This window comes from Lissotriton vulgaris, chromosome 2_1 (assembly GCF_964263255.1).
Source record: "Lissotriton vulgaris chromosome 2_1, aLisVul1.2, whole genome shotgun sequence".
NCBI classification, from domain to species: Eukaryota; Metazoa; Chordata; class Amphibia; order Caudata; family Salamandridae; genus Lissotriton; species Lissotriton vulgaris.
In genome coordinates, this window is record NC_141687.1 from 1,383,369,295 (window position 1) to 1,383,441,383 (window position 72,089).

Below are 72,089 nucleotides of genomic sequence, written 5' to 3' on the forward strand. Positions count from 1 at the left end.
CTGAATGCAAAGCAAAAATGATTTGATCATGGGGCAAGAAAATATTTTCTAATACTGTCACTAGCATAATTTTACAAGTCAAATAATATTTACCATCGGAGATAAAGGATGAACATTTTTTCTTTTAGTTTCCATAATTTTTTATTACAGTATGCTCACACCTTCCAAGGAATCATCCATTATTGTATTTTTTTATGAAGGAGAAAAAAAACACTCATCATCCAAGTGATATGAAGTAGAGAAACTTTGACGAAGAGTAACCCTGAGCACATAGTCCCCATTAACGGAATACATCTCTATCCCCACTCAGGCACACATTTTGCTTCTTATGAAGTAGGGAATAGCAGATATAATATTACTAACAGCTGTCTGAAACATTAAATATGAGTTTTTTTAAAATATAAAGATTTTATAAGACAATATGCAGTAAAGATAATGTTAGATGTCTACATTGGTCCAAGTTAATCTCCTTTAAAATGTTGCACCCAACTCTGTTGTATTTTCTGACTGTCTATGTTTTCCAAGCCAATGGTAGGTTTTTATTTTACCTACATTCAACAATGTTCATAATGTTATGTAAAACTTAATTTAAAGGAATAGTTGAGTTCTGTGCAAAGTTTTTTGTTTTGTGGTGCTAATTTTACAGATGGAGGAGTAGATTACGATAAGTGAAAATGTTGTTTGGCACTGGATTGGAACTAGGGAGACAGGTCAGTAGAGGTGAGAGGGGGGTACAACACTTTATGATATAAAGAAACACGCAGATACTTCTGAGACACAAAGGCAACAGTGATGAAAGGGTGAAAATGTGGTAATACATTCTAGCGAGAATACACTTTGGCTCTTACAATCGAAGGGGAAGCAAGCGCTGGAAAAATTGAGTCCATGCGGTTGTTTGGCACAGTAAAACAAGGAATAACCTGAGGATGCATGCAGTTTCTAAAATATCAGCGTAAGTAATAGTATCAAATATTCTGTATTCAGGTTTGTAAATGTTAGTTCCAGGTGTATAACCTTTATTAGAGCTTGCAAACAGAAAAACGGTCGGTTTGCGACTGCTAAAAAGGGTTGTATCATTTACAAACCCTATTTTGTGAGTTGGTAACCTATTACTTATTTGCAATGTAGGGTTTGCCGGTCGTTATTAGGAAGGGGTGGGCAATGGCATCCCTTCCTAATAGCGAGTTCCATGGGGATGTACAATTGTTCTGCAACTACAAATGCGACCGCAAAACAATCACAGTTACCATCAATTTCAAACTGGTGGTAGCCATTCACAAACGGGAAGCGGTCCCCAGGGGACACCGTCCACTTTGAGTTCAGCAGTGAAAATATTTTTTGAGAGCATGCAGTGATCCCACGGACCATTGTCTGCCCCTAAAAATTTAAAGAAAACTTTTACTTTTTTTCTTTTAACATGATCCTGTATTCCTTTAAAGAAAACAGTCTGTATTTGAAAAAAATACTTTGCTTTATTTAAAAAGCAAACACAGACATGGTGGTCTGCTGTCCCCAACAGGATGCCATCCCTGTGATTGTAGCTCATTCCCAGTGGGTCACAAATTGCGACCTCATTCATATATATTGATGAGGCAGGTCATTTGCCACCCCATTGGGTATCGCTAAATGTGTTTGAGACCCATCAGTAGATTCCATTTTGCAAATTGCGAGTTGCATAAAATAGTAATTTGAGATTCTCTAAATGGAATGGTCGTACATGTAGCTCATTCACTATAATATCCTAGAAATTAGGAATGCTCCAGAACAGGATTTTAGCAGAAGTGCTATGATGAAGTATTCTGAAATGTAGATTACATCCTAAACTGAAGAGATTTGTTTGGCAAGAGATTGATGAATCCCAGTATAAAAATGTTAAGTGAAATAGATGGTCCTGCATTGTATTGGTACAACCCTGGAGGATCTACTATCAATTGAAGGCAGATTACACTTGTCTAGTGTGTCCAAATTTCCTTTAGTTGAGCTGAAAGTTGTCTCAAATTGCAGAAAATTAGGAAACTAAATGAAGAAGAGTGAATTGGATCATGGTACAATTTCAAATTGACCAAATCATCACATACAGGATGTCACAGTGACAAGAATGAAGTATAATGTAAGCCTGCTCCAGGGCTTTAAGTGGGCCGGGCCCTGCCAATGCTCAGCACCCGCAATTCCAAAATGCAGGTGCCGAGACGGGTCCCTATTGGGCTCCCCATGTTTGTCCTCACTCTCAAGGTGAAAAATATAATCTTAACTCTGCGGAAGTACCACCCTTCAGTGCCATTAGGTAACTACTAAGACACTTGTTATTGTTCTTTCACAGTCTCATCATTTCAGAATGGAACTATTTTGAATATTGAACACAACAAAGCCATAGTTGTTGCTTATTTATCTTACACAACAAACAGCCACTGGCAAAACCAATAGTCCTGGCTTGTTGTAGGTGTAACCTACTTGTTGTATTATATATCTAGATGCAGTGACAGAAACAGGAAAATACCAGAAGGGCAGCACACTATGCTAAGCACAGATTTTTAGCTTGGGTGTTTTTAAGGCAGGCCATCAATTACTTCGGTCACGTCCCTTTGAAAGACCCCTAAGATTTTTCCTCCCTATTAAAGCTCTGGCCTGCTCGATCTTCAAGGCACTGAGTCAGGTCAGGTGAGGATAGGAACGAGTTTGTCAAACTTAATGAAGAAATTACCTAATCAGCAGGAATTCTATAAGACTCAGGCAATGTATATCTAGGGAAAAATGCTACCGGCTGCTCCAGTCAAAAAGAATAACAGCCTCAAAATACTGTGGACACACTTTAAGCACCTAAAATCTATAGTGAGCCACAGAATTGAAAAATCAAGGGGGCCAAATATAGACAAGCACATTGGTGTGGGCCTTACCACTCTCAATACTTATGGCAAATGAAGAACTCGCTCCCTAATAACATGTAGATTGACGTGGGCTGATAAAAGTACAGTAGAACATGAAAACTACTCTCTTCCAATAGACAGATGGAGCAGCCCATTAAATCACAGAGTGGAGTTAACAACCCTGTGTCTGTTATATTAAGTTTGTCTGATATCTTACTGTATATCAAATTTTCAATGGCACAAGCTAACTAAGGGGCATATTTATAAGCGCTTTGCGTCATGCTTGCACCAAGCAACATGGTACATGCATGACTCAAACCTCTAAGTCAGATTTCTGAAGACACGCAAATCCATTCTGGCTTTAACAACGTGGAGTAAGGCAACGCAGTGCTATTTGCTGCGTTGCCCTACTCTGCGCAAGGGAGGCGTTCTATGGGCATTGTGGATGTTTCCATACGACTCCCATGGTTTTTGACACATCCCCAGATTTACAAGGACTGGTAAACCTGGGAATGCGCCAAAAAGAGTTGCCTTCCCAGGAGAAGTGTAACGAGGAGAAATATCTTTATTTTTCCTAGTTTTATCCTCTTTCTATGTGTGCCTCATTCCAACACACATAGAAAAAGGAAAAAGCCTCTCAGGATTGATTTTGTGCAGGAAGGTGCTACTTCCTACACAAAAAAACAATCCTGTCTACAACACAGGCACCCTTTCACCATGGTGCAAGGGTGTCTGCGTTGACGCTAGGCTGCCAAAATGGCACCAGTGCAGGGGGAAAGGACAGGAATGCCCCATATAGGATAAATACATTGCATTCCTGCTCTTTCCCTGTGACACAGGGCAGTGCAGCAAGCAAATTGTAAATGAGCTCCTCGATTTTTCCATGGAAATGTATTCATCTGAAAGTCACCTCCCACGCCCGAACGAATTAACATTTCAATGAACTGGTGGTTTTTGCAACCATACCTTGTAATATAATGCCTGTTTCCGTTGACTTTTTTTTGCATTATTGTATGAAAATGCAAGGCTGACTTGGTTTTGTACAAGAGTACATACCACGTTCCGATGGCCTTTTAGTTCTCTGGGCTGCCTATCAGGCAAAGTACTAATTCGGGTGACTGCATACTGTCAATATTGTATAATTTAGAAAATATGACAGTAACTAGGATGTAGGAGAACCAAGAGCAGGCTTTTCATTCTGATACCAAATGAGTGTACCCCCGTTTTCCAATACTCATAATTGAAAACATTAGTGATAAAAAAAATGCAAGTACAATTTCCATCTTGAAACTACTGGAACAATGAATCGTATGCAGCAAATGTAGTCTCGGAGTTGATCAATAGATATCATTGTCCCTTGTTCTTTAAGAATACAACCCCTGTGTTTTTTACTGCTTTTCTTTGGATTTCTATCAATTCTAAAGACCCTTGGAATTTTGCTATGTGATATGATAATACCAGTTATCTCAATTGTAATAAGTAATTATCACTTCAATTGGAGTTGGTAGGCGAGATAAACCTGGCACCGAATGAGGCACACATTGCATAATAATATCGTTTTTATTAGAAACTGCTCGTCACCCATCTTCTTTAGACATGCTTGATTACTGTGGAAAGCTCCTGGGTTTGTTGTCGATGAACTACATTTACAGAAAAATTGCTCTATAGGTTGAAATACACATTCATTCAGCACAAAAGGATTTGTAAATAACAAGGTAGGTTAGACACTGCAATAACCCAATACTACCCCTTATAGTTAAATGGAGTGACTTTCAATTCACTAGCAGAGCATTTGCAGTACTTATCAAGGGCGCGTAATTTAGTTGAGAGCTATCTTCATAGCTTTTATGAACATATATATAGACATTGCCTTTTAGATTCAGGTAATTAGGTACTTCTGACACACTCCAGTAGAATTTGCTTGGTTGTGTTGAAAAGTAAAATTCTGTTGTTCTCTAATTTATTTTATATCCTTCCTTGATAGCAAATCTCAAAAAAATGTTGCAAGACTTTTTGGACGTACATGTTAACGGCTTTTATGAATAACACTATATCAATAGTGTATTCTTGAGGTTTAGACAACAAATTGAGTAGTGGGGGAGTTACGGGATCAGTCCTGATTATATCAGTGAGCAGTGCAATGATGCATTCAAATTCCTTTATTCGGTTTCCATAATTTTTTAGGTAACCATAAAAGTACAGATAAAAACATATACAAACAGTGAATACAATCAATACACTCAATAAATTGCAAGTTCAATAGTTATTTAAAAGAGGGGGGAATTAAAACAGGATATGTCGAATTAAAGTGCAAGTGCATCAGAAATTAACCAAGATTTGGACGATGTTGGACGCATACCTTCAAAAAAACAGGCTATAGATTTAGCAGTCAGAGGGAAATCCCTGGGTGCACACTAATATATAGACTTACTATGTCTCCAAATCTGTCTAAACATTCAAAACACCAGATTTTTAGGGAACTGAACCAAAATTATAAAATTCCACGCTAAAATAGGAACGTTCACAGTCTTTTTAATAAAAAACATAAAAAGGTGTACAAAGCCGCAAATTAAAATTTCAAAGAGCAATCTTTGAAAGAATATATTACACACAATTATTCATGACAGTTCATTACAGTTCATTGCAAGTACATAAACATTGATATTAATTAAAAAACATCATAATCACATAAAGCAAAAAAAATTCACAAGCGAGAATTACATTAAGTCACAATAAGAAAACATCAACAACCCCCTACACAGTGTGGCACTATAGATATCTTTGCCACTATCAATTACTGGATCCAAAGGTCATACGTTATTATAAGGCTGACAACAATAGTACCACTCATATGTGCGTATCAATTGTTCACTGGACCTTATTTGGATATTACATCAAGAAAAAATGCGTTGACGCGTTTCAGTGCAAAGAACATAAGATACTGTAGCACCTTCCTCAGGACTGCCATTTTCTTTGGGGTCACCGGCTTCACAAATTATTGCTTAACACTCTTTCTGTAGACAAATGGGAAGAAAGCAAGGTGTCACTATTTTTTGATGGTTTGTTGGACAAAACAGCATGATCTAATGGTCTTGTCACGCAGTTATATTATGTCAATCAAAGTTTTAGTTAATAACACTTTTCGGTCAAACTATCTGAATTTTTTCACTGTAATATTTTGGGGCACCTTTATTTGTTCCACCCATTCATCTTTGTTCATACAGTTATCTGAACATATGATCAACATCTCTATGATTCATGCAGTTTTACCTCCAGCAAACAATTTTAAGTATAGAATCCCTCCGTTTCCATTTTAGTGTGGAAATAAACAGAAATAAACAGAAATTGGGGACTAGGGAACTTTTATATACTATACATGGTATATGATCATATCTCATCCTAGCTAGCATCTACCTCGGCTTATCACCACCATTCAAAATATTACCATATGGGCCTAGGACTGGAGGCCTCTATAGGTGTAGTTTATGGATTCTGGTCCTGGCTTCTGATATGGATTAAAATAGTGCCTAGTGGAAGCATATGGGGTAATTTCAGTAACTTTATTCCATGAGCTCTGACCCTCACATGCACTTAAAAAATAAGGTCGTTTAACTTTGTAGTCTGGACAGCATAGATGGTGGGGGGCTTTTTCTCCTCCTTGTTTGTATAGTGGTACCTTCACCTTTCTTGAACCTGCTAAATAGCAATCTAATCAAAATACAAAGGTGTGATACTATTTTAGGGCTATTCCCTTCCGCCTATTATGGCCACAAATTATCTTCCATAATCCACATTTCTTTTAAAAACATTGACCGTTTTTTCTAGCTTATTTATTTTGGTAAAATTACCTTTATGTGGGTATGAAAATATGGGAGTAGTAGATAATCTCCAATCTTTTATTTTCTGCGTGAGGGTGCTTCCTCTCTTCTTAGTCCGTCACAGAGTTTATCTATTTAAACAGGGAATTTCATATTAGGGACATTGCCTTCTTTTTGGAAGCTAAGCCCTCCTTTTTTTTAATCCTACAAATTTAGTTCCCTCTATTGGGACCATCCATGTCAGTTTAATTCCTCTTACCTTAAAAGTTTGTAAAACATTCCTTGAACGGGCATATATCAGTGCGATTTCGTCGGAGAACTGGATATGTTCTGTCGAAATAGATAAATGGACATATATGTAGAGATATATCTAGCGTATAAAAATGTGGCTGTTCTTATTTGCATTGGGTCTGTCCCTCTACTCCTAACAGGGTTCCATTCCTACTATATCTCCCTTTTTAACGTATCTCCAATTTTAATGTAGGGCTTTAAGGTTTCAGGCTTTCCTACATTACCCAAATTCCCTTAAGAGTCAGTATTAGTTGGTTTGCAGTACTTATCAAGGGCGCGTAATTTAGTTGAGAGCTATCTTCATAGCTTTTGTGAACATATATATAGACATTGCCTTTTAGATTCAGGTAAAATTCTGTTGTTCTCTAATTTATTTTGTATCCTTCCTTGACAGCAAATCTCAACGGCTTTTATGAATAACACTATATCATTAGTGTATTCTTGAGGTTTAGACAACAAATTGAGTAGTGGGGGAGTTACGGGATCAGTCCTGATTATATCAGTGAGCAGTGCAATGATGCATTCAAATTCCTTTATTCGGTTTCCATAATTTTTTAGGTAACCATAAAAGTACAGATAAAAACATATACAAACAGTGAATACAATCAATACACTCAATAAATTGCAAGTTCAATAGTTATTTAAAAGAGGGGGGAATTAAAACAGGATATGTCGAATTAAAGTGCAAGTGCATCAGAAATTAACCAAGATTTGGACGATGTTGGACGCATACCTTCAAAAAAACAGGCTATAGATTTAGCAGTCAGAGGGAAATCCCTGGGTGCACACTAATATATAGACTTACTATGTCTCCAAATCTGTCTAAACATTCAAAACACCAGATTTTTAGGGAACTGAACCAAAATTATAAAATTCCACGCTAAAATAGGAACGTTCACAGTCTTTTTAATAAAAAACATAAAAAGGTGTACAAAGCCGCAAATTAAAATTTCAAAGAGCAATCTTTGAAAGAATATATTACACACAATTATTCATGACAGTTCATTACAGTTCATTGCAAGTACATAAACATTGATATTAATTAAAAAACATCATAATCACATAAAGCAAAAAAAATTCACACGCGAGAATTACATTAAGTCACAATAAGAAAACATCAACAACCCCCTACACAGTGTGGCACTATAGATATCTTTGCCACTATCAATTACTGGATCCAAAGGTCATACGTTATTATAAGGCTGACAACAATAGTACCACTCATATGTGCGTATCAATTGTTCACTGGACCTTATTTGGATATTACATCAAGAAAAAATGCGTTGACGCGTTTCAGTGCAAAGAACATAAGATACTGTAGCACCTTCCTCAGGACTGCCATTTTCTTTGGGGTCACCGGCTTCACAAATTATTGCTTAACACTCTTTCTGTAGACAAATGGGAAGAAAGCAAGGTGTCACTATTTTTTGATGGTTTGTTGGACAAAACAGCATGATCTAATGGTCTTGTCACGCAGTTATATTATGTCAATCAAAGTTTTAGTTAATAACACTTTTCGGTCAAACTATCTGAATTTTTTCACTGTAATATTTTGGGGCACCTTTATTTGTTCCACCCATTCATCTTTGTTCATACAGTTATCTGAACATATGATCAACATCTCTATGATTCATGCAGTTTTACCTCCAGCAAACAATTTTAAGTATAGAATCCCTCCGTTTCCATTTTAGTGTGGAAATAAACAGAAATAAACAGAAATTGGGGACTAGGGAACTTTTATATACTATACATGGTATATGATCATATCTCATCCTAGCTAGCATCTACCTCGGCTTATCACCACCATTCAAAATATTACCATATGGGCCTAGGACTGGAGGCCTCTATAGGTGTAGTTTATGGATTCTGGTCCTGGCTTCTGATATGGATTAAAATAGTGCCTAGTGGAAGCATATGGGGTAATTTCAGTAACTTTATTCCATGAGCTCTGACCCTCACATGCACTTAAAAAATAAGGTCGTTTAACTTTGTAGTCTGGACAGCATAGATGGTGGGGGGCTTTTTCTCCTCCTTGTTTGTATAGTGGTACCTTCACCTTTCTTGAACCTGCTAAATAGCAATCTAATCAAAATACAAAGGTGTGATACTATTTTAGGGCTATTCCCTTCCGCCTATTATGGCCACAAATTATCTTCCATAATCCACATTTCTTTTAAAAACATTGACCGTTTTTTCTAGCTTATTTATTTTGGTAAAATTACCTTTATGTGGGTATGAAAATATGGGAGTAGTAGATAATCTCCAATCTTTTATTTTCTGCGTGAGGGTGCTTCCTCTCTTCTTAGTCCGTCACAGAGTTTATCTATTTAAACAGGGAATTTCATATTAGGGACATTGCCTTCTTTTTGGAAGCTAAGCCCTCCTTTTTTTTAATCCTACAAATTTAGTTCCCTCTATTGGGACCATCCATGTCAGTTTAATTCCTCTTACCTCAAAAGTTTGTAAAACATTCCTTGAACGGGCATATATCAGTGCGATTTCGTCGGAGAACTGGATATGTTCTGTCGAAATAGATAAATGGACATATATGTAGAGATATATCTAGCGTATAAAAATTTGGCTGTTCTTATTTGCATTGGGTCTGTCCCTCTACTCCTAACAGGGTTCCATTCCTACTATATCTCCCTTTTTAACGTATCTCCAATTTTAATGTAGGGCTTTAAGGTTTCAGGCTTTCCTACATTACCCAAATTCCCTTAAGAGTCAGTATTAGTTGGTTTGCAGTACTTATCAAGGGCGCGTAATTTAGTTGAGAGCTATCTTCATAGCTTTTGTGAACATATATATAGACATTGCCTTTTAGATTCAGGTAAAATTCTGTTGTTCTCTAATTTATTTTGTATCCTTCCTTGACAGTAAATCTCAACGGCTTTTATGAATAACACTATATCATTAGTGTATTCTTGAGGTTTAGACAACAAATTGAGTAGTGGGGGAGTTACGGGATCAGTCCTGATTATATCAGTGAGCAGTGCAATGATGCATTCAAATTCCTTTATTCGGTTTCCATAATTTTTTAGGTAACCATAAAAGTACAGATAAAAACATATACAAACAGTGAATACAATCAATACACTCAATAAATTGCAAGTTCAATAGTTATTTAAAAGAGGGGTGAATTAAAACAGGATATGTCGAATTAAAGTGCAAGTGCATCAGAAATTAACCAAGATTTGGACGATGTTGGACGCATACCTTCAAAAACACAGGCTATAGATTTAGCATACATTTCATTTTCCAGAAATTGAAGCGCGAGGAAAGCTGGCCGACAACATCGTAGACCCTTTAACCTCAATATGGGAACAATCCATCTCCTTCACGGATATTCATAAAATCTACAAAATAGCACTGTGTGGATTAGGGATTGTGTGGAGACATCGTCACACGGACACACAGAGAGATTCTTGGACCAATCATTTCTGTTGCGGAAAAGTATTAAACGGTGAAAGATGTTAAATCTAAAACAAGTCAGTAAGAATTTCTCATACATATTCAGATTATACATTAAGTATGGCTGCACTGTAAACGTAGTCTGTATGGCTAAAAGGTGCTAAACTGAGCTTTTACCGATCTCTCTAGAAAGTCGTAACTGCCCTAGATGGAGTAGACATAACATTTTAAATTCTTTCCTCGTTATTTCAGAAATGGTAAGTGGATGGTTAAAAAATCTCACTAGATCTAAATCATCCAAAAAAGTTTTCACATAGACAAGCCAGCTGATCTTATGCATTTTATCTAGCGTAAGGCAGTCATTAAAAAGGCGTTGTGACAATTTACACTTTTCCGATGTCCAGACACGATGCCACAGAAGAAATGGTTGGATTTTGATGATATCTAATATACATTCCAAACCTAACTCTAGGTGACAACAGTATGTTGCGGTGCTTTGAGGGACTGCTAATAAATATCTCAGAAAGCTGTTCTCAATCTTCTGTAAAGCATCCACATTGGCGTGACCCCGTACCCCAGCGCCATAAGTGGCTACACTAATGCATTTTGCTTGATAAATCTTAGTCATTTCAGGAGAGGACCTCTTCCCTAGCTTCTGAGCAAATGCTACGAGAGCGGCGGTGGCCCTCAGAAATAATAGTTTTCTTGCGTTAATAGCCTGCGTCCATAGTAGCTTATTATCAATTAAAATTCCTAAATAAGGGTAAGAATTAGTGGACTCTAACTTAGTGTTCTCAATAAAATGTCTTTTGTCTTTTTTGGTCTGTTACCTGTATGCATTACGTAGGTTTTTCTTATATTAACTATAAGATCCAGGCTTGCGATATTTGTCTAAAAGACGCTGAAGCTGCAGGGGGGTTCTTGCCATAATCACAGCGTCATTGGCATATAATAGTGCCGGTATTAAATGACAGCCGATGGTAGGCAGGTCCTGACTCCCTTCCAACATTGCTGCTTCCAGCCCATTGGTGTAAAGGTTAAATGAGAAGGGAGCCAGGACACAACCTTCCCCCCTGAGTCCATACCTGACTCTTGCTGATGCTTCCGAGTAGAGCTCTTGGAGGAAATTTACCAAAGGCTGGTCTAAGCCCATTGCCAGGTGGATCGACCACAGTTTGGTATGGCTGACACAATTGAAAGCCACAGTCGAATCAACATAGGCCATGTAAAAATACCCCCCTTTGGCTCAAACATATTTCCCCAATAAGAGGGAGTGGTTTAGGGCTTGCTCCACAGTTCCCAGGCCCTCTCGGAACCCATACTGTAGATCAGAAATGATATTGTTGTCCTTGGCCCAATCCTGAAGACGTCCTAAAAGGATACGGCCAGTGACCTTACCAAGAGAATCTAAAAGGGATATAGGTCGATAACATGTTGGGCTGTTTCGATCACCCTTTTTGAAAATGGGTACCAAAATTGAGGTAGACCATGATTTAACTAAGCCTACAGTGTTAGCAGCTTCGATAACTCTAGTAAGGATGGGGGAACATAAGTCCAAATTGTATTTAAAGAGATCCACCAGGACCCCATCGGGACCCGGTGCTTTTCCACCTTTGGAGGCCATCAGGGCATTATTCACCTCCAAGTGTGAAAAAGTTAGTGAGATCGGGTACACTAACCGATTGGGGAAAGATTCCCTCCCATCTTTCTCGAATAGCTCAGAGTTTACATGTGAGGGTAGACCGAATATTTGGGAAAAGTGGTTAACCCAAGTTTTTGTGTCCACTGCTAAATCTATCTTGGGGGCTGCATTCGTATCTGAGAGAAAGGGAGATTTAACTAATCTCCAAAAGGTAGCACTGTCATTCATAGGGATCACTGACATAATATAGAATGACAAAATGTAGGCTTCCCAAAATATTGTCGCCAAAATACAGAATGCAAAAATATCGAATTCTTATCTACAAACAGGTAAGTCCAAAAATATCGAATCAAAAATATAGTCTGTAAAAAATACAGTCAGTCAAAATATCGTTTTTTTTTAAATGTCTTAAATGTAATTGAAAATTAATAAAATAATAACTATAATTAACTAAAACATACTTAAAAATACTCAAATAACCTTAAAAATAAGATATAATTAATTTAAGTTAAAAAAACATACAATTTTATTTTTTAATACATATATATTAACGTAATTTTAATAAATAATATACAATATTTTTACTGTAGGATAGCAGGAGGGTAAAATTTAATATCACCACTCCAGGGAGTGCAACAGTAGGGAAAGTGTTGGATAGCGTAGGGGTGAAAAAAACTATTCCCACTCCAGTGAGTGCAACAGTAGGGAATGCGTTGGATAGCGTAGGGGTAAAAAAGACTATTCCCACTCCAGAGAGTGCAACAGTAGGGAAAGCGTTGGATAGCTGGAGGGTAAAAATTACTATTCACACTCCAGAGAGCGCAGCAGTAGGGAAAGCGTTGGATATTGGGAGGGTAAAAATTAATATTCCCACTCCAGAGAGTGCAACAGTAGGGAAAGTGTTGGATAGTGTAGGGGTAAATAATACTATTCCCACTCCAGAGAGTGCAACAGTAGGGAAAGCGTTGGATAGCGTAGGGGTAAAAATTACTATTCCCACTCCAGTGAGTTTAACAGTAGGGAAAGTAATGATTTAATATATTATTAAAAGTAAATTAAATATCAATACCAATAAAACATTAATTGAAATTAATAACCAATGTAATATTATGTAATAATAATTAGAAATCCAAATAAATATTAGTTATTAAAAATTAATTACCTATTCATAATTATTTACCAACTAATGAATTTTCTATAAAAAAACTAATTAATAATAAAAATTAATACCAATTAATAATTAACAGTAAATTAATTATCAATATACAAAAAGTATGTTTAATATGTAATTAATTACAATTACATTACTTCCCACCCTATTCGCCTATAAACTCACAACCCACTACAGAAAATAAATTAATAAAATGATCATAATTATCAAATATTTAACTAATACAAAATAATTAGCAATTAATAGAAATTAATTACCAATTGAAAATTAATTAACGATAAATTCAAAATGAATACCAATAAATAAATAAAAATATTTAATTAATTACAATTTAATTACTTCCCACCCTATTCCCCTATAAACCCACAACCCGCTACGGAAAATAAATTAAGAAAATTTACATAAATAACAATTAAGCAATTAATAAACATTATTTACCAATTAATACAAATTAATTACCAATTAAAACTTAACAATAAATTCAAAATGAATACAAATAAATAAATACAAATATTTAATTAATTACAATTAAATTACTTCCCACCGTATTCCCCTATAAACCCACAACCTGCTACAGAACTAAAAAGCAAAATGTTATAAAAAATAAAAAAAATAATTGCTAAAAATGTATATTTATTTTAATATAATTAAATTACTTTCCACCCTATTCCCCTATAAACCCACAACCCGCTACAGAATTAAATAATGCAAAAATTAAATAACATAAAATTCATTATTTAAAATAAATTAAACATACATTACAAAAATTAATATACACTTTTCACACATATACTAACATGCAAAACACTTCAAATAATTCGATATTATTAAAAATGTGATATATTTAATGCCTATATTGTATATTAAGATATTTTGACTTCGATATTTTGACAATCAGTATTACTTACCTTCAATTCGATATTTTTAACCACTATATTGTGTCCATGCGATATTTTGTCCATTTTATAATTTTACTTCGATATTATGTCCATTCTATATTTTGGAATCGATATTATGACTGTTTACCCATTCATAGAGCAACTCTTATGGAGTTGGTCCCATAGACCATTTCTTAGCTCAATTTTACGCCTTTTTAAGGCCACATTATAGGCCTTTCTAAGTCTAATGATTTCTTCTTTCTCCCGTTTAGGCTTTTGGAGTGCTATTTTTAATCTAGAGTAAGCTTTTGTGCACTCCGTGTTAAACCACCCTTTTTTGCAATTCCCTTTTTTATTTTGTTTGTGAAATATCTCTTCTTGTACAATTCTAGTGATAATTACATAACTGGACAATATTTTTTTCATGGGGAGAGTCAGGATTAAGACATATTTCAAATAGGAATCAATCAACAAAAGGAGAGAAAGGGATTCGGGCACTCTTGGTCCGCAGTCAATAGCAAATAAACAAAGGAAGAGTGTCCGTCAGAAAGGCGTTCAGAGTGATTATAGCACGTGAGATTGAGGCCAGTTGTAAGTGGTCGTATGGCAAGACCAATTTCAGGAAACCCTCACTCACCCTAGTGGTGACATGCTTCATCATTGGGTCCACCGGGAGAGATCGAATATCTCCCCGGTGTGCTGCGACGCCAGAAGACTGCGGAGCAGGTTTTTTGTGAGGGTAGGGAGTGAAAAAAGTGGTGAATTTAAAAATGTCCAAGGTTGTACCAAAAAATCATTTATTGGCTTGTCAACCTGACATATTAAAAACTATGTGTGGGGAAAACTAACCAAATAAAGTATACTGGTGTTTCCCTTTTAAAGAAAGGTCAACATGTTTCTGCCCATGCAGGGAACAGCTAGGTACCGAGAGGGTGCAGAGCGTTGCGGGCGGTGTGCCATTGTCGCTCCAACCCCCCTCCTGAGTTCTATGGGGCGTGGTTCATTTGTTTACAAACTTCTAGGTTCCTCGTAACAGAGGTAACACCCCAGACTTACAAGTTTGTATTTTTAATGCACCTTTTTTCACACATAGTGCTATTTTAACTTTCATTGCCTTTGGCAGGGTGGGCCTTAGCGCGCCCAGACCTGTCAAGGTGACACTCGCAAACTGGTCCTGAAGAAAGCCCTGTAAATTCACACATAACATGGGCAGAAACATGTTGACCTTTCTTTAAAAGGGAAACACCAGTATACGTTATTTGGTTAGTTTTCCCCACACATAGTTTTTAATATGTCAGGTTGACCAGCCAATAAATGATTTTTTGGTACAACCTTGGACATTTTTTAATTCACCACTTTTTTCACTCCCTACCCTCACAAAAAACCTGCTCCGCAGTCTTCTGGCGTCGCAGCACACCGGGGAGATATTCGATCTCTCCCGGTGGACCCAATGATGAAGCATGTCACCACTAGGGTGAGTGAGGGTTTCCTGAAAAAATCTTGCATTTTTTCCTGAAATTGGTCTTGCCATACGACCACTTACAACTGGCCTCCATCTCACGTGCTATAATCACTCTGAACATATTTCAAATAGGGACAACGCTCGTTTAACCACTTTTGCTGTTATTAAGGCTGGATCAGTTTTTGCCCATTTTATGGAAAAACCATTTAGTCTGTCTGAATTCAGAGTTTGTTGTTCCAGGAGACTCAATGGGTTAGGCTTCTCCAAAACGGTTGCCAAAAAAAGTGAGAGGCTATTGGGGAAATGATCACTGGTGGCGTTATTAATTGTGGAGAACTTACGCATGGTAGGTTCCATACCTTGAGATGCAAGTATAAAATCAATTGTGCTGGAGAGCCCCCTCCCATTGAATGTGGGAGAAAAAGGGACTAAAGGAGCTACTAGTTCATTGGCAAAGCCGTGCTCCAGGGCAAACAGGATCTCGTTCATGCGATTACCAGTGTTAGTGTGAGAGAAATGTGTTAAATTATTCTCACACTCGTCCTGGATTCCGCACTTTTTGCTATTGTTATCTTTGCAGAGTGATAGATTATAATCTCTGCCCCAAATCAAATTGAACAATTTGTTCGAGTATTTATTTCGCAATTCTTGTAGAAGACAGAAAATAATATTTAAAATAACAATTAAATCGACTCGTTTGAGGTTATTATAAAAAATGTACAAAGAAATAGATGGACAACTTATTTACAGTTAACTTAAAAATTTGGTATGTACTCTCTAACCTCAACGGGACTATGTCCTTGAGTGGAATATTATTTGAAATGTACGTTGTTAGACCCCCCTTCAGCCTTCCCGAGACAGAAGGCAGGGCATTCGAAAAATAGGTCTTATAGCCCTCGAGGTGAATAGGGGAGCTTGACCAAGTCTCTTGGAGGCACACGATGTTATGTTTCCTCACCAATTCTAGCCAAGAGTCATTTGTCGTTTTGGAACAAAGCCCCACTACGTTCCAAAAGACAATGTCGAATTTTAAATCTTTTAATTCGAGCTGATCTGTCAATGCCTGGGGAATTGTCTCTGGGTTCGCTATAGGTGGGTACACAGACAAAATATCGATTTTTAAATATCGATATACAAAAATATCGAAGTTTAAATATCGATGGGACAAAATATCGAAGGTAAGTAATATCGACAGTCTAAATATCGATATTAGTATGATATCAGTAATATCGAAGTTTTAAATATCGATGTCAATAATATCGAAATAAATAACTTCGATGTTACTAATATCAATTTTTAAATAAATTTAGTGTATATTATATTGTATTTATTATGTTTTATTATTTATTTTTAATGTAATTTAATAAATATTGTCTTTTACTACTGTAGCGGGTTGTGGGTTTATAGGGGAATAGGGTGGGAAGTAATTTAATTATGTTAAATTAATTATTAATTAGTAGGAATTATTAATTAATTAATTAATTGAGAATTAATTTTTAATTAATTTTAATTAATTTATTAATTGATAAATATGTTCTGTAGCGGGTTATGGGTTTATAGGGGAATAGGGTGGGAAGTAATTTAATAATAATTAATTAATTAATATATGTTTGTACATATTTTAATTAATAATTAAATGATAATTAATTTATATTAATTAGTTAATTAATTAATATAATTTTTTACATATTTTTAATTATTAATTAGTTGGTAATTAATTAATATTAATTAGTTAATTACATTAATTATAGTTATTTTTTTATATATATATTTTTATTCTTAATTAATTAATTGGGAAAAATAATATTAATTATTAAATTAAATTAATTACAGCTAATGTGCTAATATATTTACTTTATTGTTATTGTTAATCAATAATTAATTGGTAATTAAATATTATTAATTAATTTTGGGTAAAGGAGTATTTTTAGGGTTCAGTTTTAGGTTTTTGGGTAAAGGGGTATTTTTAGGGTTCAGGGTCAATTTTCAGTTCTTGGGTAAAGGGGTATTTTTAGGGTTCTGGGTCAGTTTTCAGGTTTTGGGTAAAGGGGTATTTTTAGGATTCAGGGTCAGTTTTCAGTTTTTGGGTAAAGGGGTATGTTTAGGGTTCAGGGTCAGTTTTCAGTTCTTGGGTAAAGGGGTATTTTTAGAGTTCAGGGTCAGTTTTCAGTTTTTGGGTAAAGGGGTATTTTTTGGGTTCAGGGTCAATTTTCAGTTTTTGGGTAAAGGGGTATTTTTAGGGATAAGGGTCAGTTTTCAGTTCTTGGGTAAAGGGGTATTTTTAGGGTTCAGGGTCAGTTTTCAGTTTTTGTGTAAAGGAGTATTTTTAGGGTTCAGGGTCAGTTTTCAGTTTTTTGGTAAAGGGGTATTTTTAGGGTTCAGGGTCAGTTTTCAGTTTTTGGGTAAAGGGGTATTTTTAGGGTTCAGGGTCAGTTTGGGGTTTTTGGGGTACAGGGATATTTTTAGGGTTCGGGGTCAGTTTTGGGTTTTTGGGGTACAGGCGTACAGGGTAAAAACAAAAAAAATTACATTAAATCAATTTAATAACATTCAAAAAAATAAAATTACATTAAATTATTAAGTGTTTTATTTATTTTAAATGTATATGTATTAGTTTTAATTTTCTTTTAATATTTTTATTTAATATTTGTAAAATTATATGTATTTTAACATTATTTTTACATTATTATTAATACATTTTAAAAAAAGATATTTTTAATTCCGATATTTTTGTACTACGATATTATTTTTTCGATATTTTTGTACTTACCTTTATGAAGATAGGATTCCGATATTTTTGATGTCGATATTTTTGTTCCGATATTTTTGTATTTCGATATTCTGTCTGTCGATATTATGTCAGACATTCCTATAGGTGTTATCAGTTCTGCTTCATTCTCCGCCACACTTGAATGGAACCCCACAGCGTCTGGCGCTTTAATTAGCACCGGAGGTTGTGGGTTTAAGTCAGGGTGGTTAGCTGCATTAGGACTACCAAAAGAATTACCTAGTGTTTGCATTACAAATTGACTGGGAACCAGGTTGGAGGCAACAGGCAGTGGACCCCCTATTCAGATGTCCACGGCTTTCAGTCATTCATTATCGTCCAAGCCTGAGAGAACATTGAATCTGTTATGAGTTGGAACAGACTGTGTTTGATTTTGATGAATAAATGGGTTTCTCCAGTTGGGAAGACTCAAGTGGTTTCTTTGAGGGGGATAAAAGAACCCTAGCGGTACAATATTTTTCCCAACAGGGTCTATGATATAATTTGCACCTTTCCTCAAGATTTCGTTTACTAGCAACGGTGAGCCAAATGTCATGATAATACAATCACCTGTAAACATTTGTTGTCTTGATCCCTCCCACTGAACTCTTCTAACCATCTTGAACTCATGAAATAACTGTCTAATCAAGCCTACCCTAGTACTCAGCCAATGTAGTGATTTATTTTTAAGGGATATCCATGGTTCCTCTTCAACAGGGTGCTTTTTTGGTACATTACCCAGAACAATAATGTAGGGGGTAGCTTCCAAGGGAGATCTAAGTGGGAATCTACAGAAAGTGGGTTTCCAGAAAGGGGTGTGTTTGGGTGGACTTGTTGTTGCACATGATGGGAAAAAGTTGCTTGCGCCTGGGATGTGAAAACCAGGAGATTTGTTGATCTTTATTCACAATCATTAGCCAGAGTGGTAAACAAATGCTGTGCCCGTTTATCATTATTTGCGGTAGATCTATTTTAATTTAAGGCTCTGTTAACTGCCGCATTGGCTACCCCCCGATTTGCAATACCCAGAGTTGGTGAAAAATGTGAATTCACCACGAGGATATTGGTATGTGTACTGGTTTTATCGCAACCTTTCGAATTTTAGATCACTACTGCTGCTTGATTTAACTTAGTGCTGAGGAGATCCTCTATGTTGGTCATTCTAGATGATAACTGATCCAGCCTGACCCTCACATAAAAATCTAATCGCTCAACTAGAGATACCAGATTCTTAATGTCAGTTTGCATTGTAGGGCTACTATTAGATGCAGTCTTTCAAATTAATTGACCTTTATTCTGCCCTATCGTTGTTTCCCTTGCGGAGTACTTTGCGCTGTTTTTTTCAAATTAGGCGGGGTGGATAACAACTTGAGCTATATCTTTGTCTTTCGCAATACCTTGCGTGTCAGGGGGGCAAGGTTTTTTTTACTTTTTTGGGGCTGGTTGCACTGGAGAGTCCCTGACAATAGATAGAATCTCGTCAGGGCTCGGTTGAATTCAACCATTAGGTCAATTTTCCACTAATTTCCCTAAATCCGATTCAGCTTTTTCATCTTGGTGTGGAGAGTCCGGACTTAACCTAGAAGAAGTCCCTTCAATTGACTCTTCAACTGATAAAATCTGTTTATGCAACACTCCTACCGCCCGGTTAAAAAACTCAATAGGGTTTGCTGAGAGTCAACAGTCAACTTATTGCCCCTAGGCGGCTTGGGACGTATTAGTTTCCTTTTTCCCATGATAGGGGCCAATTACCCTCTCTCCTAACAAATGCAAATAAGGCTAGTTTCCCCAGAACACATTTTACTAAGTACAGATATATCAATTCAAGCAGCAAAAACCAAGAGAATAGAACCAGCCCGGCCACAAACAGTCACAGACGGCGAGCCCGCGCGCGTCCCGCGCCTCGGGAGGCCGCGCACAGTTTTCACACCTCTGGGGCGGGAGACCTGCTGCACGCATCTCGCGGTCCGCGGGATGAAGGTGCACCAACCAAAGGCACGCAGCAGTCCCCAGAGCAGTCAGCGGTCCCCCACGACAAAAGAAAGAGGTGAAGGGAAATCCAGCGACGACAAAGTCAGGTAGGCTATCAGGCGCAAGGATTAGTTTCCAAAGAGAGCGTCCTGCGCCGCGGGGGCCCGCGCACAGTTTTCAAGCCCCGATAGCTATCTTCATAGCTCTCGTGAACATATATATAGACATTGCCTTTTAAATTCAGTTAATTAGGTACTTCTGACACACTCCAGTAGAATTTGCTTGGTTATGTTGAAAAGTAAAATTCTGTTGTTCTCTATTTTATTTTATATCCTTCCATGACTGCAAATCTCCAAAAAATGTTGCAAGACTTTTTGGACGTACATGTTATCGGCTTTTATGAATAACACTATATCATTAGTGTATTCTTGAGGTTTAGACAACTAATTGAGTAGTGGAGGAGTTATGGGATCAGTCCTGATTGTATCAGTGAGCAGTGCAATGATGAGAGGACATTGGATAGGCAAGGTGAGCCAACCATGACTTGTTTTGTGCGCTACGAGTGGTTCCAGGGTCAAAGAAACAGCAGCGGAGAAAGTTGGGACCGCTGTCAATGTACACTTTTCATTGGTCAGGGTCTCAAACATATCCCCTGCAGTTAATTATTGCCACTGGATTGTTGCTTATGCAGTTGAGCATTGTTATTGTTAATGCCCATACCTGCTCTGTGAAGAGTGCATAGCAATTATCCCTATTTGACACAGTCAAACTCCTTTTCCATATCTAACAAGAGTGCTAGGTTGTCATCCTGCTCTTTTCCCTCTTGCCAAAGTACACAGAGCAATACTCTCAAATTATCAATGGGGGATTGCCCAGGTAGGTGGAGCAATGTTCTCACAATGTCAGAGTGGGGTCACCCCGATATAAATCCTGCCTGAGTTTCAACAGTGCAATCATAGTTTTTAGCCAGTAATCTAGGACCACGGCCAGAATCTTTACATCAGTGTTGAGCAAATAAATCTGTCTGTAGCTGGACCACATCTGTGGTTCCTTTGCAGCTTTTGGAATCAATGATAAGATCACTCTGTTGAATTCTGGTTTGAGGATTCCTTCTTTTCTTGTTTATGTGAACCATTTTTAAAGAATTTTTGCTGTTTTCGATGTATTTATTTTGTAAATTTCTATAGGGAATCTGTTTTCTCCAGGAACTTTGTGGATTGTTTTTCTTCAATATCATTTTGCATGTCTTCCTCCGTGATGTCCTCATTTAATTCTTCCTGTAGTTCTCAGCATCAGGAAGTGGATTTCTGTTGAAAATGTGTTCTCCCAGTTATGTTGTGTCCTCATGTTCGGAGTCATATGATGATATAAAGTAATTAGTAAATTCTTTTATAAAATCCTCTGGGTGGATGATCAGTTCCCTTTGATATTTTTTGATGCAGTTATTGTTCTTCATGATTCTGAATGATTCAGCTGCATAGCAAGTAGCCTATTTGCCATGTTTATAGTATATCAGTTTTAATCTATCTTGACAAAGCATATTCTGCTTGCAGTTTGAAATATGTATAGAGTCGCTATTTTCTGTTCGCAGGCCTCTCAGTGGATTTTCAGAGGCTTTCTTGTTATAATCAGATGCCTCTTTTGTTATGTATATCTCCAAAAATTCTCTACCATCTTTTTCCTTTTTGTGAATCTGTCATTATACTGCCTCTCAGATAGATTTTCCAGGCTCCCCATAGCACTTTTTCATATTGAACTGAGCCTTCATGATATGAAAGAATTCAAAAAAGTGTTTTTTAAAGGATTTTTGTCTTTAGGGTTGTTGGTTGGGTATGAAGACTTGTATAGCTCTTGTTCACCCAAAGGTATCATGGTGCTAAGCCCATGGAAAGCATTGCTCTTATGATGTCAGTTGCTACCTTCCAGAACCAAAGGCTTTCTTGAAATGCCATGTTTTAGTTCCCCTCTGAAAGGTTCCAAATATGTTATTGCCCTAATGGATGTTGCAAGAGAGTTCCTTAAGTTGAGGGCTAGAACTGAGTACCTTCAAACTCCTACTCTGAGTTTCTGGTACTTTGGTACCACTTAAAGATTGGACGTGACCAAACATAAAACCCTGGTAGGCTTATCCCTAGTTAGACACTGAATAGGAAAAATTGGGGATAAGACATGAATAGCCTTGAAGACTAAACAGAAACCGTAGATTGAATCTGTTCTATTCTCGGCAGCCAATGCGGTTGTTTTAGTTACTAGACAGTATGTAAGGAGCCTCAAGCACCAGCCTTGCTGCAGTACGTATTTGAAGGCATTTCAAATCACAGTCTGCAAGTCTGAAGTAAATATTGTTGGTGTAATCAATTATTTCTCCAATCATTGCTGCTATGATTGATGTCATTGCTTCAGAAGAAAGGTATGGCCTGAGCTAACTTACTGCCCAAAGAATAAAAACTCCTTTTGAGTTGTTTGTATTTGAATATGTTTATTATACATATCTTTGCAAGTGGTGATATAAAGCCCAGAGTTAGCTACCCCAGATTTGGAGCGTGATATGATACCTATACGAATTGTATACCTTAAACGTTATGTAGCAAGGAACCACACACTAAGTAGTGATATATGCTCATGCATGTGCTGTGAAGTCTGGGTAAGAACGATTACTCTCCGTCAAGGTGGTGTATCAGCCTCTGTTTGTCTAATAACATGTACTCCAAAATGTGGTTGTGTAATAAGCCACTATCTCTATTATTAGTAGTTTCTTGTCTGCCTGATCTGTCCAGAAAGCAGTCTATAGTCAAGTTCCAGTTTTTCACTATTACTATTTTGTGCATTCAAACGTTGTCATTGTTTTGGAGAAAATTCAAAAAAAGTTAACCTTGAAACCAATCATGGTGTATATCCAACCCACTATCAGTGTCCTATTTTGTATATAGTTCTTGGCAAACACAAACCTATCATTTTGGCCAGCCCATGTTTTGACTTCTTGAATTATTTTATAACTATTTCATAAGGCGCAAACCATGTGTCATTCAGTTGTGGAGTGTTACTGGTGTTTACTATGTTGCCCGCCCAGTATATTCCCAACTTTCCTGTTTATCCAAGGGAGAAGTGATGTGACTTTGTGGAAGAGAGCTAAGTCTACTCTATGGTGGGAAAAAAGGTTAGGGTCCTATTTCTTTTAATGTAATGCAAAAGCCCATTTTATATTAAGAGACTATGGGCCCGATGTAGGTGGCCAATACCGGTCGGAAACGGCCGAATTCGGCCGTTTCCGACCGGTATTTGGCCTTTTGAGATGTAGGGGACCTTTTTTTGTCCGATTCGGTATTTTACCAATTCGGTAAAATTACCGAATTTGAGAAATACCGAATCGGTAAGTTTACCGAGTTTTAAAATTCGGGATGTAGGTGGGACTACTTTCAGTCCCACAGGCCCTTCAGATTCGGTATTTTAACACCCAAGCCAATTGGGTGTTAAAATACCGAATCCAGGTGTGCATGCACATGTGTGCATGCACACCTATGCCATGTGACAGGCAGACCTGCCCTTAGGGCATGTATGCCTGCCACATGGCACCCACGCCTGTATTGGGGGTGCCAGAGGGTGTCAAAGTGACACCCCCTGCACCCTTGATGGATTCGGTATTTACCGATTCGGTAAATACCGAATCGGTAATGCCCATTGATTCCTATGGGCTTTAAAGCCCATAGGAAGCAATGGGCATTACCGATTCGGTATTTACCGAATCGGTAAATACCGATTTTTACCGAATCGGTAATCAAAACATCTGGATTACCTACATTTCCCCCCCTCCAATTTACCACTTCTGAAATACCGAATCGGTATGATTCGGTATTTCAGAAGTGGTAAAGTGGAGTTTACCTACATCGGGCCCAGAGTATCTTGAGCTCTATGTTCTTCAGAGTTTGTGCGTCAAATTATGTAAACTTCACCTTGTTGTTTATTATATGTGATAAAAGGTGCAGGCATGTGATAACAGTATTTTGTAGTAATATGTTTATTGCCTTTGTTCTTCTTACATAAACTGAGGGTTTAGAAACATCTTGCGCGGTCAGTGATAATCAATCTATAATGGATGTTGCAGCTTATAATTTCATTTTACCTGAATCAGTAAAGGTATGTAGCTTATCTTAGTGGTCTACATGGGGGAAAAAGAGAAAAAAGAGACAGGAAGGAAAAATCTACACATGAGTTACCCCATGCAAAACTTCTAAACTCTGAACTGGTGATTTTATATCCCTATTTTTAGCATCTCCTAAGCCCGTAAGGAGGAGACTAAGGGGTATATTCACAAGAACGTGTGCTAAACATCACCAAAAAATGCTAACGTACATTTAGACATTGCAGCCGATCGTGGGAAAATAACCCTGAGTTAACATAGAATTCACAACAAGGAAGTAGCATGCAATAGTCTGCCGAAACTGTGGCCAATGTCCACATTACTACCACCTCAACAGTGAAAAAAACACAACCTCAACGCGAAAAAACATGCAATGGGCCAAAAGCGCGATGAAGAAATCAGCAAATAGCAGCGCCAGGCCTGCAACACACACATGTCAGGCAGGAAAAATCACTATAAAAGTAGAAAAAACACCCAAGTATAAACTGACCAACACCCAAGCACCATGGAGGCAGCCAGAGCAGGCGCAGAGGACGAGTACAACCCCACAAGCACCCCGGATGACCAACCTGGGACCTCGGGAACAGGGAAGGGCAAGGACAAAAAGAAGAGGAAGACGAAGATCAGTCTGCAGGAAAACAGGATCCTAATTATGAAGGTGATGGAACACCATCAACAACTGATCGTCACCTCCAACATGTCACTGGGAACCAAAAATAGGATACGGCGGAACATCGTGGTCAAGGTGAATGCCATTGGAGAGCACAGGAGGTCATGGGACGAGGCCAAGATGTGATGGATTGACATCAAGCGAAAGACCAAGGAGATACTCGCAGCCAACCAGAAGGCAGCAATGCAGACTGGAAGTGGGAGCCCAGTGACACAGCTCGTGCTGCATGACATAGAGGAGCTGGTGTCGCCAGTCATCAGTGTGGAGACTGTGGCCGGAATCAGGGGACTGGACACTGCTCAACAGGACACAACCACAACAAGGTGAGTGACCACCAGGTACTGGGGGGATGGGTGGAGAGGGTGACAATGACCCACATGCACAATCAAGCAGTGCACACCCACAATGACTTTGGGTCATGCCCCAGATCTACACACTGTCACAATGTACAATGCCATGCTGTCTGAATGTCAACATGTACCATGCGGCTACATACATGTGGACACATTATAATACACCATCTCCCCTTCACATTACAGGGGCACCGTCAACACCCCCTGCAGAGCAGTCCCAACCACTCTTCACTGATGATGAGGAGGACAACACCAGCATCGACACCTAAGCCCTCCAACACATCATGGACATCATCCGCATCTCACCTCCAGGATCAGGGCAGCCCAGCTGCATCAGGGGGAGACCCCACCCATAACCCAAAGCATCCAGCAAGAGGCACCTAAAGCCCTAGCACTCTCCCAAGACCCCCTGGAACAAACCATGTCTTTCAACGCCATGTGCTGGAGGGCCAGTGGGAGACGGCTGAGCAGGTGCAGGTGGGCTTCAGACTCATGGCTACCAAAATGGATGCCATCCATGGGTGTCAAGGTCCCATCAGGGACCAGCTCCAGTCCCTAACAAACACCCACGGCCAGCTCCATGGTCTCCAAGGAGCCCTGACTGACATTGCTGGAGTCATGAGGCAGAAAAAAGAACACCTGTCCGTTCACACTGGCTCCAGCGATTCCAGCCATGAGCTGACACACATGCGGAAGCTCATGAAAGACATGGCGCAGATGGAGGTGGAAAGAATGACAGCTACCACTGCACATCAGCAAAATGTAGCTGGGATCGACCATGCCCTGCAGATCCTCATCATGGCATTGCTGCCGTAAGGTGTGTCGTTCATGACTGCTGCTGCCCCCACACCGTCCACATCTCTGCCCCCTTGTGTGTCAGTGCCTCACAGTGTGGCAGGCGTATCCACTCCGGTACCTGATGTGCCACTGCCACACAGTGCAGTCGATAATCTACCTCCGGCCCCTGATGTGTCAGTGGCACACAGTGCTGCAGTCGGTACTGCAACACCCACAGGTAGGGCAGAGCACACATACTTGGATGAGGATGTGGATGGGATTATTGTCAGAAGGAGGCAGTAGCATTCATCTCTGCCACCTGGTCTGTTTCTGCTTGGTGTCGCACATGGCCTCATGACCTCCCACTGACCCCCGATACACTCCACTGCACTCACCTTGGACCGCGACATGGACTGCCATATCCTGTTTGATGACCAATGACATGGTGACCAGACTGCGGACTGTAATGTAACTGTACGCTTCCTCTTCCGCAGTACCTGTAATCCCCAGATGGACTCTGGCTGGCCCTCCACGGGCCCACATTGTGTGGTGTGCTTGGAATGGTCCTGTACCGCTCGAGCTACAAAACTCCACTGGATGTGCAATAAACATCCTGTAACGCACTGCTGTGTCATGTCTTTCGTCATTCCAGCATGAATGTGTGGATGGAAGTGGGGACAGGGATTTCTCTTACGTCAATGATGCTCATCTAGTGGGATTCCAGTCACTGTGTGCTACATTGCCTATTGTGTCCTGGGTGCTCTGGACACTACAACAGGGACTCACGCATTAGTCACTTCCTTGTCCGGACATGGACTGAACCACCCCCAGATCACCCGTCCATTGTTGCTAGTCCCGCGCTGGTCAAGAGTACCCCAGGCCAGACCACTCCGCTGCTGCTCCGAGGGGGGCCTGCTGTTGGTGTGAAGGTCCCTGGTCTAGTTGTCAGCATGTCTGGTCGCTCCCTGAGGGCAGGTCTGCACACACACCACACCCATCTAGCACAGGCATCACAGGCCATGTGACCCTGCAAATATAAGGGCCCGGCAACATCACATTCCCCTCTGCTGGTGGTGACTGGATGATGGATGCTCCACGGCGCTCAATCATAAAAGGCCCATGATTTGTTGTGCACAGGGTTGGTGGCACCTGAGGCCTTGCAGCAGACACAGCCCTACCTCCACTTGACGCTGACTGGCGTTGCACAGGGTTAGTGGCACCCATGGCCTTGCAGGGTATTCATAAGAGGGTAGAGCTAGATGTGCATAGGCCTACCACCACGTGGCGCTGGTTGGCGTTGCACAGGGTTAGTGGCACCCGAGGCCTTGTGGCCGACACAGGCCTACTACCAGGAACCTCAGAAGCTCTAACACCCTACTACTCATCCCGCTGATATCACGAAAACAAAAAAACATGGCCAGGTCCTTCGACGGAAATGCGCCCAAAATCTGGAACTCTATTCCCCCTGACATCAGAACTATTCTCTCCCATGCTAAATGTAAAAGTCAGCTAAAAATCCTGTTCCTTGATAGATCCCTAGCAAACCAATAGGAGAAGTTGGAGCCCTGAAGTAGATACCTCACACCTCTCCGATGCTGCGTCAGCAAGACCCCGAACTAGAACTCTTTGTCATTGACATTTATTAGTATTTTTATTATGGGATTTCCTGCATTATTGTAATATGTTTTGATCTGCTCTGTAACCTTTGTAAAGTACTCCTATACCCTCCAGTCAGGTCAGCCCTCTATAAAACTTCTCAAAGAATTTTTTTTTTTAAAATACGTGCCGCTGACTGGCATTGCACAGGGTTGGTGGCACACATAATTGCTGAGCGGGTGTGCAGCCTGCAATGATAATGTGTGCACTGATGCGGTCTCCGCCATTGATGACTCAGAACTCATCATGTGTGGGACCTGCTGGGTGTTGGGTGGGCCCACATGATGTGGACCATGCCATGGTGGTGCGACCGGGGCCTGGAGCTCGCACGGTGACGGGGTATGCCTACTGATGGACACACTGGTGGCAGCAGGTGAGCAGTGGGGCCTGTGTGCGCAGGGGCAGCAGGGTATCTCTCTCCCTCCCCTCTCTCTCCCTTCCTTCTCTCTCTCTCACTCTGTCTCCCTTTCCTCTCTCTCTCACTCTCTCTTCCTTCCCTCTCTCTCTCTCCCTCCCTCTCTCTCTCTCCCTTTCCTTCCCTCTCTTTCCCTCTCTGGCTTACTTTCCTTTCTCTGGTTCTCTGTGTCTCGCTCCTTTGATGTAACCATGACACACGTCCTGATTTTGTGCTTTCTTTTCCAGGCTGTGTTGTCGAGATTGTCCCTGGCGGACCCGATGGGAGTCTTTCGCCTTGCTGTTTTGTGTTTGGTTGTGGCTCTTGTGTCATGCACGGTATTTGCATATCCAGGGGGGAGGGCCGGAGGGGCCTGGGGTGGTTGCGGTGGGTTTTGTGGCTCTCATGGGTGTTCGCGGTGCATGGTCATTGTCTCCATGGCATATGTTGGTATTCAGGTGTGGCTCTTGGCTGGGCTCTCTTTTATGCTGCAGGTAGTCATCCTGCTTTACACCAGCAATAGGCAGGTATTAATTCCCTGCTGCTACTGAGGTTTATCACCTGTTTTTGTTTATCATTGCAGATCTGGCAGTTCGTTGTGAAAGTGGTGTTGTGGTTTTTTTGTGTGTTTTTGCACGGGAACGCCTACTCTGCATCTCATTTGGGTTAGTTGGTGGTGTTCACCATGGAGATAGTTTAGGGGCTGTTATCGCTGGAATACAAGCGATGTCTGCAGTTTGCACCAGCTTGTGAATAGGGTGTTAAATCTAGCTCCACATTTGTTGCGTTACGGTGGGTATAATTCAGAGTTGAGTCCTTGTGAATATCCCCCTAGGTTTTAGGGGTCAGGGGTGTGATCCTTATTATTTAATTTATTTGGTGATATCCTGTCAATTGTCAAATGTGTTAATTACATTTTGCTGTCTTAGATTATTGTGAGGGTATTCATAAGAGGGTAGAGCTAGATGTGTCTAGTCCATATCCTTAATATCCTACTCTGCAAAAAAAGTTGTGGTTCACTTCTGCCTTCAAGTGTCAATCAATCAAGATACTTATAAAGAGCTCTACATCTAGTTAATCATTATGGGCAAGATGTAAGAGCATGTTATTTTGCGAGTCGCAATTTACGCTCAATTGCGAGTCGCAATTTATGACTCTCAAAATGACATGTACAACAGTGTCAGAGACAGAGTTTGCGATTCTCAATGGGGTTGCAAATTGCATGCCTCATCAATATTCATGAGGCACTCGCAATTTGCGACCCCATTGAGAATGGCTGGCCCTCCCAGGTATGGTGGCCTGCGGAGCTCAGCAGACCTCCATGTCTGGGACTGCTTTTAAATAAAGCAGTTTTTTTAATGCAGCCCGTTTTCCTTAAAGGAAAACGGGATGCATTAAAAAAAAACTTTTATGTTTCATTTTTAAGGGCAGGTAGTGGTCCATGGGACCACTTCCTTCCCCTAAAAAATTATTTTCCTTGCTTATGCAAAGCGGAAGGGGTCCCTCATACACCTGGCCCCTATATTTCTGTAACTCATAGATCTAGTCACTGTCAGTAATCTTTAGGGCGGGGCTAGATTTGTCTCTGTTCATGGAAAGAAAGCATGCCTTTCCCATGCATTCCTTTATCACGCAGATGCTTTTACCAGGCATTGCAAGTATAATAAGTTATGTGAAACCCATACATATATCTCAGTTTTAGTTAGGAATACTTTATTACTACAATACAAAAAACGGTTAAACAACACAAACCTTAAATCATGCATTCAACATGTGCTGCTTAAACACTTTCATATACAATCGCTAATAGCATGTTAATTTATAGCATTCGGAACAACACTTAGGACAGCTATAATAAAATCATTTATGAGAACAGTGTGCATATAACATTGTTTAACTGTGTTTTGTATTGTAGTAAAAAATAACATGTTCATTACTATAACTAAGCTTTACAATGTTTTTCCATTGGATTTGTGAGGTTTTTGATATGGTTCTAACATTACTTTTAACATACTACAACAGAAAAACATATTTTTGTTTCACAATAGTCATATTGAATCATGTAGGAATGTAACAGTGTAATGTAAAAAGAAGTATATCTATGTAACGAGTTATAAATAGTTATTTCTATATAATTTTCCATACGAGAAACAAATCTATCATAATTTCCTGTAGCCAGCTCAAGCTCTATGGTTGTTGTTGTAAATTGGTGGTATTGAGCTGTGTTTAGGGTTCATTTCTTGTACTTTCTACCAGTAACAACAGCTCTATGGCTATTGGCTACTCTATAGGCATATTGAGCTGTGTTTGCAGCCCAAATAAATCAATTATTTTATTATTAAGATTTTGGGTTTGTAAAATGTAATTAGTTTTTTAAAAAACATAAAGGCTGTTGTAACAGCCTTTTTAGATTACGAGACTGTTAATTTTGAGTGTTTTTCTTTTGTAGTTCCTAGGTACTGTAGTACTGCCTAGATACTATTGCAATAGTACCACTGTACTTTGCTGTTGTAAAATACATTTTGATTGGCTTAAAACAGTATCAATTACTGTTAGCAGGAGGTTCACACCCCTTTTTTATAATTTCCATTGTGAGCATGTAAGAGGAGGGTGGTACTCTTTTACGTTTAGGGAACTGTGCTGTTTGGAAGCAGCTTTACTATTTGCTTTTACTGCAGGTTAACTAAACAACAAGATCATGGAGGAGGATGACCAGTAGAATCTGCTCATACTATGTGCCCTGAACAGCCTTACTCCTTTTAGACGCGCCATAAAAACCCATCTGTTCGCTACTGTTGATTGATTCTCTCTCTTTTCAGCAGCTAATCGCTACTGCTGACTGATTTCCTCTCTTTTCAGCATCAATTTGTTGTGTTGTGGCACTTCATCAGGCGCCAGGACGCCCCTTCGCTGGGGCAGCTGTGCGCCTAATAAAAGTTATTAACATAACATAACATAACATCATGAGCAGGAAGACTAGGAGTTGGTAGGTTGTAAAAAGCTGTCAGAGTCTGTGGTGAGTCAATTTTTCTTCCTGCCATCAGGGGAGAAGATGTTTAAAGCAAAGCTGGTGACATGTTACCTGTGCCAAAAGTCATATGACATGGGACCCATCAGCAGTATTCTTTCGGAACAACGAGGATGTGGAAGAACCTCCAGGCCATCTTTACCAGAAGGCTCACGCAGGCAGAAAGGTAACATGAGCAGGAGTTGTAAAAGGCCACTGCTGCAACATCCGCAGCGGCCAAAGCTCCTGATCCTGCAACCCTTTATAACTCTGAGCATTGACTTGACCTCCACCAGGACCTACTACATCTGTTCTCCCCTCTACTCCTGCTCATGGCACCACTGTGCAGGATTGCAATATTGTGAACCAGCAAGTAAACATTTCTTCCTATTGCCTAGTGTGTCACACGGTAATTGTTACTGGTGAGAGAATCATTAACATTTGAGTGGAACATGTTTGGGTATACTGTTAATAAGTGTAATACAGTCAGTGCTGTGTTAGAGAGTGGAGTGACATACAGTGGAGTATTGTGTACTATGGTGGGGTCTCATATAATGTATTACAGTGAATTGGTGCACAGTTCATTTGCATACAGTGGAGTGGAGTACATTGAAGTGGGATGTCATACAGCAGAGTGGTGTGTGGCAGAGTGGAGTGACGTGTCATACAGTTGAGTGTGATGTCGTACTGTGGAGCAGATTGCTTGTTGTACAATATGAATGTGTGGAGTACAGTGGCATAGAGTGGAGGCACATACTTGCTTTTCTTTTTGTAAAACTGTGTTTGTACTTGTTGATTTGAAAACAGTATTTCATTAGCTTACATCTGCCCAAATTCTATTGAAATGGATTTGAGTATATCTTATCCACAAATAATCTAAATTTAAAGTATAAGGTAGGGTACCTGTTGCAGGGGTGAAGGGGGTGAAGGAAGGGCACGGAGACCAGACCTAGGTATGTAAGGCTTTATTTTTACTAAAGTCTTCTTTTTCCTTAGTGTCAGTCTTTCTCTGGCCAATATGGCTGGGTTGACTCCTCCTGGACTTGGATGGGATCTTCCTCTCTCTCTCTTGGGGTCCTCAGCTTCCCACTCCTCCTCCTCGGTTGCTCCACCGTAGGACATGCATGGGAGAAATGAGGACTTTGTTAGGTATGGCTCATTTTATGCTTTACCCATGGGAAAACCGGGTGGTGATAGGGGCACCGTGATATGTATTATCCGTACAGGTGAGAGGGTACTGTGAGGGGGGTTGTGAAGGGGAACGGGATTGTGTCACCGAGGGGACCACGTGAAGTATTAACAAGCGCGACTTTTAGAGTGTAACAGGCTACGCGCTATCGTTGTTACTGCGTGGTGCCTCCCCTCCTCCCAAACATGCTAGTCATGCGCTGCCGTACCTGGTGGAGCCACACTCCCTGGTGAGTGTGGCTGGTTGGCTCATGTTGACGGTGGCCTCCTGGCTCCAGCACTCTCTTTGGTTCCACCTCGTCTCGTTCGTCTTCCACCTTCTCTCCTCGGTACTGCTTCTCTTCGGAACCTTCTTCTCGTCGTAAACCTCATCCCGACTCTTCTGGTGCTCAACTCCACACCGTTCTAATTCGCTAGATGTCGTCACACGCCGACTTTCCTGCTTCCTGCTTCTTATTTATTTATTTATTTATAACAGTTTTCTATAGCGCAAACTAGACCCTAGATCTATATTTCCTATGTAGGTAAAGATTCTGTAAGAAATACTGAATCCTTAATATTCCTTATTACCGAATCTGCAATTGAGATTCGGTAATAAGGAATACCTACCCATTCATTTCTATGGGCTTGGAGGCCCATAGGAATGAATATGAAGACATTCAATATTACCGATTCGGTATTACCGAATCCGTAATACCGGGAGGTATTTCAAGGGTGCCAGGGTGTCCAAAGGACACCCTGTTGCACCCCTGAAATGTGCATCTGTGCACATGTGGCGCACATTCATTCCCTAAGTGCATGGATGTGTGCCACATGGCACTTTTAAAAAGCAAAAAAGTGTTTTTTTTAAAGGAAATCACTAATTATCACCAACTTGAAGTTGGTGGTAATTACTGATTTCTTAACGTTCAAAAGCACTCTTCAATGTGCTTCCTATATTGCATTTAAGGAATCAGTATTACCGATTCCTTAAATGCAAGAGCAATAAGGAATCGGTATTAAGGAATCGGTATTTACCGATTCCTCATTTACGGATTCCTTACCTACATTAGGAATGGCTATATACCGGTCGGTAACGCTGAAATTTACCGACTAATATTTAGCCACCTACATCTGGCCCTGTATTTGCTCACACAGCTAATGTATGCATTTATTCTTTTATCATGGAAAACAATAATGTACAGTCTTGTTAGTATTTTAAAGTGAGACAGAGCAGCATATGTTTTTGTCTCTGTGAAGGGTGTAGAGCCAATGTTTATTAGTGTGTGATCTAAGTTTAGTTCTTGGGATTTGTGTATTGTTACCACATAAGCCAATAAAAGAGGAAACTGCTCTGTTCAAATGCATAAATCATTGAAAACGGAGAATCTTGCTGCACACCAAGAGATCTTATTTACTGTTTAATGTGGTCATTGTTCAGCACAAAAAAATTCTATCTCTTCTTACTTTCCAGATGTCACAAAGTTCACTACACATCCCATGGCTCCAATAACTAGTCATTCTTCTACACGCAAATTGTGGCGTAAAATGATATGACAATTTTTACATAGCTGTAAATATTTCTCTAATCCCGCTGTATGCAAAACACATTTTTCCATCTTTTGTAATTTTGTAGCTAAAGATTTAGGTATGGGAATGTCTAGTCGGTGGTTCTCTACTTTATCCTTGCTAGGAAGGAGTACAATTTTTTTCTTTGCCAGAGGTGAAATGAAATGAAATGAAATGAAATTAGATTTATAAAGTGCATGGCTGCCCTTAAGCATCCCAGCGCTAACTTAACTGAAAAACAGAAGGCCCTAAGGAAAGGAAGAGGAGAACAAAGGATTATTCAGCTTTAGGGAAAAGAAAAGTATAAGGGATTTTCTGAATTTGAGATAGGAGGGTTCCATCCGGATTTCCCTAGGGAGGGCGTTCCAATGTTTTGCTGCATTCAAGGAGAACCGGCGTCCTCCAGTCCGGGCTTTTCTCACTCTAGGGATGGAGGCCAGGTTTTCCCCGTCAGAGCGAAGGGTCCTTGAAGATTTATAGGGACAAATCAGCTTTCTTAAGGCAGGAGGGCCTTTGCCTTGCAGTGTCCTGTGAGCGATGCACAGTGTTTTAAATGCAATTCGTTCCTGCATGGGGAGCCAATGCAAGGATCTCAATAGTGGTTTGGCCGAGGCCCTTCTAGGTGCCCCCATGAGCATTCTGGCTGCAGCGTTCTGTACCCGCTGCAAGGTGTTAATTGTCTTTTTCGGTGCATTCCATAATTTAAATGAGCACATTCTTCAATAGTTGGCATCAAACAAACCATGGGTTGCGATTGTGAGAGTATATAATGATTTTTTTTATTAGATGTATGAAGATTGGGAAACAATATACTTGTATTTCATTCACTTGACATAATCTTTGCTTCTTTTGTCAGAGTGCCAAGACAAGTGTCTTTTAATATGTTGAAAATTTCAACAGTGGTTCTTTCGGGTACGTAAACAATTGCTTTAAATCATCTATGTATCTTCAACAATGGTCTAAGCATAACTTCATTACTTATTATGCTATTTTGATTATCATTAGAGTGCAAAACCAAACAGAAGAAAGGGTCAGAATTATTTTAATTATTCAATTATTTTTCATTTTTTCATCATTTTGTTTCCAACTGACACCTCAAGTATATGCATAAAAAACTTTTTACAAAATGCAAGGTACGGCGCAACAATTCAAATCAGTGTAAAAAGTGACATAGCGTGAAAATATTGTGACAATGTGACAGATAAGTGATAGTCTATTTACATGTGAATAAAAAAAGTATTAAAGGAGAAGGGACATTTCAAAAAGGCCGATTCCTGTTTTATTGGTACTCAAACCCAGAGCGCTTTATTAACTAATTGTAGTTGGGCATGGTAAACTGGTCCTTCCAATAGTTCTGTCGACGTTTCGACCCTATGGACACCTTATTTGCGGGTCACTAGCGGGTCTTCTTCAGGACGGGGGTTAGAAAAGGATTATTGCGCCTGTTGGTTTAAAAGAATAAAACCATCAGGTTTGGATTTTGCACATAGGTATGACAAGAACTGTTTTTGGCAATTTTTCAACAATTTTACCAGTTCTTCATGGAACAGCCCAATATTCTACTTGGTGGGGGTGTCCTCTGCAATCTTGGATCTGTATAGTCAAACACAATTGATAAAGATTGTGCTGATTATTCTATATTAATCATGTAGGGGATTCTTGATTGAGCCACACGAGTGCTGAACACTCACCTATTGATGATATCCTGTTATCTTAATCAGGTTTGTTCCTATTCGTTGGTGGCTTTTCTCTCTATTTACCACAGTAGTTTTATCTTTACTTTCAACAATCTGCAAATTAATATATGCAGGTAATTAATCAGGTATTAAGCTAGACTGGAGGTGAGTATTATAACTTTAAACTCTATTGATGACACTCACCAGTGGGTATGAACGTATTTCAATACCTTCATGAAAATGGCATGGTTACTGTTGGCCTTGACTGTGCCACCCAAAGTAAAAATTCAGAAATTTAAAAGAACGGAAAAAAATCCGTAAGTGCTCATGAACCCATTCAGGCTGGTTCTGTTCTGAATGGTTTGATAGATCGCTACACTCACCAAAAAGGGTGCGATGTCATTCCTCGATACGGGATTCTTTGACTGGTGTCCGCTCGGCTATGCGGTATCTAGTTACTGAACGCGAGTCCGAGAACGCGGTGTAAATTAACTTCCGCGTTCGGCCTCGAGGACGTTCACGTTGCCTAGCAACCAAACGCTAGACGGCGTAGTCCCGCCTACTTCCACATTGCGGAGTGACTCTGCCTAAATGCAGGAAGGCTTCCATGTGTCTCTCGTTGCTAAGCAGTCGGGAGACCGGTACGAGAACACTTCCATATTCATTTTATTAAAGGAACCTGTCGGATCTGGCCATTTAGAGATGATCAAATTAGGAGGTTTATTTTGAAGGCAAAGTATTAAAGGTGTTCGGCCGAGTAAAAGAATTATTAAAATGAAGTGATGAAAAACGGTATTCAAGCCTATCTTCAAACCTCGGTCACTGCATATAGTTAGACATCATTTTGAGCAACTGATATGAGATAACAGGTCAATTCTAATAAGGCATGAGTATTACATAAACAATGATCATTATATTTTCATATAAATTGACATTTACATATACGGGAGAAGTAGTTTTCAGGAAATGTTATAAGACAAGTTAAATCAACAGATGCAAAAATTGACTATACATTTAAAGCTGCCCCATTTGTCTCGCTGTTTCCTCTCTCTCATTAAGGCCCTGTAAAACACTATTAAGAGAATGTATCCATCTGCATTCCTTGTAGTTCATAGCCCTTGCTAAGGATCCACCTCTTGGGCCCACAGTTACCTTTTCCACAATTCTCCACTCACTCTCTTCTGGCTTGTGCTTATAGCTGTTATAATGCTCAACTATTGGGGCCCCAACTGTGTTACATCTGAGTCTGCTCATATGCTGTAAAAATCTTGTTTTAACTTTTTGTGTGGTTTGCCCTACGTATATCAATCCACATGGACAGCTGATGGTATATATCACATGTGTACTGTTACAGTTGGTAAAATGTGCCAATCTGTACGTTTTGGAGTTATGTGTGAAACTTGATCCTTCCTGGCAGAAAATCACAAACCTTGCAACTACCACACTTGCGGTTGCCTGTCAGAGGTGGCAGATTCAACATACTTCTCAGGTCTTGGTGTTTTGGCGGATTAAGGAAAGCCCTGACTACTACATCCTTGATATTTCTTCCTCGTTTAAATGCAAACAGCGGTTGCTCCTCCATCTGTAGATCACTTGCCACAAGGTTCCAGTACTTTTTTATAATCTTTTTGATAGAGAGTTTTGTTCTTAGGGATACTGGGTTACCCCATAAGAATAATTTTTTCTTTTAATATGTTAGCATATTCTTCATTGTTAACTTGCTTCATTTTCTGTGTGAGTTCTCTGCATGTGAAATGCAACCACATGTTCATATTCATATTCCATATAGTTCTCAATTGGATTTTCTTTTCGAAATTAAAAGTATGTGGACGTGATGAAGTTAGCAATGTCCAAATCTTTGTAGTATATGCTGTTTTACTTTTTGACCTTTATCTATGCATATTAATTATTGACAAACGTGTTTGTCTTTTGCAGGTACTCCACTGACTAAAACCATTAAAGGTTCCTTTATTTTGTATTCTATTCCAGCAGTAGTCTTGTTTTTGGTGAAATTTAATGGAAGAGAAAAACTTTGATTGTGCGTCCAGTATCTTCCTCCCCAGCCAATTACCAAGTAGTACACATTTTTATTCATCTGTGTGTAACTGCAAACTCAACATTCTAAACCAGCCTTCACTGCATTCTGCTCTAACATGTCACAGTTCTACTAAGTCCATCAGTGGCAAAAAGGGTTCCATCATTTCTAACTCGAAGATACTACACATACTAATTAACATGGCTGGAATTGTTCCTGATTTTGGTTGCATTCTAACAATGGGTTGAAAAGGATAGTTATTGGAATGAAAATGACATCAAATAAATCCATTTGCATTAGTTCTGAAGGTATTGGATAAATGTCTATACTGTTTTGAATTCCGCATCAAGGCATTAAGTTATGGCCTAGTTTTCCAAGGCAGTAGTTGTAGATTAGATGACACACATCACACCTTTCTTCTTCAAATAGGGCAAAATTTCTGCATGCACATTTTTCCTCAATTTCTGTTTTGTCTAGGAGATCAATGATTTTATCTTGCTTCTTATAACGTGTTCTTCATCAGAAAATGCCAATCTGATTCGGTATTCACAAAAAATGTTCTTGAAATTGAAGAATATCCATTTTGTAATTGGCCTAGTCATTATTAGATTTTCTAATTCATGCTAAGTGAAGACAAGCTCTGGGCAATTATTGTTCTAAGACACTGTATCAACATATTTATATTGTATGTAATCAGTGATACTGTTGACTTGTGTTATATTACAGTGAAATTCAGCATAATTGTGTTGTCATAATTGCAATGATTGTGTTTTGACAAAGTATCATGTGTGCACAAGTCTTCCTATTTGTGAATGATTTGTGGGAGCATTTTCATAAGATGGAATGTGGTGTCAAACATGTGATTTCTGAGGAAACCTAAAGAATGTCCTTGGAGCTCAGTAATCACTCAAAATGGGCAAACATCTAAGGGGTATATTCACAAGAAGGTGTGATAACTACCTCAAGAGTAGCATAACGTAACTTTCAACATCACAGCCTATTGCAGGAAAATAACCCTGTGTCAACGTGGAATTCACAACAAGGCGGTAGCATGCGATAGACAGCAGATAACGCAGCAAATGTCTATGTGAAAATCAACGCCACACCACAAAAATGCGATACTTGAACGCAAAAAAACATGCGATGAGGAGAAACGCTGTACAAAATGTAGAAAAAAGCAGCCACAGGCCTGCAAATCCAACACATCTGGCGGGACAATGCACCATAAAAACCACAGAAAAAATACACCAGAAACAAGCCAAAGCATGTAGCAACAGGGATGCAGCCTGACCCAGCGCAGAGCCCAACTCGAACCCCACAACCCCCACAGACTACCAGCAAGGAACAACGGTGTCGGGGAAGGCCAAAGAGAAGAGGGAGAGGAAGACGGGGTGCAGGCCGCAGGAATAGAAGACCAGTGTCACAGAGGTGACAGAGCACTACCAGCAACTATCCCACTAGTAGACCACCTGGATTGCAGTCAGAGTACAGAGGAGCCAATTCTAAGAGGCCAATGGGCGCTGGCATGATGTGAATACCTAAACCAGGCACCAACCCGCTGCCAACATAAAGGCAGCAACGGCAACAGGATGTGGCAGTCCAATGCCCCTGGAAGAGCTAGAGGAAATCCATGCCATAGTCATCAGAGTGGAGACGGTGCACGGAGTAGGGAGTAGAGACACAGCTCAAGTAGACCTGACACAACTACAACAGGGAGTGCCACAAACAGGGACTGGGTGGATGGGGGGAGATGGGCAAAATGGCATACTTGCAAAACGAAGCATATCACACTGCACACCCACAAATGCCCAGTATCATGTCCCAGATCCCCTTGGCACACTGCAGCACTCACACATAGCACGAACAGAACACCCACAATGACAACAACATGGAACAATGCTCATAGCCGACACTGCAGAACAGAGGATAAAAGTGGCTCCACACAGCACAGAACCATGCCCAAGGGCGTGCAAACAGCAGTCACACAACCATGTTGGCTGTGCGTATGACGGCCCTGGCCACTCCCTTACGAATTAAGTGGGTGACGACAAAGGTACATGTCCAAGCTCCAACCCGCTGCCTGCGGTGACATATCTGCCTCCGATGTACACAGCACAATGTAATGTCGTAGGGCCAAGGGCCATCATGCATACCACAAGACCACAGGGACCACGCAGATATCATGTTGAACTGGCTATGGGCACATGCGCCCGGCCCCTTTATTGGAAGGGCCACATGTACAGTGACACCTGTGCTGGATGTGTGTGGGGTGAGTGTAAGCCATTCCGCACAGAATGTCTGGTGCTGGCAAACACTTGAACATTTGGCACCAGTGCAACGGAAACAGAAAACACATGCAATACAGAGTCAACTGCTGAGCAAAATGTAGTGAGATGGAGAAAGTCTAGAGGACAACCAACATGCAAACAGAAGTGTCTGTGAGTTGCAGTGCACGGGGCTTTGGACACTGGAGATGAGTGCGCTCATGTGAAGACAAAGTCTCGGAGTGTGTCCCTTCGATATATTACTGATGCAGATGCATTGGGGTGTGTTAGACCTGCATCATCTTGCCCATCAACGTCTCAGGGCCCCACACTGTTTGAGGTGGCATACCTGTGCAACCGCTCCACGCGCAAAACACAATCAGCAACGGAAAATGGCCTGCAGTGCACTGAGTCACAGGCACCTGGAGTGCTGAGCAGGGTAACAGGCCGATGATGGCATCCACAACAAGCCTGAGCAAGACCGAAGTCTATCTGGACCACTGCTTCAACTCTGTCAGGTGGCAGTTAGACGTGGTCCTTCCGATGGTGGCGTGTGCCTCCTGCGGTGATGCACCATCCGGGCCGGTCTGGACTTGCTTTGGTGAGTGAGCCCTTGTGGGATGCATTTGGGCCCAGAGGCTGCATACAGCGCAAGGCCACAGAGTAATAGCACTGATGACCCCAAGGCCTATGCCTCAGGGGCCAGCCAATGTCTCTGGAGAAGGAGTCCCGGACAGGACCAGCACTGAGTTAGTGGCCCCAGATGCAGTGCTGCCAGCACAGGCACCCAGCCACGGGACTGGGACTTGCGGTGCAGTCATATGGGCCATGTGACCTGAGCGGGTCACCATCATTGTCTGAGGTGTATGTTTCAGAGTGTTTCGGGGACAGTGGAAGGTGTCCTCTGGTGCAAGACACCAAAAGATTTGATTTTATCTGGGAGCAGCAAATGGAGCAGTGAAATGCGACAGCGCCATTGCCACCACCAATTCCGTATCAGCTACATGTGGATGAAAACTGCCCCCTAGTCCATAGGCCAGACGCCACCACAGTTCGACCAGAGAGTGCCCATGAATGTCGGGAACAGACTTATTGGCAACAGGGCTGATGGGGGGTGCCTTCTGCGATGATGCCTGTACACTGATATGAACTCTGCCATTGCTGAATCATGACTCTGTGACCTACTGGACCGCAGTGTAGTCCTTAGGCAGTGGTCAGCACGGGACATTCACTGAGTTTTGCCGGCATAGGTTGGTGGCCCCACCGGCCTGCATAGTTCAGGTTCAGTGGCACCACATATTCGGTTACCTCCGTGACTGTTACCCAGCTTTCGTCTGGACTGGGCTGCATCTTCCTCTTACTCCTCTCCATGCAACCACTGGTGTGGACTCGTGAATCACGACTAGGTGCTGGATGTGAGACTTACTGGTCCTTAAGGTAGTCATGGTCCCTCATTCACGTGTCGCCGGATGCCGTTGAACGGGGTTCGTGGCAGCACTTATCGCCTGATGGCATTGAACAGGGTTTGTGGCAGCACATGGTGCCGGATGGCGTTGAGCAGGGTTTGTGGCAGCACGTGGCAAGATGAGCATATGGAAGTATGGCTCACAGATCGAAGGGTGTCTGGTGCTGTGGCCGCTGTCCCGGATTTGGTGTTTTCACTGCCATTCATAAGCCAGGACAAGGTTTCACATATGGGACCCACTGAGCCGCAGAGGATGCCGGTATAAAATGTAAACGAGAAAGGAGTAATGTGAGCCAGCGTCAGGGGGACAGCGGTGGTCTGAAAGGTTGTCCAGGTCACGGGTCTCGGGCTTGGAGGTTACACTGACATGTGGTGGGCCCTCAATGACACATGCCAGTGTCTGTTGCTGTTCAGTGTGACCTGGCTGCGAAGGGTCGGCCCGGACGGGTTCGTGCTCCAGCGGGCCGGGGGTACAGAAGCCTCACAGGATCTCAGGCTACTTGACTAACAAGGATGGCGTCGGCCTCATGGTGCGGTTGGAGGCGCGGCCCTTGCAGAGACATTATGCTTTTCGGAAGGGGACCATGGCCAGTGCTACGTGCTTTTTATAAACACCCCTACGATGGCCTGGAGTACGCTGGCCCATTCCACTCGCTCACGCTTACGGGGGCGTAACAGGCAACATTTCAGCAAGGACCCCCACTGGCTGGGGTGACATGGTTGCGTCCACTGTCTACTACACTCCATAACTCCATACACCAGAAGTGTATGTTGCTGTGGATATGGGTGTGTTCTGCATACTGCAGTCTTTCCAGCACTTCTCCGCCACTCTTGGCATTGTGCACTTTCCCATTCATGGTTCTACTGCATCCTTCACACATGCATGCTTGCCTCCTCTCCCTACATTCATCTATTGTGTGGCTGAGTTTCCATGACGTTGTTTGGTCATGTTCACGGCGTGTCCAGGATATGATTGTAAGTTGTTCAATCGTGTCTGGTGGGTGGGCATGTTGTTGTGCATGTTGGCTGTGATGTGTACATTGCCAGATTTGTGGATTGCATGGTTGTGGAATGGAGGTGAGTGGGGTGTTAATTGGGAACTTGCTAAGGAGCTGTGCATTTCCCTGGGTACCATCCTGGGAAGGCTGGTTGCTGATGGAATGTCGGAAGGTGAAGGGTTCATGCACACTCACTGTATATTTGGATGCGACGTTGGTGAAGATACCACAGTGTTCTGATGTTGCCTGCACATAGATGTGTGATGTGTGCTTCTTGTTGCGCTGATTGCATGTGTCACCAGGGGGCAGAGGTGGGACATGTGTGCAGTAGATTGCACTCAACACGTGCGTGCTACCGCCTAAGTCGTATGGTCCTTGCTTGGTCTCCTGCGGTTCATGCACATTGTATTATCCGTACAGGGCCTGGGGTGCCAGGGTGATAATGATGTCCATGACAGGTGTGAGCGACTTGGATGTGGATGTCTGTGAGACTCCGCCGACTCTGGTGGGTGTTGGGTTTGGGTATGCCAGAGGGCAACAGATGCAGCACAGCCAGCAGCTTGGTGTGGGGTGGGATGTTGGTTGTCCGCTGTGTTGGTGCTGTTGGCCTGTTGGGCGATGATGGCCAGGATGCATAGGATGGTTGTCCCTTTCATCCTGTAGTGGACAGTGACATTGTCAGAAGTTGTGTTCAAAATCCTGTGCACACTTTTCAAGTGTAATGAGGGTTGATTGTTAAACCAAAAAGTCTTATTCACTGTTCGCATTTAGAAATGACGGAGGTCGACATCCATTGTTTCATTTGAAAAGTGATATATTTCAACTTGATCAGTACAACAAGACATTAAATCAGCCGACACGTGTTTCATCACACCATGTCTAGATGTGACTCTTCAGGGCTGTAAATTATGAGAAGGGATTGTGAAGTTCGCAGGGCCGGTGAAAATTCTAAACCGGTCACAGTCTTGGAGGCCCGAGCTGCATGATCAGTAGATCCATGTCTTCTGTTTGTCTTCAGGCGTGTCTCTGGGCTGGGATCCCTATTGTGGTGCAGGCTGCCGTCCTACTTCACACCAGGTCAGGGCAGGTGTAAATTTCCGGCTGCTAACGCGCCATATCACATGTTTTGTGTTCTTATCGCCGATCTGGGTGGTCGTTGTGAATGTTGAGGTGTGGTGTTGTCGCGGCTTTTGGCACGGGAACACCTACTCTGCATCTCATTATTGATAGTTACGGGGTCCTCCGTGGCGATGGTTTTTGCGGGTGCTATCGCGGGAAAACTGGTGCTCTGGGCTGTTAGCACCAGCTTGTGAATAGTGGGGTAAATTTATCACGACTTTGGCTTCGATAAAGTGCCATTAATTCGGCGATAGCTCCTTGTGAATATTCCCCTGAGTTTTTTAGTATTTATATAAATAGTAATGACATTTTGTAGGTCAATTTAAATTTAAATGTCCTTAACTTCTCATGTATGTCTAGTATTACAAATAGAAGTGCAATTCCATTAATTCATACTTTATTCCTTTACTTTCCTCCTGCAAACTGTCAGAAGGTATGGCACCTTCTTTGTAATATTTTTTTTATTTCCCCACTAAATTGCCATGTAAGACTTCATCACACCAGCATTTAGGTGGGGCTGAAAGGACACAGTTATTCTGTTGATGGTAAGTCTCTTCATGAAAATATGATTGGGTGATTAAATTATATCTACAAGTTCTCTGGAAAATGTTAATGTTGCCAATATTTAGTGTTGTAACATTTTCTTTTCTAAGGTTTTGTATTTTATAGGTTAAACTTAGATGTTCCAGGGTTTTTACGCTCACATCTGTTTTAGAAAAGACATCAAGAAACAATGACTACAGCATTTATTCTTGCAAAAAAAGTGTACATATTTTATAATTCTCCTCCTGTATAATATTTCAAACTATATTACAAAAAGAACTCTACTTGTGCTATGTAGAAAATTGTAGATGAATATGACGAGGTCTGATTTTGAATTTTTCTTTCATATATTTAAGATAAAATAGTGCTGTATCGTTTTCCAACGGTCAACAGAGTGTATGTGATTGTTGGTAGTATTTAGTAGTATCGGGCTATGTTTGTTGCCCGCTTTGTATTATTAACCAATTAAATAACGTTTTACTAATTATTCTCCTTGCAATGTTGTTTTCTATTTGTTTTGATAGTAATGTGAGCATAAATGTGAGTTTAGTATTATTGGGTTGTGTTTATAGCCCATTGTTTGTTATTAACCAATATACTAATGCTTTACTTCTTGAATCTATTCTTTAATTTTGAATTGGCTGACATTGTCATTTGACCAGAAATAGGTATCTCACATGTTTTTGTATTAACTGTGAATAATAATTGATGCGGTCTAGTTTATTTGTTCAAAGCTGTTGTTATTTTGGTAGTATTGTGCTAATGTAGTAGCCAACTTTCTTTTTAACCCAATAATTTAGCTTCGTTCAAAATGAAGTGGTTGATATAAAGTACTTTTCTACTGGGCAATCATCAAGCACTATATATATTTGTTTGTGCATCTCTGCATTCCTCATTCTTATATGTTAGGGCAGGGGACACATTGTTTGTGTTTGGCGTGTTGAACACTGTTTCCTTATTGGGACCAGAAAGCATGCCAAGAAAGCAGATTATAAAGCTGATAAGGTTTGAAAAAGATTAGAAATAACATGGATTAGGGAAAGAGGTTTGAGATGGAATCAGTTAGTATCGCTATTTTCCCTAATTAGTGCATGTGCCATCTGAAATTTTGGATTATCTATTGTGGTGGCAACGACATAGGCTACATAACAGGAGCTAGACTAGAAATTGAGATGGAGACATTTTCCACCTAAATATGCATGTTTCCAAAATCAACATTTTGGGGCCTATTCCGATGTCGGACGGACCTAAGTCTGTCCGACATCGGGCAGGGGCTGTAACCGACCGACCTGCTGTCATCGGTTACAGCCCTGGTAGTACGATGCGACTGAACAGGGTTCGGTCACATTCATATACCTTACAATGCAAGCATGCTTTCCGACCGGTAAGCATGCTTGCATTGCTGAAAGTAGGGGTGCAGTTCATCCCTGCACCCTGTGGCCGGCACCCCAAGGTGCCTGCCACCGGGTGCGGGGATCAACAGAGGGCACCATAGGTGCCCCCAGGCTGCCATCCGGTGGCCTCACACCCATGAGGGCCCTGCTTGGGGCCCACAGAGATAGCTTCGACCTGACTTTTCATGCCGGACAGACCGGCACGTAAAGGCAGTGATAAGCTGCCATTGTACTCCCTCTGTCGCAAAGAGGTGACTGGGGGAGTACTGGAGAATTTCTGGATGCGGGCAGGCTCTCCGAGCCTGTAGTCAGCAATCCGAAAATCAGAGTCGGATTCCTTCCCGACTGAGCCCATCGGAATGGCTTGGTCGGGAGGGAATCCGGCCGGGACTGACCGATTCGGTCAGAAGGGCTCCAACCATGGTTCGGAGCCCTTCCGGCCGAAATAAGAATCGGCCCCTTAGTGTTTCCCAACATTTGTCAGAGACAAATGTGGAATGTTTTAGTGTAAATTCTGCAAAAAAATCATGGAATGTCTTCCATTTTCCACCATGATTTGAAATGTTGAAATGCAGCACTTAATCGTTGATGGTGTCCATTTTACTTTGTAAGGAAATCATATTTTCCTTACAAACATGAAGTCTTGGCTTCAACAACATATTTAAATTAGTGTAGTGGCAGACATAAACATTGGCTCATTTAAGAGCCTCCTTGTATTCTGACTTATTAAAGTTTAAAAAAAATAGTATATGCTGTACCACAGTCCTTTCTAGATACTTTTGAGAAAGTACAGCAGTACTCTGCAAATTTTTAAAACAAGTATTGAACTAGTTTCCCTACCTCTACCGAGTGTACAAAACTGACTAGTTAATTCCTGTATATTCACTAAGCATGCCTCACCTACCTTTCTGATTGAAACAGAGAACACAGCAAAAGTGCAGTCTCAATATTATGGCTGCCTTTTCATTTTTCAAAGTCTTTCATTGGCCAAATTATATTGTGTTTTATCATTGCAATGTTGCACGGCCAGCCAAATATATCACTGCATTTTGATGCCTTATAACTTATAAACTACTGAACCATTTCACTAACGAAAAGGATCCTTTCCACACCATTATCTATATTCCTTGCAAATTTCATAAAAATATGTTCAGTCGTTTGGACGCTATATTTTGCTAGTAAGTCTATGCCAAATGCATTGATTTAAAAATGTGTTTTGGGGCCCCCTTTTAACTAATCACCACCAGATCCTAGCAGCCACCACCACACACTGCCATCTCATCAAATCACAAAGAAAATGGCCCTCGAAGACAGAATCAACACCAGTGAACAGAACAGCAAGGAACTCTTCATCATCGTCAAGAAGGTCTCCAAGCCCAACAGCGAGACCACAGATGTACAACCCTCCCAAGAACTCTGCAACAAACTCAGCGCCTTCTTCCACCATATCATCAAGCAGGTCTATGATACTTTATTACCATGGGCCTCCACGAATCTGCACAACCAAGAGAAGTGTTTCGGCAGGGAACCTGCCTTCGTCGATCTGAGGAACGCCATGTTTGAAGTACATTTAAATACGAAAAAACAGCTAAACAAAGATTAAATACTATACTTTCAAAGAGTAGTGAAATTGCCCTATTTTACATGCATAAATATTCTCCACGTAATTGTTTGAATTTAAACCTATTAAAATGCATACAAAGATTAATCACAATCTGTAAAGCCAAAGTACGATTATTAGCTGTTCAATGCAGAGTTCGAGGAGGCCCATCCGTTCAAAAAACATGGATGGCTGTCAACCCACCTCACAGTTTGGAGTAGATACTCCTACAGTGCCCAGTCACTAGATATCCCCCAGACTCCTGAGTGGGGTCGTCGGTCCATTTCGAAAGGATGTGTGTTACGCGCTGAAAATCCAAAGATTTCCCTGCGCCAATGTCACACCCTCCTCCACGAATCACATCACCATATTACTACACCCTTGGTGCCATTTGGGGGCTGCAGATATGGCCTCCAGCCTCACTACTCCTTCACAGTGAAAAACGGAGGCCCAGAAACTACTGGGGTTGCGAGTTCGCAGCGTCAACGTGAAACTGCCACAATGCTCCATCCATCCACCTTCATGCCCAGACAAGAAGAAGGGCACGCACTCGAAGTAAGTAAAATCTGCAGCAAGTCTTCATTACCATGGGCCTCCACGACTCTACACAATTGAGAGACGCGTTTCAGCAGGGAACCTGCCTTTATCAATCTGAGGAACACCATGTTTGAAGTACATTTAAATACTAAAAAGCATCCAAATTCAGACGAAATACTATGATTTCAAAGAGTTGTGAAATTGTCCGATTTTAAATGCAAAAATATTCTTCACATAATCGTGTGAATTTAAACCTATTAAAATGCATACAAAGATTAATCACAATCTGTAAAGTCAAAGCACATAAATAGAATACAGTTTATAAATGCCACGTGACCAATATAAACCATACAGTGAAGCCTACTATTCTTAGCATTGAAAGTACTTTTAGAGTCTTATTACAATCTGATTAATTGTAGCAACCAGGGACAAACTGTTATCAGACATCTGCTCATTTGAAAGTCTGTGCGCACATGATTTATCATTTGAAACATAGCAAACAGAAACAGCTTGTACATGTTATCCAAATCATATTTAGTGGCTCATAGCGCTACCCAGTAACTGCACAGGTGTCTAATATCAACCACCAAACCGGAAACTCCTTTGATGGAAAAGTTAGATAAATAGCCCGTAGATCTTTGCTGGTTCATACTACAATAACTAGCATGCATCTGGCGAGTTAATATAGGGTTGGGAGCCCCACTGACAGTACGATTATTAGCTGTTTAATGATGAGTTTGAGGAGGCCCATCGTTCAAAAAACATGGACGGCTGTCTACCCACTGTAAAGTTCCTAGGGCAACTTCAATACATCTTTAATAATACATAATGAAAATATATTCAAGAGAAGAGACTGTCACTCAATATACAAAAAATACAAATATATATTTTATTAGAACATTGGAATGTTGGGAGCTCCATTGCAGACAATGGAGTGCTCCCTGCTTCTACGGGCCGGTAAAGGGCGGCAGAGCAACATTCCAATGTTCTACAAAGGCTTCTCGAAGCTGGAGGCGATTTATATCCCCTCGAGCTTCGAGAACCCTTTGTTTAATTTGTTAGAACATTCTGCCCTCTAGCGGCAGAATGTTCTAATAGCCTTATAGCCATTCGTAGCAGGGCTTTACCGGCAATTAAAGTCCCGCTGTCTCGTTAAAGTCCCTCGCCTTCGGCTCGGGCCTTTAAGGATTCAGCGGGCCTTTAATAGTCGGTATAGCCCGCTACGGCGGGCTATAAGGCTATATTAAATATTCTCTACATTAAATACAGCATTTTGATTATTGTGACAGAGAAATCACCATTTCATTCTACATGCATACTGCATTCATTTATATATCCATACATACAAATTACAAACATAATTGGCTTCTTTTAAACATTCCATACATTTGATTTTAAATGGTTACAAACAGGCAATAATACAGTATCCCAGTGTTAATGACAAGATTGCACTGTTTATATATTCAATCGAGGAATGCACCAATGAGAGATGTGGCAGTTATTCATCTTTCTACGCGCGTTTCGGCAGAGACCTGCCTTCTTCAGGAATGCCACTTCCCAAATATTTCTCGCTGAATAAAATGAGATTGATTGACATGAGTGAATGTCTCTTCTCACAGTAAGGGCTAATAGCGTCAGTCAAACTATATAACCGTTATAGACTCCCCATGTTAAAAGACTGGTATGCAAAATGCCAGTCAAAAGTTCAAGAAAGACATAGCCAACAGAAGGGAAGATGAGGATAAGACAGAAAGCCAAACTTCCCCAAAACCAAAATGATGAAAGAAATAAGTGATAAGGCAGAGAGCCAAACTTCCACTAAAGCGGAAAGTGAGTATTTTTTACCCTCAATGAGTACAAAAAAAGTACCTAGAAGTGCCAGTGCCGCTAATAGTGGTCAGAAAACATATATCATCTCTATATTGTTAAAGGTGTAGGATATAGTTCAGGGCTCTGTACACCGCTTAACTAGCCTATTCAGAACAGCTTACAAAATAGTGCGGCTCACATGAGGTAGAGAGGGGTGTCCTCAATAGCAGGCAATCACTTCCTACGCTGGTCCCATTATGAGATTAAAGTTGGATCCTGCATGAATGGATTCATGGATGGAAATGCTGTATTAGCCATTGGTTAAGAAAACTACATTTAGGCAGATATTCCATCTACAGTAACTGAAGCTGTGAGCTATAATTAAGTGTGTGCCAACTGATGTTGGGTAGCCATGCTCCAAGTACTAGATTAGCATAGGAAATGACAGGAAGGAGATTTTAATCTACAAAACTTGCATAAATATCACTGAGGATATCGATATGATTCAGAGCAATTTGAGTATTGCTTTCTGAGTGCAACATGTAACATCCAACTGGAAGGATGGCATAATGCCTTCCAAGCCACAATAGAAAGAGGACAACCAGCTTTTTACAAAGTAATAGAAGCCATCAAAAAAGAACAAGGGGGCTGATTAAAATTGAGGTGAACCTGCCACCGGAAGGCTGCCTGTGGCGGGTTTACAGCAATCTTGTGCCCATTTTCCCGCCTGCCATATTATGATGGATGGGATCAGGAAATCTAACTGCCAGAAATCTGACAGGCTCGTAGAGCCTGCCAGCGCTGCGCAGGACCTCAGCACGTAATGAATGCCAGCGGTGCCTAGCAGGCACCTTCTGTCAGATTATGATGCTGGCTCCACACCAGCCTTTCCAAGGCGGTTCATCTGCCATATCTAGGCTGGCAGGGATGGCCTTTGGGGGCATGTTGTGGGCACCCTTATGCAGGGGCAGTTGGTTTGAGCACTTGGGGGGCCCCTGTGGTACCCCCTACATTACCCTGTAGCAGGCACTGCTTGGTGCCTGCCACATAGTGTAGGGAAATACAAAACCTGTATTTTTCCATTACGACATGTGCTGCAGCCAGCAGCACCTAACGCAATGGAAACATGGCACTTGTGATCACCATGGTGGCCGCAGGATCGTAATGCCATATGTGGGACCGCCGCCTTGTACGCGGGCGTTCCCCAACCCTGGGATGAAGGCGGACGGACAGAGTTTTGTCCGACATCATAATCAGCCCCAAAGTTATCAAGAACTAAGGGTAGAACAATCCCTCACTAAAATAGGTCCTAAACTTAGTAAGCAAACAAAAACAATGTACAAATACCTACAGCACAACACTAGACTCAACCCAAACACCAAAGGACTAGAATACCTAGACCAAATAGACAGATCTGTACATACATAAGACAAAAGCAGACCCCATGCAGCCTTTAAAACATACAAAACAATTAAACAACATATTTCTACACTGTTTTTAAATCAATAATTGTAATTGTGTGATTTAAAAATGTAAAACATACATAAAAATATATGACACAATATAATTATTAAAATAAAAAAGAAACAAGCATACACAAGATAAATAAAATACCTTTCCCACCATAATAATTAAAATTAACTTACAGTTTTTTCGCTGTAGATGGTCCTCAAAAACAAACAAATGCATACTATTTAAAACAAAATATGAATCCATTAAAAAAAGAAAGCCCCAAAAAAATTAAACATACAGCTGTTGAAAAAAGCTCCAACAATGCAATCCTCTCAATAACAAAACCATAAAAACCCGAAAATAAGTTAAAAAAATATACTCCTACAAACTCTAAAAGGAAATGTAAAAAAGTAATTTGTATCAAGGAAACAAAATACATATTCCTTTTCTTCAAAAAAACGCATATTCAGCACCATAGCTTAACAAAACTGTAAACCTGCAAAAAAAAAGAACACACTCCCACATTAACACATACAAGCCCACACACATTAGTTTCACAATTAAATACAACATAACATAATTAAACATCACACAACTAACACTACATAACACTCGACTACTCTTCAAAACTATGTCAAACAAATCAAATGCTAAACTTCAAAAACAACACCAAACTTCCCAAAAAATTAACACTACTACTACCTTCTCCTTGCTCTAAAATTACCTTAAAGTAAATTAAATCAAACTTACCTTAACCGACGAAATGCAGCTCCCAACCGTGAGGTTCAGTCTTCCAAAATGACCTAAAAGCGAAATAGATAGACAGAAAAGGGAGCAAATTGAAACAAAAATGCCCATGTAATAAAAATGAAAAAAGACTACCTGCCCATAAACTAGAATGGAGAAATGATTTTGAAAAATCCCAAAAATTAAATATATATTTTTATATTTTGAAACAAATATATAAAAATATACAAAAAATGTTTAAAACTATTTAAAAATATATTTAAATATATATTAACACAAAACATAAAATATGTTACATATATATTAAATGTGTATTTCTTTGATGTACTTACTTTCAACATATAAAATATTTTTGTAATTTTTTTAAATTATTTTATATAATGAATAGTATTTCATAAAATATTAATATTTCATATACTATATAATAATAGAAATGTACAAAGTATAGCAGTTTAAAATGCATATTATATAATCTTATTACAAAAATAAAATTATCTAAAAGGTAATATAAAAATATGTTAAAAAATGTACTACAATTTTTACTTTTCTTTAAAATAAATGAAAAAGTAACAAAAATCTAAAAGTTTGTAATGGAACTATCATTTTTCAAAACTATTTAAAAAAAATATGTATTTGAAACTACATTTGTAATGTTGTAAATGTGCATTAAAAATACATGTTAAGAAGTGTTATGCTTTATATTGTATTCTAATTAACATCAACATTTGTTAAACTTGTTTTTTAATATTTTCAAAAATTGTAAAATAAAAATAAATAAAACTAATTTATTTGTGAACAGCTAACATAAATACATTTATTTGTGAATAGAAATGTTAACAATAAAAAGTCACACTCGTCTCCTTTTTTATTTGTAATTTATGTATAAATTCAGAGAAAATGCTGTGTAATTAACCATGAAAAACTTACTATTCCAACTCCACACCAACTAAACTCATGTCACAAGGCTTGATAAAAACCATTACAAAATGTAAAAAAACTATTACAACTCCAAAACAACCAAACTCAGGGAAAGTGCTCAATAATAAACCATAAAAAATTACTATTCCATCTCCAAAACAACTAAACTCAGGTAAAATTCTAGATAATAAAAAATAAAAAATAAAATAATTTCAACCCCAAACCAACAAAACTCAGGGAAAATGCTGGATAATAAACCATGAACATTTTTTATTATAACTCCAAACCAACTAAACTCAGGGAAAGTGCTGGGTGATAAAATATACAAAATTACTATTACAACTCCAAAACAACTAAACTCAGGGAAAATGCTGGATAATTAAATATGAAAAATGTCTAATGCAACTCCAAACCAAATAAACCCAGGGAAAGTGCTGGATAATATAATATACAAAATTACTCTTTGAACTCCAAAACCAACTAAACTCAGAGAAAGTGCTGGGTAATAAACCATAAGGAAATACTATTCAAACTCCAAAACAACAAAACGAAGGGAAATTGCTGGATAATAAACCTATTAAATTTACTATTCCAACTCCAAACAAATTAAAATCAATAAAAATGCTGTATAATAAACAAATGATAATTAGTATTCCAACTACAAAACAACTAAACTCAGGGATAGTGTTAGGTAATGTAAAAATTATTAAAATATTACAATTAACAATTTCTAAAACTTTGAAAAAAAACATAACATTATAAAAATATACACATATTTATAAAATGTACAAATGTAACACAAACATTTTATAAATATTGTACGAACGTGAAAAAATAACAAAAAAGTTATACAAAAAACTACATATAGAAGCAGCTTTTACTTTTCTATCCAAAGTAAAATACATTTCCCTAGATATTTTTAAAATATTTAAATATTACAATTTTCTAAAAAACATTATTACTATTTTAAACATTTGTAAAACAAACACAATAAAAAAGAATATATACATAACGATTAACATATAATTTTATTTATATGTTTTTGTTTAAATATTTTTAAGAGGTGCCACACTATGAGGTTTGGCTGGGAGACCTTGCTGGGTCCCCTGTGCATCAAACAAGATCCTTGTATCCTGGGGGGAGCTGCTCTGAGAACCCTTTGGCTGTGGCACAACAGAGCCAGCAACGGAGAGACCTCCCGCGGTCCCCTCCCTCTGGTGAGTGGCGGCCACTCTACAGATACAGGCTCCCATGAGCAAGGTATCTCCTTTCTGGGGTGGATGCTGTCCCTGATCCATGCTGCAGTGCAAATACGAATTTAGATACAGATGCACAGCCTTTAGGTACTGAGAATAGTTTTGTTTTGTTGGTTTTGTGGAATAAATTTAATATTCTGTTAAGGTGATCCAAGGGTGGCGTCATCCGTCTCAGACGTCATATATAAGTAAATCAAAACGTGCTCCTAATTTATGAATAATCATGAACAATTACGAATAATAAAAAATACGAAATCTATAAAACTCAACTCAACTTGTGGAGTCCTCATTGGAAGGAACCCTAATTTTTGTGCCAGAAGGCCATGCTGCAGTGCAGCACGTATCAGCCCCCCTGAAGACAAAATTGGATGGTGTCTGTCAATGTTAGTGCCACAAGGCTTCTGCCTATTACTTCAGCATGTTCCCCACAGCAAATGAGGCTCCCCAGCCTGTGTTGCCTGTGCAACAAGAGTCATGCTGGATTCCCTAGCGCCGGTCTTCCTGCAGCACCACAGCTTTACTGGGTCACAACGCTCAACACATGCTGAGTGCAGGCATAAGGACTCACCACGCGCTTCTCCTTTGAATAACCAAATCAAATGCCCCATGAAGCACTCACTGTGCTGATACTGGCGAATTGGTGAACATACGCTGGCAAGGTTTAAGGGAGCCTTCCTGGACCCCTGGAAACCCCTCCTAAGAACAGAGGCCCCTGGAGAACACTGGGGGCACCTAAGCAGCAATGTAGGCAGCAGGCAGGAAACACAGGTTCCCTGTAGCAAAGAAGCAGTCCTTCTTGCAGCTCAGCAGGTCACAGGTCAGCACAACAAACAAGGGAGTCTAACAGCGACTCTTCCTGGCATCATAGCAGTTCCTTCTGGTAAGGTGCAGTCGGTAGAACCAGTAGCATCTGGGTAAAAGTCCCATGCAAGGTCTAAAAACAAGGGGTTAAAGCCTCTGTATTTATACTCAAAATGTCTTTGATCTGTGGGAACTACAAAAGAAACCTTAGAAGTACAACCCCCCCCCCTTCAACCCAGCTCGGCCTCCAGATGTGCAGCAGTGGATAAAACAGCCCTCTGTATGAGGGTAGGACACATCCTAAAAGTGCCCCACCTCCCTCTTTCCCTACCCATTAAGACCATTCAGTATGCAGATGAATGCAAATTCAACCGTGTTACACTCAAGCCTGCAAAGCACCTAGAGTCATAAGTACAGAAAAATGCCTACTTTCTAAAAGTCAATAATCATAATGGGGTGTCCCAGTAACATGCAGAACCTGGGGAATTACAGCAGTATAAAAGCAGAGGTTCTGCCACAGAGAGATACTTGCTTTATATCAGTGGGATATATCCACATAGACAAAGGACCACCAATTGACTCCCTTTAGACCAAACATTTAGAAAAGATAACAACGCTGTTTTGTTTGATAACAGTTAGAAATGACCAATATATGTGAAGTCATATATCGTCTGTGCTCAGTGCATGGGAACATTCAGACCAAATACAGACTATGGACAATTTTTGTAACATAGGTCGCAGGCAGATCTCAACACCTTCAGTTTAACATGTACTTGCAATGTCCAAATTTGAAAAGAAACCCATATTTCCCCTGAGGAACACTGTTTGACATAGCTAACAGAAAAGAAGGATAACAGGAAGAGTCAAATAGGAGAGATCTCACTTTCTTAAAATAGAAGGCCCAACTATAAAAGAGAAGGTCAGAACTGGCTCTACCCCCCTCTAGTTTCTCACATCTTAATATCTGCCATGCAATCCTGACCCCTTTGTTAGACCAAAGATAACTATTTATGTCCTACTATATATTTATCAAAGAATCAGGGCTGAATAATAAGCGGATTGTATCAAAGATAAAGGTGACTTTGGGCAGAACAGACATTATGACGAGATTGGAATGGCCAAGAATTGACTATTGGAGGTTACTCCATGATCTTAATAGGGATCTGATCTCTTTTCCTTTAAACTCGAAATTAACCTGGGTCAATTGATCAATGTCCCGAGTAATTTGAATGCCTAAGTATCTTATTTGCTGCTGAACTAAAGGAGAGCTGGATTGAAAATTCCATGCATGATTTCTGTTTTTTGTGGGTTAATAAGATAGCCAGATATCTTGCCAAAATCTATCAGAAGTTGCTCCAGCTTTGGCAGGATTGCTGATTATTCTCTCGTGAAATTCATCGAATCATCAGCATATAGGGCCAGCTTTTTTACCCATCCCCTATATTCAAATGGAGCAAAGCATTCACTGACCCTGATGTTACATGCCAGTGGTTCTATATAGAGATCATAGAGGAGGGGAGAAAGGGGGCAGCCCTGTCTAAATCCTTGCTCCAGGCTAACTAAGTTGGCTACATGTCTGTTAACTATTATCCTTGCTGTGGAAGTTTTATAGATGTTTCTGATGACCCTCAAAACATTTTTTCCTAGGCCAAACGATTGAGCTATATGGTGTAAGCAAGACCAGCTCAACCGGTAAAAGGCCTTGGCCACGTCAAACGCAAAGATAGTGAGCGGCAACTTACTATCTGAGGCAATGTTGATTGCTCCAATCAGCTCATGAGTTAAATCATGAAGCTGACATCCTCTAATAAACCTCTTCTGGTCTGGATGGACCAGGTAACCCACCATCTTGTTCAATCTCCCTGCTAAAAGTTGTGCAAAGATTTTATGATTACAATTCAGCAGGGAGATTGTTCTAAAGGGTTCACATTTTTTTTAATCTTCATTGGGTTTCAAGATCAGAGTGACCGCTGCCTCGTTACAAGAATTAGGGATTGGAGTGTTATTAGATAAGCTGCTATCAAATAGTTTCTCCATGATGGGAGCAAGTGTCTCGTTAAGGGCAATGTAAAACTCATTAGGAATGGCATCTAAGCCTATGGGACTGCCTCTTTTTAGATGTTTTATTGTCATTTTTATTTCTTCTAGCGTAAACTTTTCATTTAACTGTTGTGCCTGGTTGCCAGATAGAGGCTGTTAGGATACTTTGTCCAAATAATGTTTTATCTGGGAATCTGAGACCACCAGGTCGTCAGTATACAATGATTGGAAGTATGATTGAAATGCTTTTTCCATATTAGCCCTGTCTGAGATTAGCTCCCCTGTTCCTGTGTTAAAAATCTCCTTGATTAAATTTCTGGATTGGTTAACATGAGATTTCCAGGCAAGGAGTTTTCCACACCCTTCTTCGTATTCATAATTTGTTAGTTTACTAACTTCCCATCTTCTTCTGGTAATATTATTTAGATGGTCCATCATTTCTTGCACCTTGGCTAACAGCTCAGAGTTTTCCCCCACGGCTCTGCATTATTTTGGTTGGCGCTTGATTATATAATGGTATAACAATATCTGATTCCAATGACTTAAGCGTTTCTTTAGATTCCTTACGAATATTAGCCAAGATATTAATGACTCTGCGTCTAATAAATGCCGTATAATCTTCCCATATTACCTCTATGGGAGCCGAAAGATCATTTACTTCAAAAAAGTAAACAATGTCTCATTCTTTAATTGTTCAACTACTACAACATCTTTAAGAAGGGCTTTATCAAATGTGCACCTAGTAAATTTTAAGTTGATTAAGTCAGCTGAGTAATCTAATAGGTGTTCTGGGATGTGTGATACAGAGCTAACACTATTTTTCAGCCTAGAATCTATCAGAAAATAATCAATTCTAGAGCAATGACCACATTTTTCAAATGAAAAGTATAGCTCAGACGGCCAGTTACCATCCTGTTTTTTGTTCTCCAGATATCTACGAGGCTTAGATCGTCCATCAGGACTCTAATCAGGGAACCAGTTTTAGTGGGGACTATTTCCCCCCCTTTGACCTATCAAGAGAGGGATTCAATAAAATATGAAAATAGCCACCCATAAAGATTGGTAGATTAGATTCCAGTAAATGATTATATATAGTTCTAAGTGCCGACTCATCATCTGTGTTTGGACTGTAGAATCCCATTAGACCCACCCAGTCATTTTGTATCTTAATATCAGCCATAATCCATCGCCCCTTATTATCTATCTTGGTGGAACCAAAGATTTCTTTGGCCGATTTCTTAAAGATAATAGATACACCTTTGGTGCAGTAGGGTTGTATGGTATGAAGACAACTATCAATCCATCCCTGCTTAGAGACAGCTGCCTCCCATTCATCAATTGTAAGGAGAGTTTCTTGTAGTATGATGTTATCAAAATCAGATTGGCTTAAGTATTGGAAAATCCTTCTTAGTCTGCCCACTACCCTGAGGCCATTTACATTCCATGTACAGATTCTAGTAAGAGCAACTTCAGACATTTGGGACATTTGAGGCAATCCAATGCACCCTCTCTCTTATCCAGGAGAGTAAACTCTGATCTCAAACTACTCCTTTCTTATTAACAACTTCCTTGACACTGATACTTAAGAGGACTTTTTCTTTTTTATTCCGCTAATTTGCTCCTGACCCAGTGAAAAACCATCCTAACCTTTTTATTGTGTGTGTCCCCCCTCCCAAGGGAACCCTACTTATCCACATTGAGTATGATGTAAGTTAACCCCTGTGAGCTCACTATCCATTCTCCCGGCAAACCGATATTTATAAGCAAACTTCCTTAAAAAATTATCCTTGAGGTTTAATTTGACCGATGAAGATCCCCACCTCCTTAGGGTCTCTAAAATTAGACATTTTATTTTTCTACATCACCCTAAGTAAGGCAGGAAACTTCAACTGCACTGTTGCGCCCAATGATCTTAAAGTTGGCATAAATTTCCCCAGTTCCCACTGTCTGTCCTGCGTGGTTCTTAAGAGACCGCAGGACATTACACTGCCATGTGCTGTCTTGAAAAACACACAAAGCTACACCCCCAAGGCCAAATCCCATTCATCTGCACCACCATATCCAACACAGATCTCACACATGTAACATTCACCCCATCTGATTCCCCCAGGCACCCCTGTCCTACAGCTCAGCAAGATGGAGCACTCCCCCACCCAGAAGCAAGTGGCAGCCAATGCATTGTTCACATTCACCTTACAGGTAGGTAGCCATCTTCTCTGGGAGGTCTGTTTGGGGGTGGGAGGCCTGCACTACAACTCCCACTAAGCACCACTGTCCTACCCCTGAGCAGGATGGAGCACTCCACCTCGCCCAGAGAGATGTGTCAGAAAGTCGACACCAATGTGACAACAGAACAGGTAAGTTGACAGTGCATGCACCCAAACATTCCTCTAGAAAAGCATGGAGCCAAATGAGAACACCAGCCCTCACATCCTACTAAAATTGACACAGAAACAATATAAAATTACAGTGTGCATACAGCTAAGCGTATGTAACTGTCACAGAAACAAAAGTGTGGCTCACCAAATCCCTTCTAGAAGAAAATCAGGGCACAAACATGCACAGCACTGAGTGCCATCTGTAAGTTCCATGGGGCGGAGCTTGAAGGACCATATGAAAACAAAGCAAGCATGGCCTGTAGAACAAATAAATGAAAGCACAGGACATGACAAAGGAATGCATGAGATAACCATGGCTAGTTCATGTGCAGATGAAACGCCTGCCAGGCAGAGTAATCAGCAAAGATGCTTCACATCAAATTGTTGTGCCACTAGGTGTTAGGTGACAACATGACCTCTTATTCACAAAATCTGCACATTGTGCATGGTATGCATTGACATATAACAACTTGGAAAATGAATGTATGTACCTACACATCATGTCATGATGCACAGTACTGTGCAGACATACAATGTGAGAACTAGGAAACTGTGTGTTGCACAACCTGTAAAAAGATACATTGAACACCAAGTTTGAGGGTGCACGTCAATGACCATTTACCCTCTGTCCCCCAGGTGACCAGGAACTGACTGCAGAGGATGACAACACCAACCTGCAGAGCCAGTCCCCACCCAGAACATGGACTCTCTGGTGATGACTCCCTGGATTTTGAGGGTGCAGCCCATTTGGCATGCCAGGATGCTACAGGTCCCTGGACCCCACTGTCCCCCTCGCCACCATGTCAGCAACAACAACAACTAAGCTGACCCCTGCTGTAACAACCTGTGCGGCCTTCACCACCACTACCAGTGCTGCCTGCAACCCTCTCCCTGCCCCAGAGGATGACTGAGGAGGGGAGAGTAGGCGGGTGCGTACAGTGGTGTGGCAACAGGTCCGTGACAGTATGACAGGTGGTAGGGCAATGGGGAGTCAAAGCTAACAGGACACTGGGACCGAAGCCCTGGACAACATCACCAGAGTCCTTGGGTCCTATGAACGGGCCCAGGGACAAACGTGTCAGGCTCAGGAAGATTCCCGTGAGTTCTGCCTGCTGCTGAGGTCCATCAACACCCGCATGGGCAAAATATTGGACCTCTTGGGCCAGCTAGTGGCTGTTCTGAGGGACAGGCCTGGGGCACCAACAACACCTCCACCTCCCTCCTGTGGCCCGCAGGATGAAAGTTCCACATCCTCCCCTGCAGCCACGGAGAGGGGGGATTCCTCAGATCCCACTGGCCCGCAGCGGAGGCCTCCCTGCCAAACGACCAAGGTGCCATCCAAAGAAATCCAAGGGAGTACCCCGTGGAAAAGCACCAGCCAAACACCAGTCAAGAAGTCAGCCATGATGGCACCCCTCTTCACCTTGCCATTGACTTTGTTGACTGTCCTACCCCACACATGTTAATGGCATCCGTCTGTTGGACTGGGTCACCACGTCAATGTGCTGACTACTCTATTGTCTCATCTTCCATCACTGACAACTCATTGGTTCACTGTTCACAGTTTTGTAAATATTCACTCCCCTGTCACATGTACCCATTGTAAATAAAGACTCCTTACAAACCTATGCCATTGTGTCTGCTCTGTGTTTATCATAGGATATGCAATGTTCACCATGATTACAATGTACCAGGAGCACGGATTGCTTGTAGGCAAGGAGAGGCTGTCGGGACCTAGGAAAACACAAAAGAACAATATTCACTAGTCAGGCGGTGGCAAAACAGTCATCACACAACACTTGTCATCAAGGTACTCCAATCTGCACACATTACAATGAGCAACAATATCTACATAGACATCCTGTTTCTGTGGTAAACTACCCTGTCCCCAAAACATAAGCAGCCAGCACAGAGGCAATAACAGGCAGTAGTCACAATGCTCACCTACACCTTTTCCCCAACAATGACATAGGCAGACAATGGCCCTGTTGTACATTTACACTCACCTTCAAGGGAGGTAGCGGTTGATGAGCTGTTGATGGAGGTCGACACCTTCCTCCTTTTCACTATCCTCGTCATTGGCATGGGTTGGTTGGCAGGCAGGGGCCTTGGCTGCTCATCAGCGTCCAGTAGCAGTGGGATTTCCATGCACAAGGCCTGGTTGTGGAGCATGCAGCATGCAACTACAGTCTGACACCTTTTTGGGCGAGTACATCAGCGCACTTCTGGTCTTGTCGAGGCAGCGAAATCATGAGTTTAGGAGACCAAAAGTACGCTCCACCACACAATGTGTCCTCCCATTGACACCATTGTAGCGGACTTCACTTGTGGTCTTGGGATTTCGCTGTGGGCTCAGCAACCAAGAACGGTGGGGATACGCAGAGTCACCTAGGTGTAAGATACACATGCCGATTTTGGGATATGGCTGTGGCAGAGGACAGCATGTCACAAGCACAGCATGCTACTTGATTCTGCGTACTCACCCACAATCCATGCACGCTCTAGAAGCAGATTAGTCAACAGCTGTGACACAATGCTGTTACACAGGATGTATGAGTCATGGGCTGAGCCAGGAAACTTGGCACAGATGTGGGAGATGATCATATCCGCCTGGCACACCACTTGCACATTGATGGAATGGAAATGTTTCCTGTCCTGTAGATGTGCTCATGTGCCTGTGGCGGAACTAGGCCAACATGTGTGCAGTCAATAGCACGGGTAAATGGAAGTATCTGTCCATGTAGCTCATCATAGCGGACAGGACATCACGTTGCACAATGCTGAACATAGGTTGCGACATCCCACCTGCGCAGGGCACCATGTACTGGAATGAACCAGTAGAAAAGAAATGCAGGGCCGCCATCACCTTACACGTGGGTGTCAAAGCTGCCAGATACGTTCCCCGAGGCCACAGGTGGGGCTCCAACTGAGCACATATGTCTTATAGGGTGGGTCGATCCAGATGGAATTTCCATATGATGTCCTCATCCTCCATGTCCACCAGCACTGTGAAGGAACGATGCACATTTGGATGTCTCCTAGGTGAGATGAAAGGGGACACATGTCATTGCAATTCACCATGTGATGTGTCCAACATCTTACGTTTTGACTGACACAACGCCAACAATAACTGGCAGCAAACCTCAGCTTACAGCACAACTTACATGTAGGGACACCAACAGCTACACTAGTCATACACTTGTACACGGTTCACACAGTGAGTCCCTTCAAAACAACATCGACAATGTCACTGCCCAAAGGTATATTGCCACATCTTGTACAACCAGCATTGACAGGAGTTTATACAGCATATGTGTGAAACAACAACACTACTGTCTCCAACCCAGCTGATTTACCTGCCACACCTTATTGCGTGAGTAGTACAGGGCACACATCAACAACACAATGATCACAGTCTGTGCATTAATATCAAGTATGTGCATGAACCAAGCAAAGTAGACAATGAAATATGCACATTGTGTAGTCAGACATTCATCACTGTAAGTTGCTCAGTCATATCATACATTGACATGTGTACCCATCGGAAAGTTCATCACAACACTGTTCTATGTACATGCCCAGCAAGATCACAAGTGACATGTGGGGGAGTACATGGCAATGTATGAATCATCTACACCAACATGGCAGGTGTAGTCAGCAGTGGGCTACATGTTACATTAGCATTGTGTGCCATGAATCATGTGCCCACTGTACACTGTTGAGAACTGGCCATTGCTACTGACACAGCATGATGTGTCTACAGCTGCTGTCAATGTTCTCTGCCACCCACATCACGGTCACTGGCTCCAATGTATAGCATCCATATTGCGGTAGTGACTGCCTGGCCCCTGCGGTATGTTACTGCCAATGCCAAAGCCACACTCGCGGTAGTGATACACAAATGTTTATAGTCAAATGGCAGTTGCCATGCTCCACCACCCAAATCACGGTCACTGGCTTCAATGTATAGCACCCATATGGCGGTAGTGACCGCCTGGCCCCTGCGGTGTGTCACTGCCAATGCCAAAGCCACACTTGCGGTAGTGATACACAAATGTTTATAGACAAATGGCGATTGACATGCTCTGCCACCCAAATCACGGTCATTTCCTGCAATGTATAGCAGGCATATCACGGTAGTGACCGCCTGGCCCCTGCAGTGTGTCACCGCCAATGCCAAATCCCTTACAGCCAATGGGAACCGCAATCGCAGTAGCCTAATGCAATTTTGAAAATCGCGGTAGGCGTGCTCCGCCACTGTGAGGCCAGTCATTGTATGAAAATGAAAGATGCACGATCGCGGTAGTGACCGTCTGGCCCCTGCGGTGTGTCACAGCCAAGGCCCAAGCCCTTATAGCCAATGGGAACTGTAATCAGGGTAGCCTTATGCAATTTTGAAAATCGCAGTATGCGTGCTCCGCCACCGCGGAGCTGGTCATTGGATGCAATTGAAAGATGCACAATCGCGATAGTGACTGCCTGGCCCCTGAGGTGTGTCACCGCTAATGCCCAAGCTCTTACAGCCAATAGGAACTGCAATCGCAGTAGCCTAATGCAATTTTGAAAATCACAGTAGGCTTTCTCTGCCACCGCGGAGCTGGTCATTGGATGCATTTGAAAAAATCAGACCTGGAACACCAATTGCTTCAGCTTAGAACCACTGAAACTACCCCAGGGGTGCTATATATGTGTGGGAGAGAGCCTCACATTTCCACTGCTTCCGTACACTGCTGCCTGACACCCCTCACCACGAACTGATGCTGCTCCTGTCTCATGTACCCAGTGATGGCGAGGACTGAGAAGATCACGGCCCCTCCCTTCACCACAGAGGATCTGGAGGTCCTGGTGGAATAGGTGCTCACACGGTATGGGAGGCTATATTGTGTTCCAGATGCCATGGTAAGTGTTTCCTAGTGGAAGTGAGAGTGCAGGGAGTACACACATGAAGTTGCTCTTGTGCAGTATGTACCTGAGAGTGTGGGGTTGTGTCATACACTGCCTCGCATGCTGACTCCAGGGGAAAGGGGTGTGTAAACTATTTCACATGTTTCCCTGGCTGCACATCAGAATGGGAGGGACCTGATTTGTTTTTTCAGCCATACAGCGACACATCAAGTTGGTTAAGCGGGAGACAGGACCGATATTGCCTGTGTGTTAGATGTGTGGGTCCATGAAGGTCTTCACAGGCTCATCTGTGACATTACCAAGGGTTTACATCCAGAGGGTACTGATGTAGTGTGTCTGACTCAGGATTGCCATCATGTATAGGTCAGCACTATTCACAGGGCTCAAATGCCAAAGGGTGACAATCTTGGTGGTAATTCACCTATGACACAGCAGAAAGTTGTACTTTTGAACAGAGACTGTTAGACCTGTCAGCCCTGGGGTGGTCTTCCCCTACATATTTTTTCTTTCCATTTTTTGCCTCTCATCTGACAGACATTTTTGTTGGACATAGGACTCTGGGCACCTTACCACTGCTAAACAGTGCTGAGGTGCAGGTGCTCTCTCCTAAAAACATGGTGACAGACATGTCTGCCACCGGCCCCTGCCACTGCGGTGAGGACACCGTCCTGCGTAGGCACTAGTAGTTGGAATAGGCTGGGACTGCATGCTACTGTAATCCTGATGGTCCGCCTCTTGTCACCATAGACAGACGGGACAGAGGAGATAGGGATCACCCCATAGCTCATGGATTATTCCAGAGACTTCCAAACCCCCTAGTTGCCACTGGAAATTGCTGCCTTTTTGGTCACCTGACTTTAGGGTATAAAAGGAAGGGTGAGAGCTATATATCCCTGTTACACTACTGGCTAGAGACCCACCTGAACTGGAGTGCGGATGGCTGTGTCAGCAGTATTGCCACCCCACCAAGGCTGACTGCTCCTTTGAACTGCTGTCCTCCCATGTGTGCCACCCTGCTGCCTGCTGATCTGGCCCAGCTCAGAGTGGACGTGACAAACCTCCCCAGAGTGTCTCCCCAAGGGGAAGGACTGTTCCCCTGGTCACTGGTCCTACAAGGACAGCAAGGACCCCAAGGACTGTCCCTACAGCAGGTAGGACTACTTGGTTTTAAAGAAGACCCCAACAAGAACAACAGCGATCGGCTCCTACCTTGTCCCTGCCGCGCTGTACTCCGGGGGCTCACCTCAGTACCTGGAGACTCCCTATGCGGTGCGGGGTGTTGCGGGCAACAAGAGGCCTGCCCGAGAGAAGCCGCGGGGATCTCCTGGGAGTGCAAGACATCACCACGCACCCCTAGCCCAGTTCCAGTGCTGCCGGGAAGAGGGAAACAGGAGTTGGAGCCACCAGGGGCCTCTCAACGTGCAGCACCAGCTGAGAGAGAGCTCCAGAGTGAAAGGAGCCGTGCACCAGCGCCCGCAACCGCTTCCCCAGGTAATGCTTTGGCACCACCAGATTGCTGAAAGGGGCGGGTTGCGGGCCAGCTGGTCCCAGGGAATTGGGGCTTCACGCTGGCTTGGTTTTTCTGTTGGGAGCAGCATTTTCTTCAGCCCGCACGCTGGGGGTCTGTGCAGCCATACCCCTGATAGTTGGAACTCTGCCTGTGTTAATTGACTGTTCTTCCCAGCGCTGCATGCCCAAACCTGATAGCTATTTCAGCCCTACTTTGGCCCTGATTGAGAGGTACTGTTCTTCCAGAGGGATAGAGGCTCACAAGTATTGCAGGCAGTGAAAAATCTACTACACAAGAAAATCCCTGAGTTTATGTGCATTTTGTTGCTATTGATCTCCCCTGAGACTGACTTGTAACTGCCTAAGGAATTACTGCGCCCACATGAACGTAGGTTAAGGGATCCCCCCAAGTGGGAGCTGGTGGGGGACCTTACCCTTGTGAACCCTACTTGGTGGGAACACTGACTTCCTTCTATTTCTGAGCTTGGTAAGAGTTGGACAAAGGGACTCCTTGAGCCTGTATGTTCTGTTTATGGTTATTCTGCACGAGGAAAGTCTGGAATATACGTGCATTTCTTTACGACCGATTTTTCCTGAACCTAAGATAAAGATAACTACAATTTTTGACTACAACTGAAGTAGTGTCTCTTTTGTTTGTGCTTTACTGTGTCAGTGTGGATGTGTGCTGCACAATCACTTTACACATTGCCTTGTGCATGCCTACCTGCCTCGCGCCAAACTACCTTGATCGGCATCAGTGGTCCCTACTTGGACTAGGGTGCAGACTTTGGCCAATTGGAAACGCCGGTTCTAACATAACCCCTTTCCTTTTCATCAGCATGTGAACTGACTCGCATGTGTAGGCACTGTTTATACTCTCATATTGTCGCTGCATGTGAAATTTTGGATGCCCCACGTTGGACCTCAATGTGAGCCCACCTGGCATGCACAGTCACTGCCCAATCTGACAAGGACACATCACTGCAATGTACAGAGTGAGACATATGGGTTGTCTGCTAGACTATCCATCAAAAAGCTATCTCAGTCCTGTAGACTGCACACAACAGACCTTGTGAGAAAAGTGTGAGATTGTAAGATCATGTCGCTAAATGTGACCTCCATGACACAGTGAGCAATTCACAGGGCAAGGACATTGTGGGCTGCGCAGTGTTGGACACAGTGAGTCTGCCCCGAAACATCATTTCAAAAGTAATGTATTTCTTGCTCACCCACAAACTGGATAGCATATGTGGGCCCCTTACACATAGCTTTCCGTGCTGGTATCCTGCATGTGTATAACATGGGCAGGTACTGTGTCCACCCTCATACCTGCATGTATTGTTGTATGATTCTCCCATGCTAATGTACTATGTGAGATGCTGTATTGTCTCTGCTAGGCATATCGGTGAAATAGTGCTGAGTTAGTATCATGCCCCTGTACTGAGAGATAGCGGTACATAACGATGTGTCACAGATTTTTCCCACTCTTGTCTCCCATGCCTGCAGCTCAAAGACCACCAGTGTAGGCCAAGTGGAGGGCCACTGCGCACAAGGTGCAGGCTCTGGGTGTCTCAAACTGACAGCACACACACAGTCACAAGAGGTGGGATGACATCTGCCGGCTGAGCAAAGATGAGGCAGAGATGAGGCTGGGGCTGCTCCGTCGGACTGGAAGGTTGGCGCGCAGGAGCATGACACCTCTAATGGCCCGCATCTTAGCTGTGACACAGCCTGAGCTGGATGCACATTTGAAGGAGCTTCAGCAGCAGGCTGGGGGTGAGTATCATGGGAAGGGTGACTTTGGTTGTGAGTGGCTACATGTGTTCCAAGCCTGTGCAAGTGCTGAGCTCTATGATGTTGCTAGTGTGATGCAATGGTTTGTAAGTAGCCTCTGTGTTGGGTGCAGCTCTGATGCCTTTTCCCTACCTGTTCTTTCTCATGTCATTGAAGTAATGGCTCTTGACATTGCATTCTGAGTTGTGGCCTACTGGCATTGTCTGCATTGTGGAAGTCAGGGACATCCCATGCAAGGGAACAGCAGTGACCCTCATCTGAGTGTGCGTTTATCAATGTGTGCATTGCCTGGCATCAGAATTGTGAGCACTACACATCTGACACCAATGTGCAACTGTAGTTGAGCCTCAAAGTACAATTTGGTGAATGGCATGAGCTCATGGCCATTGTGAACTGATATGTTGAAGTCTGTATCTGTGTTGTCCCCTCTGCTGCCTCCAGATGTGACTGTGGCAACATGTTGGGAGGTACATTTTTCCCCCCCATCAGGGCCCTAGGTATGCTCGGAGGGATCTGTATGTCTGGTTACACTTAGCCACAGGAAAGCTATTTGGCTGTGGGGTCATCCATGGGTCACTTATCACAAGTTTGCATGATGACATGCAAAATTTGAGTTTTGAGTTTTGAACTGGGGTTGCACAATGTTCCTAGACAGGGTTGTGTGCAACATGGGGATATCATCATCTTGATTAGTGCTTTGCTTGCATATGATTTTTTTGTTAATGCCACTGAACTTACCCTACGTCTCTGTCTCTTGCAGCATCTACCGTGGGCACAGAATGACAAGGGATGGACACCAGTGGTGAGGCATCAAGCAACACTGCTACACACAAACACACTGACACTGATGTGTCCAGCACATCGGAGGGAGACAGCGGTCTGCTTGAGGAATCACAGCCAAAGACACCAACCTCAACGTCATTTGACGCCAGCGGTGACACATCTATTTTGGCGGGCACGGGGAGCGGGAACTCTGCCTCCTCTTCCACCACACAGTGTCCAGTGCCCACCCTCCCAGCTACTTACACTAGTGTTACATGTGCTCACATCAGTAAGAAGGGAAGAGTGTCCTTCACCCCAGGCACCGCTGCCCCTGCCCCTGTCTCCCCTGCTGCCATCAGTGTTGAGTCTGTGGACCTTTTGCGCTAGCTGTGTGTAGGTCAGACAAATCGCCTTAATGCCTTCCTAGACCACGACAAAAAAATGGCTGGCATTCATTCAGACGTGGGTGGGCTACACCGGACTGTCCAGTCTTTGTTCTCCACAGTGACAATAGCCATTCAGCTGTTACCGTCTCAGAGTCCAGCTCCAGTCCCTTAGGTCACACCCCTGCCAGTGGCAACATCTGACGATACTGACCACACACCACAGACCTCAGGCTCAAGATACAGCACACGCGGCACACAACAGCAACAGCCCAAGCGGGCCAGATCTCAGACAGCATCCCCCAAAAAACCAAAGCCACCCCAGAGCGCAAAGGCAAAAGCCCTTCAGGTGACACTCAGGGACATAAAGCCAAGAAGCAGGCCTCAGGCTCACATGCCTCAGAGGCATCCCCAGCCAAGGACTCTCCTGTCCAAAAAGTCTCTCGCAAAGAGAAGCAGTCAGTTCCTGTGCCTGCTGTGAAGCTGGTGCCTGCTAAGGGTCCACAGAAAAAAACCTGCTAAAGCAGATTCACCCACAACCTCTACACCCATCCAGACCCCTGTGAAGCAGGGAAAGGAGGTCAGTGTAGGAGGTTCACCTGGTAAACAGGTGGTGGAGGGGCAAAGGCAAGACCAGGCCAAGCTTACTTTCGGATCCAGCAGGTCCCCAGAGGGAGGCCGACCGGCTGCACCTGATGCAGCTTTTTTGGTGAGTGTGCCTGTAGTGTCTGCCCCACTTACGTCTCCTACCAAGACAGTTCTTGCCTATTGGATCCCCAAGAAGTGGAAAGGCACCCCTCCACAATCTCCAACCCACAGCTGACTCCACCTCCACATGCCACAACACCACCCGGTACAAGATGCCCTCCGGCTTTCAAAGCCACTGATGCCTCTACCTTAGCTGGTCCTCTCTCTCCCAGGTCCAGTCCTCCAACTGGCCCCGACACTCAGCCACCTCCCACCCGTGAAGGTCTCAAGGTGCTGGGGGGAGGGGTGCTTCTACTGATCGAAAGGCCAGGTCTTGAGTAGCCTCCTGAAGGTAAGTAGGTCCTGGGTCTGTCGTAGGAGGATGGGGAGGGTGTTCCTGGTTTTGGCGGTGAGGTGGGAGAACGATCTTCCGCCGGTGGTCGCTCTTCGGATGCGGGGGATGATGGCGAGCGTGAGGTCGTCGAAGCGGAGCTGGCGGTTGGGGGTATGCCGGTCCGGTGTTGTGGAGTGTTTTGTGTGCATGGGTGAGGAGTTTAAAGGTGATCCTCTCTTTGACTGGAAGGCAGTGCAGGCCTTTCAGGTGGGGTGTGATGTGGCTGCGGCAAGTGATGTCAAGGATCAAGCGTGGAGAGGCATTCTATATGCAATGTTGTCGTTTCAGGAGTTTGTCCGAGGCTCCTGCATAGAGGGCATTTCCGTACTCTAGCCTGCAGCTGAGAAGGGCCTGGGTGACCGATCTTCTTGTTTCGGTGGGAATCCACCTATAGATCTTGCAAAGCATGCGGAGGGTGTTGAAACAGGAGGACGAGACAGTGTTGACTTGCTTAGTCATGGAGAGTGTTGAGTCAAGGATGAACCCTAGGTTGCATGTGTGGTCAGTGGGTGTTGGTGCTGCTCCCAGTGCGGTCGGCCACCAGGAGTCATCCCACGCCGATGGGGTGGGGGCAAGGAGGAGGACTTACGTCTTGTCTGAGTTCAGCTTCAGATTGCTGTTCTTTATCCACTCAGCAACTGCTTTCATTCCTTCTTGGAGGTTGGTTTGGCAGTGAGGGGGTCCTTGGTGAGGGAGAGGATCAGCTGGGTGTCATGAGCGTAGGAAATGATGTTGAGGTCGTGCAGTAAGGCGACGTGAGCGAGTGGCGCCATGTAGATGTTGCACAATGTTGGGCTGAGGGATGATCCTTGGGGTACGCCCAGATGATCACGGTGGCTGCGGATCGGAAAGGGGGAGGCGGATGCTCTGGGTTCTGCCAGTGAGGAAGGAGGTGGTCCAGTCCAAAGCTTTGTCTTGGATCCCTGCGTTGTGGAGGTGTGCGTAGGTTGCGGTGGCAGACAATGTTGAAGGCAGCTGACAGGTGCAGATGGATGAGGGCAGCGGTTTCGCCGTTGTCCAGCAGGGTTCTGATGTCATCAGTGGCAGCGATGAGGGCGGTTTCAGTGCTGTGGTTGTTACGGAACCCGGACTTGGAAGGGCCCAGGATGCTGTTCTCCTCAAGGTAGCGGGTCAGTTGTCTGTTGACGGTCTTCTCGATGACCTTTGCCGGGAACGGGAGCAGGGAGATGGGTCGAAAGTTCTTGAGGTCCTTTGGATCAGCCTTGGGTTTTTTCAGTAGGGCGTTGATCTCAGCATGCTTCCAGCTCTCCGGGAAGGTCGCAGTCTCAAAGGAGATGTTGATGCCCTTGCGGAGATGGGGTGCAATGGTATTGCTGGCTTTGTGGAAGATGTTGTGTGGGCATGGGTCTGACGGAGAGAGCCAGAGTGGATGGTGTTCATGATTTTGATGGTGTTGTTGTAGTTTATGTTAGTCCAGGTGAGCAGGGGATTGGTGTGGATGGTGGCCGTGAGGTCAGAGGTCTCTGTGGTTGTCGGGGCGGTCAGGGTGTTGAAGCTATCGTGGATTTCTGCGATCTTGCGATGGAAGAATGTGGCGAGGGCGTCGAGACAGGGCTTGTGAAGGTGGGATTTCGTTGGTGTTTGAGAGCTCCTTCACGATATTTAAGAGCACTTTGCTGTTGTGTGCGTTGTTGTCTAGGTGGTCTTTGAAGGAGGCCCTTTTGGCAGATCTGATGAGGTGATAGTATCTGTGGATGGTGTTCTTGTGGGCTGCTTAGCTGTCCGGTGTCTGTTTTTGGTGCCATATCTTCTCTAGTTTTTGGCAGGTTTGCTTGGAGGCCTGGAGGTCTGTGGTGAACCTGCTGGCTTTCTTGTTGGTGTGTCTGTTGGAGGGTTTCTTGATCAGGCAAGAGTGTTGGCGCAGTCCTCGATCCACTGTCTGAGGATGCGGGCGGCGATGCCAGGTTTGGTGGGGTCAACGGGTGGGCTTTGGGCGAGGCTGATGTTTAGCTGGTGCAAAACAACAGTTTATTGACAGAATGCAGAACAATGTCATACATTCACCCCAGTACAGAGATCTGGGCATAAATCCATTAATTTTTTTGCACCCCACACCACCCCAGTTCAGAAATGGCCATATGCAAATCAGCCTTGACCTTGTGCCTCAGGGGAACAGTCCAGCCCGAACTGCCAAGCCATGTCTTTCCTTGACCGGAATCAAGCATCCTAGGACCGGTTTCTGGGTATCAGCCATCTTCAACTAGGATAGCTTAACTCCAGTGGTGTGGAGGGCATGGGACTCACGTCTGAGCATACCCATCCCACTCGGGGTGACAAAATGCAAAACAACAGTTGATGGACAGAATGCAGAACAATGTCATACATTCACCCCAGTACAGAGATCTGGGCCTAAATCCATCGTTTTTTGGCACCCCACACCACCCCAGTTCAGACATGGCCATATGCAAATCAGCCTTGACCCTGTGCCTCATGGGAACAGTCCAGCACGAACTGCAAAGCCATTTCTTTCCTGTACCAGAATCAAGCATCCTAGGACCGGTTTCTGGCTATCAGCCGTCTTCAGCTAAGATAGCTTGACTCCAGTGGTGTGGAGAGCATGGGACTCACGTCTGAGCAAACCCATCCCACTCGGGGT